The following is a 71,586-nucleotide window of genomic DNA, read 5'->3' as shown; positions in this document are numbered from 1 at the left end:
AAAAGAAATCTGGCCTTACTCTCTGTGAACTCAGTTTGCTTTTCTTGTTCCTTTCCTTTATAGTAAAGATACAGAGAATGGAAGTGATTAAATTTCTCCCCTGAAGGAATGGCCCTGGGTGACTTGCCTCTCACCATTGCCTATGCAGACAGGAGGGACATGATTTGTTTTAAATGAGTCACAAACAGTGGATATTTTCATTGTTTTCTTTCTAAGCATTTAGCTCTGGAGTCGGCCTCACAGCCCAGTTAATACTGAGGGGGTGGTATTAATTAAAGGGCAAAACACTTCCTTATGCAGAGTTAAGGTTTGCTGGTGCAATATCAGCCCCATGCAGAACCTCTATATCTGCAAAACTCAAACGTCTGAAAAGCAGGAAACGCAGTTAGTTGCCTGCACCACCTTCAGCCTGTCCTCTTTCAGCAACGTCCCATTAACACACACATTTACTCTGCCAACACCCTGCTGGCTGAAACCTACAAGCTGTTCACTACCTTTTACAGCCCTTCCAACCAGACCTGCAACCCCATCTTGGCCTGACGAGGTACAACCCCTGAGCAAACCAGACTGGGGTAAAGATTGGGCATGGCCATGACAGTGACTGCAGAGCAAGACCCCTGACCCCTACTCAGATCAGCCCCACCTCACTGATCTCTCCTCACTCAGACCCACTGCACCCCCTCCCCAAATTCCTGAAAGCCTGGGTAGGGGAGCTTATTTTCCCTTGTGATGGTCTGAGCTCTCCCTCCCCACCTGGCCACAGCTGGAGCTAAGATAGATGCCCCCTCCATTGCTCCACTTTGGGAAACAAAGTATTAATTTAGAGGAATCTGATAAGGCTCAGATGTGGAGTGGCTGATCACTCAGATTCTCCACAGTTCTAGCCCCTGTTGCTTATTGAAAGAAATGACTCAGTATCCTAGTTTATAGATTCATAGATTCTAGGACTGGAAGGGACCTTGAGAGGTCATCGAGTCCAGTCCCCTGCCCTCATGGCAGGACCAAATACTGTCTAGACCATCCCTGATGGACATTTATCTAACCTACTCTTAAATATCTCCAGAGATGGAGATTCCACAACCTCCTTAGGTAATTTATTCCAGTGCTTAACCACCCTGACAGTTAGGAACTTTTTCCTAATGTCCAACCTAAACCTCCCTTGCTGCCATTTAAGCCCATTGCTTCTTGTTCTATCCTTAGAGGCTAAGATGAACAAGTTTTCTCCCTCCTCCTCATGACACCTTTTTAGATACCTGAAAACTGCTATCATGTCCCCTCTCTGTCTTCTCTTTTCCAAACTAAACAAACCCAATTCTTTCAGCCTTCCTTCATAGATCATGTTCTCTAGACCTTCAATCATTCTTGTTGCTCTTCTCTGGACCCTCTCCAATTTCTCCACATCTTTCTTGAAATGCGGTGCCCAGAACTGGACAACATACTCCAGTTGAGGCCTGACCAGCGCAGAGTAGAGTGGAGTGGAAGAATGACTTCTCGTGTCTTGCTCACAACACACCTGTTAATGCATCCCAGAAACACGTTTGCTTTTTTTGTAACAGCATCACACAGTTGACTCATATTTAGCTTGTAGTCCACTATAACCCCCTATAGTTACATGTATGTGACATTCCCCTTTGGTGTTATGTGAACCGGTGATCTGCTAGGCCTCTTCAATCCTTGACTCTGGGAGCCAGCCTTACCCTGCTCTGCTGTGAGAACCCCCCACTCCTGGTCTGTTCTCTCACAGCCTCTGGCATGTAAACTACTCCCAGCTACTTGCAAGTGAATGACACTAGCTAGTATCTCTGGTCCCTGACACAATCCTAGGAGCCTCTATCTTTCAGTGTCCAGTTATGTCCCCTGGATGCTGCAAACTTATATGAGTTTGTCAATTTAATAAAAAAATTGATATGTACCAGGCTTGTTATCCCAAGCGGAGTCTCTGACATGCTTCAAACCAAATGCACTGATTCAGGTAGAATAAAAATAAAATATTAACTATAAAAATAGACTTTAAGTGATAATAAGTCAAAGCACAAGAAGTCAGATTTGGTCAAATGAAATAAAAGCAATACACATTCTAAGCTGATCTTAACACTTTCAATGTCCTTAAAAACTTAGATGCTTCTCACCACAGGCTGGCTGGTTACTTTTCAGTCAGGCTCTCTCCTTTGATCAGTGATTCAGTCCCTTGGTGGTGGTGGTGGTGTCTGTAGATGTAGATGGAAGAGAGCGAGCATGGCAAACATCTCTCCCTTTTATCATGTCCTTTCTTTCCTCCTGGCTTTGCCCCCACCCTTTTGAGAATCAGGTGAGCATTACCTCATCGCAGTCCCAAACTGACCAAAGGAAGGGGGTGACTCCCTCAAGGGTCTAACAGATTATTTTGTTGCTCCCTAAACCAGTGTCCATTGTTCCTGTGAGGCTTGGCTGGGTTTGTCCAATCCATGCCCTGAGGAGGTGTGAACTGCATCTCTGTTCTTGGAGAGTTTTTGTCTGGGCTGGCTTTAAGCCACGAGGATACATTTTCAGCATCATAACTATATACATGAAATTATAACCTAAACTGTAACAATTACTATAACATCACTGTAACAACCATGTTCAGTGCATCATGAGCCTTCTGAAGACACCCAACATGACAAACTTTGCATTGGATACCACACAATCATTTTACAAGGATGAACAAGGGGGTACTGGGTGTTTCCCCGAGATACAGAGTGTCACACATATTTTATTAACATGAACAAATAAAACCAAGCACACACATCAATAAGGCTAAATGACTATAAATACTACTCAGCTAACTAAAGGTTAAACAACACAGTGATGAAGTTCAGGTCAAATCAGTACATCAATCAGTTGACAAGTAAATTGATGACTTGATTCCAATGCAATATTGTCAAACCATCAGATTAATACAGCAGAAAATCAACCCTTATAAAGCCTAAAACAGCAACCCATGGAGGCAGGTGTGTATTTAGTGATGCTGAAACCCCAATCAGAGCTTTTCACCCAGGCAGTGCGACCCAGATTTAGCCAGCTGAATATTTCAATACCAAATCCAAATTATTGCTTACATTTAGTCTACAACCTAAAAGCTAATTAGTTTTCTCCTTACATTTCACTATTGTGTAGCTAATACTTCTCATCACCCTCTCACCCCAAAACACAGATACAGACCTTATTGAGACATTAGTAAAAAGTTCAAATAGCTCTCGCTGAACAATGTATATCAGACAGCTCAATTCCTTGGAATGTTTCCATAGGTAAAGGAGCATGCATGCAGTCATTTTATAAGGAAGAGTTTTAAGGCTATTAAGATTTTGGGAACTATTCTTCTTAGCATCTTACCTGTGTAGACTTCAGGGGTGTTCACACACTCACACCAACTGAGCTGCACTGTTACACCCCAATCTAATAGAAAGGTTGGGAAGGCTCCACGTTCATAAAAAAACAGATAAAAATAGAAAAAGGAAAATACATTTCAAAGATTACAAGGGGTTGGATCTCTGCAGCTCTTTGTCTTTGGAGTCGCATGGAGTAGGAACTGTAGCTGCAGTTTAGGAACCAGGTACTGGCATAGATGCTCCAGCACGCTGGGCTAGCAGGCTTTGCAGGTACAGGGAGACTAGTGAAGGCTGCATAGCCCATCGCCGTTGTGCTTCATTCCCCAGAGGGGATCAGTCCTGAGATCCTGGCAGTCAATCTCTCTTAGATGACTTACATAACATAAGAATGCAAGCCTGGTCATACTCGGTCAGACCAATAGTCCATCGAGCCCAGTATGCTGCCTGAGAGTGACCAGTGCCAGATGTTCAGAAGGAATTAACACAACAGGCTTTTTGATCGGAAAGCTGAAGGACGTCCACCCTTACCTTTAACTTTATTGTTGTAGATTCTAGCTTACCTCCACCTCCCTTAAGGTCTCTGGGCAAATCAGGTGTGAACTAATCCTTTGATACAGATGTGTCCCACTCCAGTTGAAGTGAGGCAGAGTTTGGGCCAACATCAGTTTGGAATAGCCCTGCTTAATCCAGCAGTTTTCTCAAAATATCTGCTGTCATAAAACACATGTAGTGTGGACGTGTGAACCCCAAAGGTATCAAACACGAAAGAAACATAAGGCCAGTTATGGGGAGGTTTCCATGGGCAGGCCTAAGGGTTAAACAGCTGGGCTCTAACAGCTGGCCTCCTCCAAAGGAAAAGGGGCCTCAGCACTCATAAAAATAACTGGTTGCAAAAATAAATCATCACACATCCATCACCATTTTAAATTCTGACATCTCCTGCCCGATGTGTCTTTGCTTAGCAAAAAAATGAACTGGGGAACTATGTGGCTGTTACCCTCTAACTGATTAAAAGTTTACACATCTTATCTCAAGCAATTTTCCTCTTAACAGAAAATTTATTTTAAAGTTTATCAAAATAAATTCCATTTGAAATAGAAATAATAGCAGTCTATATTGGGTCTCTATTCTGGTACATGCTATTTCTCTCACATGTTCCCCCACTCTAATTCCTTTGGAGTGAGGTTCTACTTTTCAGGATTAGCCACCATTTCCTATATAGTAGGAGGGGGCAGGGGGAGACCTAGAAGAAAACTTTCAGTGTTACAATATAATTCAGGTTATCATAGAATCAGCCTCTTATGTTACACTAGTTAACTTCATATTTAATTTCATAGTTGCTGATAACAATTTATTCAAAGATTACAAAATATAAACCGATAGGGCAGTTCTCTTAATTCCCATTTCCACCCAGTCAGCTTTGTGTGAAGTCACATTCTACAATAACCTAGGAGCCTTCCATTTCTGTGAGTTCATTTCTCCCTGGGTCTTCTCCCGGAAGTGTGGGTGGAAGGGGTCTCTCACTACATGGGAAGGCTGCATCATGAGAAAAGCCACCTGTACTCTATTTTCACACTTTCTAATCTTTCAAAGTAGCAGGAAGAGGAGAAGTGATACAAATGTATTAGCCTAAGTTTTGCTCTTCAATCTATGTCCGCACTACCAAGAACTAATAGAAGAACTAGGGGTCACCAAATGAAATTAATGGGCAGCAAGTTTAAAACAAATAAAAGGAAGTTCTTCTTCACGCAGCGCACAGTCAACTTGTGGAACTCCTTGCCTGAGGAGGTTGTGAAGGCTGGACTATAACAGCGTTTAAAAGAGAACTGGATACATTCATGGAGATTAAGTTCATTCATGGCTATTGGCCAGGGTGGGTAAGAATGGTGTCCCTAGCCTCTGTTTGTCAGAGGGGGGTGATGGATGGCAGGAGAGAGATCAGTTGATCATTACCTGTTAGGTTCACTCCCTCTGGGGCACCTGGCATTGGCCACGGTCAGCAGACAGGATACTGGGCTAGATGGACCTTTGGTCTGACTCAGTATGGCTGTTCTTATGTTATCACAGAAAGTCAACCTATGGTACGCAACTCCAGCTACATGAATAACGGAGCTGCAGTCAATGTATCTTAGGTCGAGTTACCGTGGGGTCTACACTGCAGGGAGTCGACAGGAGAAACTCTCCTGTCAACCTACCTTACTCTTCTCATTGGGGGCAGAGTACAGGGGTCAACTGGAGAGCAATCTGCTGTTGATTTGGCGGGTCTCCACTAGACCCGCTAAATAGACCACTGGTAGATGGATCTCACAGCGTCGATCCCGGCTGTAGTGTAGATGTAGCTTAAGAGACCAACCACAGAGTCAGGACTCAGCATTCATGTATCCTGCAGTCTGAATTTGGAATCAGATACATTCCCTCATTTGTGCAGCATGGAAATGCTTCTTGTCCAACAAGGCAGACAGATTGGGACCCGTAGGCATGGAATGGCTCTGAAGGAATCAGCTGTTTCTCTCTGAGCTTCATGAAACTTTGGCTCCAAATGGTAAAGGACACTTGTTTACAATTTAATCATGGTGCCCTTTAGGAGCGTGATCAATGCCACTTAGCTAGGGAGCAGCGTTCTAAAAATAGTTTACCTGGGCCACAGGTCACCATAGCTTCCATCTCTGGGGTGAAGATCATCCACTTGTACCTGCAATTTCTACCTGAGCTCTTGTCAAATCTTTGATCTTCCTTGGAGTAATTTTACACTTCCCTGGCGTAGAATTCTTCACCAACCGCACAACGGATCAGTAGCGATAGTGAGGTACAACTCCCCCAACTATGCCCTTTTATTTCTTTAATCTGGTGGCACAGATTTAAAATTAGGGACCAAATTCAGGTGTGTCTTAGAATCCCTGTAAGACACCAAATGTCAGGTCTCTATTAAAAATAGGTATCTATCTGCAGCTATAGCACATTCAACATGGATTTCATTTTCTACACATTTGCAGCATCTCCCAGGGGTGAGCTAAACAGAAATGTCACTTCCATTTTCCCATCTCTACCTAGCTAGGGATTGTATTTCCCAAATAATAGGCAACATGCAGCTAATGAGGAAGGAGATCTCTTCAGGAGCGACCTCCTGCAGGGCCTGGGCCACAACGGCTTTGGGAGCCCAATGCATGGGCACTTTGTTTAGTTACAAGTTATTTACGAGGGAATCCTCTTCCCAGCCCTTTAGAAAAAATACTGACCTAACCAACTGCACAACAGGGGAACTGGGATGGTGATGGGGAATAAGGGAATTCCTCTGATTTACCCTAACTTCATCTGTTGTTAGAGATGGTGAAATGACTTTTTTTTCCTATTCCTGCTCTTTGTTATAGTTCAATATATTTTAAGTAAGGAAAATGGTAGTAAATATATCTGCTCTGCAGCACAACCTGAAGCACAATCAGAGCAACTGGGAATGAGACAATTCTTTCCAAAAGGGGGAACTCGATGACTAACAATGCCTTTGAAATGGGGGAACAGTATAACCGTGATGCTCAGGGTTTGTTTAGACTAGGAAAAGTGATGGAGTTTAGGTCAGGTCAAGGGGGAAGCTAATGCCAACCCCTGCACCTGGGCTGCATCTGCACAACAACTATAAATGTCTTTTTCACCAAGCTCACTAACTTGAGCAGCCAATGCCATGTACAGCCCTAGTGGATGTCAGGCTCAGGTAGTTTTTGCCTCAGTGTAGCTTGTTGGGATTAACCCTCTCTCCCGCACCTGGAGCTGATGAACATTCCTGGCTGGAGGGACACACACTCCTATGACTCAAAAGGAAAGGAGTTGGTAGAAAAGATCACAGGATTGACCGCAACGAAGGGTGAGCTGCAAAAAGGCAAAAGCAGGCAACTCATCTGGGGGAGCTGAGACACGATGGTGAAGATGGTGCAGAGATCACTATGTAGAATTAGCAAATGTGGTTTTTAAAAAAAAACAAAACAAAAAAACAACAAACTTTGGCCAGCCCTAGTCAAGGCGTTTGTTACAGTTCTCGCCCATGTGGATTTTCTGATGTCTAATAAGGGCTGAGCTATGCCTGAAGCTTTTCCCGCAGTTATTGCATGTGTAGGGTCTCTCTCCACTGTGGATTCTCCAATGTATGGTAAGGGCTGAGCTATGCCTGAAGGGTTTCCTACACTCAGAGCACATGTAGGGCATTTCACCCGTGTGGATTCTCCGGTGTCTAATAAGGGCTGAGCTATGACTGAAGCTTTTCCCGCAGTTACTGCATGTGTAGGGTGTCTCTCCACTGTGGATTTTCCAGTGTATGGTAAGGGCTGAGCTAAGCCTGAAGGTTTTCCCACACTCAGAGCACGTGTAGGGTGTCTCTCCGGTGTGGATTCCCTGGTGTCTAATAAGGGCTGATCTATGACTGAAGCTTTTCCCACACTCAGAACATCTGTAGGGTGACATGCCAGTGTGGATTCTGTAATGTGTGATAAGGTTTGAGCTCTGACTGAAGCTTTTCCCGCACTCAGAGCACGTGTAGGGTGTCTCTCCAGTGTGGATTCTATGATGTATAATAAGGTGTGAGCTATAACTGAAGCTTTTCCCACACTCAGAGCACATGTACGGTCTCTCTCCTCTGTGGATTCGCTGATGTGTGAGAAGGTCAGAGCTCACATTGAAGCCTTTCCCACACTCATGGCATGTGTAGCATGTCTCTTCCAAGTTAATTCTCTCACATTTAATAAGGTCTGAGTGGCTACTGAAGTTTTCCACTGGCCTGTGCTGACTCTCAGAGACTTTTTCTGAAAGTGCACAACTCCCGGAATCATTCCCTTTTGATCTTCCTGGTAACATCCCACGTGCTTCTATTTGCTCAGTATCTTCCTGCTGGGGTTTCTCCTCGTTCTCACTCACCCTCCCATCACCCGATGGGAGAGAGAGAGGATCCAGACATAGGTCACTCCCTGCGCCGGAGAGAAAAGAAATCTCAGAGAGGAATGAACAAATCAAAATATGTGCGGGAGAAATCAAGCCTATCAGGAGCTGATCTTCCCCAAACCCTTCCCCAGAGAAGAGAGGAAGGCATCAGTTTTGGTCTGCATCTCACCAGGACACTCGGGGGAACGCGAGATCAGGGAGGGACCTGCTGCCAGTTGTCAGTCAGAATAGGAGGGAAGCTATGAGCGACATCTGCCACAATGATTCCACACCTGCTGGGAACAATCCTGAACTTGGAGAGCTCACAAGGTCTTTATAGGGCATCCCAAATGTTTCCTGCATTCCCACACAGTTGTTGAGTTGGTTTAACCAAGTCCTCACCTGTGCAGGCAGCTCTCGGAAGCACTTTTTTCTCAGAGCCCTGGAGGTCTGGGACCCACGGCTCTTCCCCTCGTTCCAGCTGTGAGATCACATCAGGTTTGGAAACTGGAAGCCCTACTGCAGGCAAAGAAAACAAGGGAGGTCAGTAGAATTTGTGGGATACTTCTTACAAAGATTTTAACCCAGATCATTTTTAAGCTGTAACATCCCAAGGACATCGTCGGTGGCTCAAAGTGGCAGGAGAGTTATTATAAATCATATTCATTACCTTAGTGCCTAAGAGCCAACTAAGAGTGGGTCCCTGTTGTGGAAGGCACCTTACAAACATACAATATTAGATGTCCCATGCCCTGAAGAATTTACAGTCTAAATAGACCAGACAGACACAGAATGGGGGAAGGGGTAGAACCCCCCAGCAGAGTGAACTATGTGAAGGCAGAGGGACAGATCTGATGAACACAGGCATACAGCTTGAGACTACTGTATTTAATGTTATGACTAGGGCCAGTGTTTTCTGGAAATTGCCGCTATTACTGCATTTTTTCCCAAAATGACTCTTAATTTCTGGAATCACCCTTCATATCCAGAATTGCTGAACAGAGGGTGGGTGGGGCATGCAGGGTCACAACCCCCCAGATTTCTGCCCAGAGACACCTCCCCAGGGTGCAGGGCAGAGGCTGGCTGCTGTTGAGACTTGCTGCCTATTTCTTCCCTCCTCATGTAAGTTTGGGCTCAGCAAAACCACTGTGGCGCTTCCCCTGGGCAGGGCGGGCACTTGGCAGTGGGATGCCGGGCTCCCTCATCATGCTGCAGAGCGGACGGTGCTCGCACCTGCTCTCGGCTGGGTCCGCATCACCTCCCCCCTGCACACAGCTGGTTCATGCCCTGTCTCCCCGGCACACAGCTGGCTCTAGGCTCTCAATGCCCAGTGTGGGGGCCCCACCTCCACCACACAGCTGGCTCCTCTCCATAGGCGCCATCTTCTCCTGGCACCGGTCGGTGCTCGACACCCCTGCCCCTGGCCCCACTCTGACTCCACCACTGCCCCGCCCCCTCTCACCCCTGCCTCACCCCCATTCCAACCTGTTCCCCAAAGTCCCTGCCCCAACTCCACCCCCTCACTGGCCAGGGTCGGTGTGCATAGAGATGGGGAGGTTATATGGGGAGGGGGGTAATGAGTGGGAGAGGGAGGTCAAGAGTTAAAATAATATTTAAGGGGTGGAATATAGTGAAGTGAAACTGAACAGAAAGAAAACTGGAGTGTAGGCTCTAAAGCAACAAGGCTTGGGTAGGGATTCGGGGTTAAAGGTCTGGGATCCCCCACAGCTCTAGATCCCCAAACCTCTCCTCCCTCCCACTGACTCACCCAGCCCACTTCCTGGGTGCTCTTCCCCCACACTCCCCTCCCCTTCTTCCCACTACTCTCAGCCGTCACCTCCTCCCGGCTCCTTGGGAACTTCTTCTATTCCCTCCTCATCTCTCACTACTTCCTCCCTCCCTGCTGCTTCTTAGCTCTAACCCTGCACACACCCTCCCCATGTCCTGGCACCCCAGAATTAGCTACTCCCCCCTTCTCCTCCCCTCCCACGGCTCTGTTCTCCCTTCACCTGTGGAGTCCTGAATGGCAACATTATACGCTCTCCTATCAAAAGAGGAGCTCATCTGACTGTCACACAAGCCATGCATCAGTCATACACCTATTTACTCAATTTAGAATTCTACAGGTGCCGTATTTTCCTCTTAAAATGAGGAAAAGGCATGAAAGCTACAGTTATTAATGTCTCCAATAAGGATACATTAAATACAATTTTAAAATGACTGACAGCAACAAAAAGGCACATGTCCAAAAATTATTCTAGTGTGTGGAAGATAAGGCAAAAAAAGGGGGGCAAGGAAACTTGTTAAAACTTGTATGATGAATAAAGGTATAAAGTTATTACTACTCTGGTTCTTTAGAGACCCCCCAGCTTCTAATAACCAAGGGGAGAGGACTCCTTACCCAGCGAGGTCACCGTCTCATAGTTCTCCTGCATGACATGCCTGTAGAGGGCTCTCTGAGCGGGGTCCAGCAGAGCCCACTCTTCCCTGGTGAAATGCACAGCCACCTCCTCGAAGGTCACCGGCCCCTGAAAGAGTAAGAGTCCAGCACTCAGTACCTGCTGCCCCACTCACAACCCCACTATTCACGGAACAGCAGCACCAGGGAAATGGAAGCTCCGGGAGGCACATGTTAACAGTCCCACCTCACCTAGCTTAGAACACCCTGGAGGGATCAGAGGGTAGAAAGAGAGAACCTTTGTGTGTCTCAGCTGACAGACGGAGGCAGGGTCGTCACATTTATTACATACATACTAACCAGAGCTCGATATAGGAGATGGGGCCGTCTCTGGACCCTGCTGGTGGCTCCCTGGTAGGAATCCCAACACTCTCCAAATAAAATATATGGAAGAAAGGGGAGGTCAATAGTAAAAATAACATAAGTTAGAAGGTCAGAACTGTAGAAAATTGGTAAGGGAAGCTATCAGAAATCAACGACCAATCAAGGAAAATAATAAGGAAGTTTTTTTAAAAGTATATTAAGTACAAAATGAATCCTAACAATGGTAGTGGTCCATTACTAGATGGAAATGGCAGAATTATCAAAAATAATGCAGAAGAGGCAAAAGTGTTCAGTAAATATTTCTCTCCTGAGTTTGGGGAAAAACAGATGATGTAACTCATATCATAAGATATTGACGATGACACTCCTTCCATTCCAACAATAGCTCATGAAGACATTAAACAGCAGCTATTACAGTTAGACATGTTTAAATCAGCAGGTCCAGATAACTTGTATCCAAGACTTTTAAAAGGCCTGGTGGAGGAGCATGGTGGACTGTTAACGTTGATTTTAATTAGGACTTGGAACACTAGGGAAATTCCAGAAGACTGGAATCAAGCTAATGCTGTGCCAATATTTAAAAAGTGTAAATGAGATGACCCAGCTAATTGCAAAAGTATCAGTCTGACATCGATACTGGGCAAGATAATGGAGCAGCAGATACTGGATTTCATTAATAAAGAATTAAAGGAGGGTAATATAATTATTACCCATGAACAAAGGTTTAGAGAAAATAGATCCTATCAAACTAACGGGATAACCTTATTGGATGAGATCAAAAGTTTGGTTGCAGCTAATAGTATTGATGTAATTTACCTAGACTTCTGTAAGGCACATGACTTGGTTAAGCACAATATTTTGACTAAAAAACTAGAATGATACAAAATAAACATGGCATACATGAAATAGATTAGAAACTGATTGTTAAATAGCACAGGGACAAGAATCAATCCTGAGGGAACCCACTAGAAATAAATCCACTCGACCATGGTTCCCCATTTATATTCTTATCAATGACCTGGAAGAGAATATAAAATCATCACTAATAAAGTTTGCAGTTCCAACAAAGATTGGGGTTGGTGGTAACTAATGAAGTGCCAGTAGATTCAGGCTCCAGCACTGGGAGTCTGGGAAGTTGTCCCAGCCCTGGCTGGAGGGTTATTTCCTGTTCCACAAAGAGGGGAAGTTCCATTCCCAAATCCTGTGGCTTGAAACTAGGCCCTATCTGACACTACACCCCCATATTCATCATAATGGTATGGTTATGATATGATTAGGATATAATTATGATGCATTTTGTACAAGATGTGTCATGTGAGGTGTCATTGGAAAAATTAGGATAATCATTCAGCAAATCATATTTGTGTACATGTATCATGTTTGTATCTTTTGTTATGGATATTGACTCTGTATCTGTATTTCAAATGTGCTTACCCTGGGTAACACCCACAACGAGCCTTTCAGGTACAACAATGAAGAAACCAGACAAGTGCTGATGGCTCATCAACAAAGACAATGGACTATAGAATAGCTTGGCCTTCTCATGAATGTTTCAGCCAGCCTATGAGTCATGGCTACTATAACTCAGTGGGGCATGACAGGGCATGTGACCAGACCACATGACAATGGACTCCATTTTGGTACCTGTATTTTTCTCAAACTGCACAGGAAACTGACTTTGGAACAAAGGGTTCCCACCATATGGAAAAGCTATAGAAGGTGGGGTGTGACATCAGCTCTTGGCCTCACTCTCCACACAAGAGAACTCCTGGAAACACCTGAGGAACAAAGACTGAACTGGGGGAAGTGCTGGTCCCAGGGTAAAGAGATTTCTAGCCTGCGTATGGAAACTTGGTGGACTGCTTCTATCATCAGTCAGGGTGAGAAATTGCTAATTCAAATCCTATCTATCTAGCATTTTAGACTTAGTTTGCATTTTTGTTTATTTGCTATCACTTATAATCACTTAAAATCTATCTTTCTGTAGTTAATAGACTTGTTTGATGCTTTATCTTAACCAAATTATTTTGAGTGAAGTGTCTGGGGAAAATCTCAGCTTGGTTAGCACAGGCTTGTTGTGCACATCTTTCCCATATCGAGGGGAAGACGAACTATATTAATGAACTTACATTATAGAGATCCCTGTGCACTATAAGATGGTATAATTCTGGGTTTATACCACAGCAGGTGTGCAAGGTTGGGGAGCTGGGAAATTGGCTGTTGTCGTCTCTCTCTCCTTGAGTAGCTCAGGTAAAGCACTCAGGTAGCTTAGTTGGGTGTATGGCGCCACCTGCTGTCATGTTGGGTGATAACAGGGCCTGGAGAGGCTGGATGAATCTCCAGCAAAGCCGTGTGAGAAGGGCCAGCCCAGCTTGAGGGTTAGAGGGCGCAGCGGTTCCCAGAAGCCCCCCAGACTGCACCCCGGGGTGACAACCCATCACACCCTAGAGTACACAAGTCTCAGCAGGTTTGTCACATCCTGTCCCCTCCCTTTCTCCACCCGAGATATTTCCTGCCTCCCACCACCTCTAGCAGCTCCCCCCCATTCTATGCCTTTACTGCTCCTTTCCCTCCAAGCAGAACCCCCCACCAGCTCCCTGATAATCCCTTACCTGAGCCAGCTCCATTGCAGCTATTTCCTTCCCCCTGGGAGGAGGGGATGATTTGGGGCGAAACGTGGACGTTATTCTGTAGCCTGCCAGGGTGAGAAGGGCAATTCGAGAGAATTCAGACGGGGCTTTTGTCCATTCCACAAGCCGATTCGCCCCAGGACTTTTACCTGCTAAATGGACATTCTAGGTTCTGCCATAGTGTGAAGCACAGAGTGACCTTATCCCAGTACAGGCCTAGCCCCCTCCCACCAGGGTGTGACCCTCTGAGACATGGTGAAACCCTCCCAGTAACAGAGTCTCTGAACCAAAGGCCAGAGAAGAGCAGAATCAAAGGAGTCACTCTGGGGATTCTCCCTGTCACTGTCCCCAAGGCAGCTCTCTCAGGTTTACAAAGCTGTTTGATGCTCCAGCCTTTAGACAGTCTCTCCTGGCAGTGCCCCCTTTCATGGGCTGGGCCTAGTTTTAGCTTTTGACAAGCGTGACCCCAGGGGCTCTGAGACTGGGCCTTCTTGCCTCAGCACATCTTGTTTCTTTCTGTGGCTCCCCAGCGAGTCCAAATGAGTAGATACTCCTGATACAGTACGGCCCACTGTGTCAGACCAATGGTCCATCTAGCCCAATGGCCAATACCAGGTGCCCCAGAGGGAATGAACAGAACAGGGAACCATCAAGTGATCCACCCTGTCACCCATTCCCAGCTTCTGGCAAACAGAGGCTAGAGACACCATCCCTGCCTATGACACTGGCAGACGAGGAGTTAGCTCTCGCAAATGCCCCCATATCTTAATTGAACATGGACAAACGCATCGCTGGAATCAGTCTGGCTCACCTGTGTTAGGATTGTTAAAACAGATTGTGAAGGCTGAATCCCCACTCTGTCATTTCGAGTGCAGAAGGTGGGGGCCCGCAAGGATTTTAAAAAATAATACTGGCCACTCCAAGCTTGTATTAAACTCCCAAGGTTACAGCTTCTCTCTGACCTTGGCTTGGTCAACGCTGCCACCACCCAAATGCAAACAAACCCACTTTGAACCCAGGAAGGAGCACTTGGGAATTCCTCCCTGTGGGGTACCTTCAAGCCCTTTCTCACACATACCCCTCCGGAGGAGAGCTGAGAAAGAAAACATAGCCACACCCAATTTCCTTTCAGCTAATCAAACAACATGCACAACCCTCTTAGGACACCAAAATCCAATCCTGTTCTTAAAAAAGGTAAATTTTATTAAAAACAAAAAGGGAAAAAATACATCTGGAACTCAGGCTTTTTGCTAGATCTTAAAAGAAACAATTACAAAAATTAAGCATCCAAAATAGCTTTCTTGGGGATTCAGCTGAAAGGTTACAAGCAACAGAAGCATCTGGGGTTAGCACAGAGGAGATCCACAAGCCAAAATAAGAAATAAACCTGATCATGTCTAGTTAAACATTCTGATCTACTTACACATTTGAAGTTCAGGTAAGTAGTTCTAGGCATGATCTGATGATTTATGATCATACCTGGCTTAAGCTTTACACAGCATTCCTGCTGCCTTCTCTGTTCCCCTCTTTCCCAGAGAGCAACAGACAAAGGGAAAGTTTCTCTCCCCTTTTAAGAAAGTTCTAGCCTTTCCACTGGCTTTTTTTGATCAGGTGCACACTTTTTTCCCTTTACCTGGGGGACTTTTAAAACACTTTACAGGTAAAGCAAGCAGATAACAGCTACCAAGAGGGACTTTATAGCCAACTGGCTGGCTGGGTGTCCATAAAAGGAAGCCCCCCCCCCCTTCATTTATCACTCAGGTATTAGAATTCTAAGAATGTGTTTGGTGTTTAGACTTTATGGAATGCTTGTGAGTTGCTGCCTGGGTTAATATCTGACTAGTTGCATTGTGAAGCCTCTGTGGCTCTGTAAATCACCAGACAAGAGAGAGAGACTTTACCTATGTGAAGTGCTGATATGATGGAGATTGGGAAAGAGAGGCTCGTCTGGCTCTGCTCCTGTTAGGGTATGTCTGCACTTCTTAGCTTTCTTCTTCGGCATTGGGAGGAGCTGGGTGCCAAGGTGCTCGGTGCAACCTGGCTGGACAGCTCAGAAGCCGGGCAGAGGGCAGATTCCATCAGGAGAGCCCTGAGGCAGATATCCCGCTCCTTTTGAGTACGGGGCCAAAAGTTCTGACAGATCCGGCATCAATCCTTGACGTGTGACTTCTCCAAGCACTTAAGGCAGCTGCTATGGGGGTCACTCACAGGCATAGGCCTGTTACAGTCTGAGATGGGCTTAAACCCAGGAGACCAGGGCACACCCAGTCTGGGGCGAAGTCCCCGCTGGGACCCTAATGACTGACTAACACTTTACTACTACTTAACTATTGTATACAAACTATGTACAAAGGCCTTAAGGAACAAAATTCCTTAAAAATCTAGCTAGCCCTTCTTACGGGCAGTAAGAAGGAACTGAGGGGGCATAGTGCCGGCGGCCCCTGATATACTGCTGCATGAGCGTGGCATTCCAGAGGACACCACAGACCCTACAGCAGGGGTTCTCAAAGTGGGGGTTGGGACCCCTCAGGGGGTCACGAGGTTTTACGTGGGGGGTCACAAGCTGTCAGCCTCCACCCCAAACCCTGCTTTGCCGCCAGCATTTATAATGGTATTAAATATGTAAACAAGTGAAAGGGTCACCAGTACAATAGTTTGAGAACCACTGCCCTACAGGTACCGCTAAGGCAAAAATCTCTGACGACCACGCATGTGGGTGCGCACACACATAGAAAGGAATCAACATGAGCACACACTCGAAGAACATGGGATTTACAGATCCCTTGGTTAGTTTGGTAAAGCAAAACTGAATTCTGAATTCATTTTGGAAGTCATCTGCCCAGCTTTTCCAAAGCTTCCTCGATTTCATCTCCTTCTCTCTCTGTCTCCTTGTATAAGACTTTTTGCCCTCTGACAGCAAACTTATAGCTGACAGATATTTGTCTAACCAGTTTTTTAAAACATCCAGTAACTGGGATTCCACCACCGCTCCTGGTGACCTAGTCCAGTACTTATCGATCCTCAAGGTTGGAAAGTTTTCCTAATATCCAACCTGAGCATGGCTTGATCTACAGCAAGGAAATTACTTCTCCTACCCCAGTGCACATGGAGAAAAACTGATCACCATCTTCTGTATAGCAGCCCTTAACATAGCTGAAGATTGTTATCAGGTCCTTCCCGCCCCCCCATGCCCCAGTCATCTTTTCTCAAGACTAAACATGACCAATTCTTTCAACAAGTCACATTTTAGAATAGCGAGCTAGCTTTGTGGATGTTGAATTCTCAATGGATATGAGCAGGGCATGATTGCATTGGTCAAGGGAGAGAAAAGAATGGTGCAATAATGGAGACAGGAGACGATGAGAGCCTGGATAAGAATTTTAGCTGTGTGGATGGATAGGAAAGCCTGTATCTTAGGGATGTGATTGCAGAAAGAAAATGCAAGATGTAGAAATAGGCTGCATGGGAGGACCTAGAAAGAGGCCTGTGTTGCAGCATATGTGCAGGGCACAGACATGAGTGACAGAAGGGATAGTGGTGGTGTCTGCAGTGATACTCTTTTCGTGTTCTCTCCGCAGGTACTAGTGCAGAGAGTGGCGTGGAGGATACATCTGAGGGAACAGAGCAGAAGGAGACTCCACTGATTGGAAGGCATGAGATGCGCCGTCCTAGGGATGGGGGTTCCACGACCACCACTCCCAAGAGGAGGAGGAGGAGGGTGGTGGTGGTCGGGGACTCTCTCCTCAGGGGGACTGAGTCATCTATCTGCCACCCTGACCGGGAAAACCCAGAGGGGTGCTGCTTGCCAGGAGCTAGGATTCACGATGTGACGGAGAGACTGCCGAGACTCATCAAGCCCTCGGATCGCTACCCCTTCCTGCTTCTCCACGTGGGCACCAATGATACTGCCAAGAATGACCTTGAGCATATCACTGCAGACTACGTGGCTCTGGGAAGAAGGATAAAGGAGTTTGAGGCGCAAGTGGTGTTCTCGTCTATCCTCCCTGTGGCAGGAAAAGGCCAGGGTAGAGATCGTCGAATCGTGGAAATCAACGAATGGCTACGCAGATGGTGTCGGAGAGAAGGGTTTGGATTCTTTGACAATGGGATGGTCTTCCAAGAAGAAGGATTGCTAGGCAGAGACGGGCTCCACCTCACGAAGAGAGGGAAGAGCATCTTTGCAAGCAGGCTGGCTAACCTAGTGAGGAGGGCTTTAAACTAGGTTCACCGGGGGAAGGAGACCAAAGCCCCGAGGTAAGTGGGGAAGTGGGATACCGGGAGGAAGCACAAGCAGGAGACTGCAAGAGGGGAGGACTCCTGTCTCAGACCGAGAAAGCGACAATCAGCAGCAGTTATCTTTAAGTGCTATACACAAATGCAAAGAAGCCTGGGAACAAGCAGGAGAACTAGAAGTCTGGCACTTGAGACCACCATTCCTTGTGTCATCTTCTACCACTGAGAACAGTCTAGATCCATCCTCTTTGGAACCCCCTTTCAGGTAGTTGAAAGCAGCCATCAAATCCCCCCTCATTCTTCTCTTCTGCAGACTAAACAATCCCAGTTCCCTCAGCCTCTCCTCATAAGTCATGTGCTCCAGCCCCCTAAACATTTTTGTTGCCCTCCGCTGGACTCTCTCCAATTTATCCACATCCTTCTTGTAGTGTGGGGCCCAAAACTGGACACAGTACTCCAACTGAGGCCTCACCAGTGCTGAGTAGAGGGGAATGATCATATCCCTCGATCTGCTGGAAATGCCCCTACTCTTGATGCTTAATCCTTGTAAATGGTTTGTTTTTTTTAAAGCTAGCTTGAGTTTCCAGCTGTAGTTTCTTTCTTTTTGTTTTTAATAATTTTTACCTTTTTAAGAACAGGATGAAATTTTTGTGACCTAAGAGGTTTGTGCACAGGTTGTTTAATTAGCTGGTGGCAACAGCTGATTTCCTTTGTTTTCCTTCTCAGCTCTTCCCTGGAGGGGCGTGGGGTGAAAGGGCTTGAAGGTACCACACAGGAAGGAATTCCCAAGTGCACCTTCCTGGGTTTTCAAAGGGGTTTTGCACTTGGATGGTGGCAGCATCTACCCATCCATGGTCAGAATAAAACTGTAACCTTGGGAGTTTAATACAGGCCTGGAGTGGCCAGTATGAATTTTTAGAATCCTTGTGGGCCCCCATCTTCTGCACTCAAAGTGCCAGAGTGGGGAAATCAGCCTTGACAAAGGTCATTGGCCTCTGAAAGAGCAAGAGCCCCTCAGTCACTACCTGCTGCCTACTGACAACCCCACTGTTCACAGGGGAGGAGGGCCAATCACTTGGAAGCTCTGGGAGGCAGGCAGGCAGCATAGTTCCATCCACACCCCATCACATGACAGCAGCCAGGAAGCATCAGAGTCAGGCGAGGAAAAAAGCACCCCAACTCCTCCCAGCAGAGTGAGAGGGCAAGAGTCTTGACACTTACTAGCCAGAGGCTGATACAGGAGATGGAGCCCTCCAGCAGGGTTCAGGGACAACTCCCTGGTGCGAATTGCAACACCCTCCTCAGTGCCAGCAGCCGGATAGGAGGGGATGGGGTGTCTTCCCTCAGCTTCACTGGTGGGTGCCCCTTTATATCTCACAGCAGCCTCTGGCCAGTAGGTTCAGGTTCCAGTACTGAAGTCTGGTAAATTTTCCTAGCCCAGTCCATGGGGGGGTGGCAGCTCCTGTTTGGGGGAGGGATAGCTCAGTGGTTTGAGCATTGGCCTGCTAAACCCAGGGTTGTGAGTTCAATCCTTAAGGAGGCCACTTAGGGATCTGGGGCAAAAATTGGTCCTGCTAGTGAAGGCAGGGGGCTGGACTCAATGACCTTTCAAGGTCCCTTCCAGTTCTAGGAGATTGGTATATCTCCAATTATTACCTATCCCAGTAAACAAATCTCAACAGGTTTATCACACCCTCTCCCCCTCCCTTTCTCCACTCTATGGCTTTCCTGCCTTCTCCCACCTCCAGACTAGCTCCCTCAGAAGTGCTCACCTCCTCTGTGTTTACTGCCCTTCTCCCTCCAAAGAGAACCCACCAGCAAATCCCCAATAATCCCTACCTCAAATGGCTCCACTGCAGCCATTTCCCTTCCCTGGAAGGATGAAAAGATCTGGCAGAAAATGTGGATGTTGTACTGCAGCCTGTTAGGGCAACTGGGGACATGTCAGAACAGGAAATTATTTTACAGCACAATTCCCTCAGACCCTTTCCCTGCACACGGATGGTCTAGACTGTCATGCAAATAGAAAAATTCAAAACAAAAATTTGGGGAGCTAGGGGAGTGTTATCTGCCCAGACATCTGCTAGAAAAGGAATTCAACCAAACCAATAAGTTCTTGGAATGTACAGGGGACACCTGTTTTCTTTGAGAGGATGGAAGCAGTAACTGGAAGAGGAAGGGATGAGTTAGGAAACTGAAGGCAGACAGCAATATGAGAAAATGATTGATGTCACTGTTCTATGAGAAGGAAGGCTTGAGAGCAGCAGAATAAGGACAATGGATGTCCAAAAGGCAGACTTCAACCAACGCGGAGAACTGGTAGGTGAGGTCCCACAGGAATAAAACCTCAGAGGGAGAAAAGAGTTCAGGAGAGCTGGCTGGCCATTCCTCAGATACAATATTAAAGGAGCAGCAGCAAAGGATCACAATGTGAAGAAAAGACAGAGGGTAAGTGGCCAATATGGCTCTACCATAAGCTCTTTCATGACCAGAAAATAAAAAGGAATCCTATAAAAAGTAGAATCATGGACAAATGTCTATGGATGAGTACAAAAGAATTGCACAAGCATGTGGGGACAAAATCAGAAAGGTTAACTCACAAAATGAGTTACACCTTGGAAGTGACACAAAAAAGGCAGTAAGATAAGAGTTCTAAAAATAAATTAGGAGCAAGAGACAGGAGAAGGAAAGTGTAGGTTCTCTACTTACCAGAGAAGAAGAAGAGCTAATAATAGATGACATCAACAAGACGAAGGTGTTTAATACCTTTTTACATTCACTAAAAATATGTAATTGTGATCAGATACTTAATTATTCTTAACCAAGAGGGGGAAGGAACAGAAACCACAATGGAGAAATAAGAGGTTGAAAAAATATTTACATAAGTTACATTAATTAAAGTCAGCAGGGCCTAATGAAATTCATCCTGGGCTACTCAAGGAATTAGCTGAAGCAATCTTGGAACAGTTAACAATGATCTCTGACAACTCCGGGACGATGGTGAGGTCCCACAAAACTGGAGAAGGGGAAACATAAAACCTGTCTTCAAAAAAGGGAACAACGAAGACCTGGGGAATAGAGGCCGGTCAAGCCTAGTTTAGATACCCAGAAAGAAAAATGTATTAAACAATCAGTGTATAAGCACCTAGAGGATAGTAAAGTGATAAGTTATAGCCAGCATAGATTATCGAATACAAACAATGCCAAACCAATCTAATTCTATGACACTCTAGACATGACATACCTTAATTTTAGTAAGACTTTTGACAGAAGACCCCATGACATTCTCATCAGCTAACAAGGGAAATGTTGTGTACTTGAAAATCTGTACTCAAAGAGTGATTATTAATGGCTCGCTGACAAAATGGGAGGATGTATCTAATGCAGTCCCACAGGAGCCAATCCTCGCTCTGGTACTACTCAATATTTGCATGAATGACTTGGATAATGGAGTGGAGAGTGTGCTTATTAAATTTGAGGATGACACCAAGCAGGGAAGAGTTGCAAACACGTTGGAGAACAGGATTAGAATTCAAAATGACCTTTATAAATTAGAGAATTGATCTGAATGAACAAGATGAAATTCAATAAAGACAAGTGGGGGAGGGATAGCTCAGTGGTTTGAGCATTAGCCCACTAAACCCAGGGTTGTGAGTTCAATCCTTCCAGGGGCCACCCAGGAATCTGGGGCAAAATCAGTACTTGGCCCTGCTAGTGAAGGCAGGGGGCTGGACTAAATGACCCTTCAGGGTCCCTTCCAGCTCTATGAGATAGGTATAGCTCCATTTATTATACATTAATCTGAGGATTGGTCCTGCTTTGGGCAGAGGGTTGGACTAGATGACCTCTTGAGGTCCCTCCCAACCCTGAGATTCTATGAAGTGCAAAGTACTACATTTTAGGGAAGGAAAATCCAATGCACAGCTACAAACAGGGGGCAGTACTACTCAAAAGGATCTGGGGGTTACAGGGGATCACAAACTGAATCTGAGCCAGCCATGTGACTCAGTTGTGACAAAGGCTAGTTCAGTACTGGAATAGGTTACCAAGAGAGGTTGTGGAATCATCATTGGAGGTTTTTAAGGACAGGTTGAACAAACATCTCAGTGTTGGGGGCTGGACTAGATGACCAGATTGTTCATTCCAGCTGGACAGTTCTACAATTCTATTCTCAGGAAATGTTTGGTCATGTTATTACTCCACTAACCTGATGCACCCCACTAGCACTAAACTACTGAGACATTTTGAAACCCTCCCAATAACAAAGTCTGGGAACCAAATATGAGACAAGAGCAGAACAAAAGGAGTGACTTGGGGGATTTCCCCTGACATTGTCCCCAGGGCAGCACACTCCCACAGCCGGGGGCACAGGGAGAATCAGGAATCGGCTTTTCCTCTCCCTGCACCTCACCTTGTTCACTGGAAAGGGAATCTGCCCAGGGATGCTGCAGCAAGTGTGTGTGTGGGGGGAGGGGTACGTTAGAGATCTGGGAATCTCTCTCCCCAATCATTTCTCCCACAACCCGTATCAATCTCTTTCTCCCTTTTCTCCTTGTGTTTCCCACCTCCTGTCCCTCCCGCTCTGGCAGACAGCCAGCCATTCCTGGGTGTTCGCTCTCCTATGGCTGGATCAGCTCCTGCAATTGCTAAGGGGAGGAGAGCTGTGGGGTGAGGAGGGGCTATTTGTGCAGTCACTTTCATGCCCATCCCCAGCACATTCTCTGAGGTCTCTATCAATCACCTGGAGTATCTGGCTCAGATGTTGGTGTGGGCAGAGCCTCGGGCTGGCCATGGAGCTAGTTACAGCTGGGGAAAGTCCTCACCTTGCCTGGGCACAGAGGAAGCTTCACTCCAAGTCACTGCCGAGCCCAGACCCCACCGGGGGAGCAGCAGCTGCTCAGTCTGGGCTCCCAGATCACAATGCAGGCAGCAGCGTCTGAACCAGGACGCTCAACCTGAATATCCTGAGAAGAGAGAGAGACACAGTCAGACAGAGACTGAGGGCTTCTCCCCCATTTAGCAACAACTGAAACCCCTTCCCCAGAGGGACATATCCTGATTTTATTTGCCCCCATGTTAATCTGGAGTCATTCCATATTCTTCCTTGAAGTGTCTCTTGAGTAATGCTGGTCTCAGTGAGACCAGAAACATGGCTTAGGAGGGAGGAGGCCAGAGTCCTTTCCTCCTCCCTCACTCCCTCTCCCCTTTCTTCTCAGAAGGATTCACAGCAACAGTTTTCGCTCCAAAACCTGGAGTTCCAGCAGTTCTGAAAACGAGGAGAGAAGCAAAGCCTGTCGTGATTTCGCATCAGTAATTGATAAATGGATAGAAAGTTATCAGCAGCCCCTGTCAGCCATTCAATATTCAAGAATTTGAGCAAAGGTTAAAATCAGAGGATATTTTATGTTAATGTTTTATAATTAGAAAGACAGCAAAAAAAATCTTAGAGATTATTAAATTAGTAACACAACTAGAGAGAAAGCCAGGGAAAAGTTTGCGATATTTTAGAATATTCTCCTGAAGAAGAGCTCTGTGTAGCTCAGAGATTTGTCTCTCTGACCAACTGAAGTGGCTCCAATGAAAGGTATTACCTCACCCACCTTGTCTTTCTAATTGCAAAGCAATGCACATTGGAGAGAAAAACTGCAGCTACTTATACATTAGGAGTAAATTAACTATCAATTGTAGCCCAGATATCCAACTTTAACTTTTATTTTATGTAGCAGTAATGCAAGGAATCTACAGGCTTGTATCTGGTAAGTTATTGGCTTCAGCAGTTAGCATAAGGCTTGAGGTCTATGAACTCTGGCACAGATAACTGGCCTAAAGGTCATCCCTAAGTTTTGGGGAACTGGAAATAAAGTGTCTCAGGGGGAATTTGGCCCATGATGACACTTGCCAACCACAGGAACACGAGCTAACGCTGGCTTTTGGACAAAAATGTCCACAGATACCTCACCGCAAGAGTATCATGGCGACAAATACGATAAGTTGTATAAATGGTCTCACTAACCCAGGAGAAGGACACCCCAACATCGGCAGGGTGAGGAAATACAAATAAGAAACAGAGGAGAAACCCCTACTGAATATGCATTAGACTGAGTGGCGCAACGTAACATATTATAAAAGTTGTATCCCAACCTGTATGCAGGAGAAGAGAGAGATTTAGCCCTTGGAAGGTGCCAAGATGATGGCTACTGGTGATGATGAGGTAGGTGATTGGGCTGAGGAAGATAACAGTGAACATTTCAGGTTGTTCTGCAAGGGATGATGCGAGTATATGGATGTTCAGATTTATATTCTATATTATCTCTATCTTACCGAGTTACAGTGACTTTGCTAAATGTATTATTTAACTAGTGTAAATATAAAAGGGTTCCTGTAGTGAGTGTTGCAACTGTGCACATCGGGGTTCCCAACTATAGAGTAATTTTAATAATACTGGGCCTGATCTTGGGACAAGAACCTGTCAACCCTCAAAGTGATAACTGGGAATTCTTAGTAATCAATATAATTAATACATAAGCCAAAGATTAGGCTACACAACTCAAGAAAAGGACCTGCATGTTGCTGTAGACCAGGGGTCGGCAACTTGCAGCACGCATGCGAAAGACGGCACATGAGCTGATTTTTAATGGCATACTGCTGCCTGCCGGGGTCCCAGCCCCACTCAGCCCCCCCCGCCCACCGCTCTCTCCTACAGGGGCAGGAGGCAGAAGCTTGGTCTTGCTGGCAGCCAAGCTCCCCCCTCCCCCGCTTCTTCCCCCAGTGTCGTGCTTTCCTGCCCCTTCCCCTGATCACTCTTGCAAGGGAGAGGGGGAGTGGAGCCGCAGTGTGCTTGCTGCTCCACAGAGGAGGCAAAGAATAGGTGGGGACGGGCCCCTGGGGAAAGGGGTGGAATCGGGGCATATCCCCTCCAGCCCCCTGCCGTGAGCACCGCAGCCCTCTGCCCTGACCCCTGCACCCCCATACATACCCAGCCCCCAACCCAATGCCCTGACTCTTGCACCCCCACATCCCCAACCCCACCCGTAGGACCAAACTCCTCACCTTCACCCCCCGACACATATTTCCATCTGCACTCCCAGTCTGGGGTCCCAGCTGTCGGCCCCGGTCAGCCCGCTGCCAGTCTGGGGTCCCGGTTGCTGGCCCCTTGCCAGCCAGGGTCCCGCAGGCCCCACTCAGCCTGCTGCCAAACTAGGTGAACGGAACCCCAGGCCAGCAGCGGGCTGAGTGGGCCCGCAGCGTAAGATCAGCATTTTAAATTTCATTTTAAATTAAGCTTTCTAAACATTTTGAAAACCTTGTTTACTTTACGTACAACAATAGTTTAGTTATAGAATATAGACTTGTAGAGAGAGACCTTCTAAAAAATGTTAAAATGTATTACCGGCACACGAAACCTTAAGTTAAAGTGAATAAGTGAAGACTCAGCACACCACTTCTGAAAGGTTGCTGACCTCTGCTGTAGACAGCTCAATGAAAAAGTCCACTCTCACAGCTGCCATCAAAAAAGCTAACAACATGGTAGGATTCATAAGAAATGGGATTGAAAAGAACATCAAGGGGGCAGCCTCTAATATCCGGGAACCACCATGGCTACTACAGCACTGCACACGGGATATTTTATATCTATCTTTGAGAATTGATGAGGAAATAGGTCAAAAAAGAAATATTTGCTAATATGACAGAAAACAAACAAGACAGGGGAGGGATAGCTCAGTGGTTTGAGCATTGGCCTGCTAAACCCAAGGTTGTGAGCTCAATCCTTGAGGGAGCCACTTAGGGATCTAGGGCAAAAATTGGTCCTGCTAGTGAAGGCAGGGGGCTGCACTCAATGACCTTTTGAGGTCCCTTCCAGTTCTAGGAGACTGGTATATTACCTTATCTGAAGGGATTTTATATTGATACTTAATACGCAAGAAAATTGGGACAGTTTGATGGGACTAGTCTACAGAATACACACACACACACACACACACAGAAATGGTTCCACCACCATTCCCAGGAAGCCGTTTGTGAAGCTGTTTTAAGAAGGCCAGGGACGGGTTCTGAAGCAGGAACGCTCCTTGACAGCGGGGAGGGGCAGGGGACAGGCAACTGGTAGCTGTAGGGAGCTGCACTGGAAAACTGGAGGGGGTGAGGGCAGGGTCAGATTAAACTTTTGTGAGCCTGGCACCAAACATACCTGTGGGCCCCCATTGAGGCAATGGAGCATGACGTGGGGAGGTCAGTCCCCAGACCAAGGGGCCAGCGAGGGGTCTGGCATGACAGGAGCAGCCCTGCTCCACCCAGCCCAGTGCAAGGGCACTACTTACAAACTGCCAGTTGCCAGATGCACAGTGGCCCTGTGATGCCAGCATGTCCCTTCCCCTTGGGGGGCTGGCCCATGCCACACTACAGAGACCCCTCCCAACTCCCCCCAACGCCCTATGACCAGAGCCCCCCCCCCAGACCTCCACCAGAAATGCTCAGCACCCTGCACAACACCACCCCTGCACATAGTCCCACCACAACTTCCCGGCACCCCGCACAGAACCCCCACTCCCTATTGCCCCAACACACACATCTTCCCCACCCCCTCACAGCCCAGCCCACAGACTCCCCAGAGACCCACTGCCCCATGCCCTGCCTTCCGGCCACACTCACTGGCCCTACTGGGAGGTGACTGTGTCTGCTGGGCTGAGCTGGCAGTACAGCCAGGGCTGGTCCTGGGGCCAGGAATTGCTCTGTCCCTTCAGGAATGGTGTGATCAGCCAGGCCAAAGCCTTCCCTGGCCAGACTCCCTCAAGAGCCTGGAGGGGCCCAGCCAAGCCCCCCACACTGTCTGCCCCCCGCCCCCCGGGCTGAGACTGGCCAGGCTTCTGCACCAGCCCCAGGCAGCTCAGCTCCAGGGACACAGGTGGGGCCCCACAGGCCTGGAGCCAGAGGTGCACTGGGGTCCTGCCAGGGGGCATAGAGGAGCCCTTGGCCAGCTGGCAGGCAGGCCAAGAGGAACAAGTGGGGGGTGGGGGGAGGCGTGAGGTCTCCAGTGCAAGTGGAGTAGGCTGGGCCCCTTCTGAGCATGGGCCTGGCTCCATGAGCCACTGGCGCCATTGTAAACCTGGCACTGGGTGGGGGTGGGGGTGGGGGGGCAGCAACTGGGACTGGTTACTCCACTGAGAACACTCACTTCTCCCTTCCCCTCCTGTGTCCTGTTACTGGCAGAGAATGGCCGCCCTGTCCCACCCCAGAGCCAGCCGTGTTTCCAGGCTCCCTGTAAACTGCACCAGTTTGGGGAAGGGCTCAGGGCAGCAATTTCCCACCTAAACAAGGACAATTTGCTGCAGATAAAACGGGTGGGAAAACTTCCCAGAGCTGAGGAGATTTTAAACTCACCTTTGAGAATTAGAAAATGGGGCAAAATCCAAGGAGGAGAATGAAGACATGGACAATCATTGGAGAGAAAAGGGCAGGGCGGGGATCTGCTTGGATTTTATACCCGTATTTGATCATTAGAGAAAAAGGGGAAGAATTCAGGACAAATTAATCTTTGAGACTGAAGTGACAAAATCACAGAGAATGTCATTAAACCCCCCCCCGCTGCGATCTCCCGCCTGCCCAGAGACAGGTCTCCATCTCCCCACAGGTCACGCGGTCTGTCCCCTCCCGCCATCTCTGGCTCATTTTTCATCCCCCCCGGCTCCAGGGCAGCCCCTGGCTGGAGCTGGGGGCAGAGGGGTCCCTGCTGGGATCGCAGCTCGGAGCCTGCCCCAGGGGCGGGGGGGGGGGAATCTGTGCCCCCCTGTGCAGAGGCGCCTCCCCGCCTGTCCCGGCCCCTGGTTAATCACCTGCGGTCTCCGGCCCGGGGCTGCCCGGGGGGCGGGGCCCAGCTGGAGAAACCCCCCCCCGGCCCGGGGAGCAGCAGCGGCTCAGCCCGGGCCCGGAGCACACGGAGGCGGCAGCAGCAGCATCTGGGCTGTGCCAGAGCCCCGCCCCCAGGAGCTGCCCCGCCCCGGAGCTCTGGGCTTTGTTCTCCCGGCCCCGCTCCCCCGAGCTACCTCAGCCCCGGCAGCAAACGCCGCTGGGACAGGCACCGAGCATGCGCAGTAAGAGCTGTTGAACCCCTCCCTTACCTGGGCCGCGGAGGGCGGAAGCGCCCCCGGGGCAGGCTGGGAGATGTAGTTCCTGGCTCTCCCCGGAGCAGAAGTGACGTTGAGCGGCGGGGGAGAGAACGAGCCGGGCTGCGAACGCGCGCGGGGCGCTGTGGCTCTGCCTGGCTCGTGCGGGGCCGTTGGAGCCTCTCCCGGGCCGGAGAAGGGTTGGTGCCGTTAGAGCTCTGGGCATGCGCAGATCGGCCGGGCGGTGGGGGGCGGTCCCGCATGCGCAGAGGCGGCGTCACCTGCTGCTGCTTCTCCCTGGCGCCGCGGGGCCGGGCGGAGCGGGAGGGTCTGTGCCGGGGAGACCCATTAACGCCCCCGGGCCCGGCCCGGGCCCTGCCCCGCTGGAGCCGCCCCGGGCTCTGCCCGTCCGCTGCAGAGTTGCAGCCTCCAGGTACCGCAGCGAGCCCCGGGGCCGGGTGGTGACTCTGCCCCAGTGTCGGAGGGGGGACCCGGCATCTCGCAGCTCTGCCCTGGGGCCCCGCGGGGGGTGCGGGGGGAGGGGCCCGGCCTCACTGGGGTCCCTGCGTGGGGCCGGGCGGGGGCCGGGGGGAGGAGCGGGCGGGAAATGTCTGTGCAGCCCGGACATGGCCGGGGGGGGGGGCAGGTGACCCCCGAGGAGCGGGAGAGAAGGGGGCGGAGATCCCCTCGGATTTACCGCGGCCCCCTCCCGTGGGGACCCTCCTCCTCCCCCGTCCTGCCCCCTTTCTCCCTAGAGAGCCACGAGCAGCGCCCAGGGGACCCCCCTCCCCCAACCCCTGAGAAGTTCCCTGTCCCCGATTGTGCCCCATTTTCTCTCCCTTCGCCAGTGGCCAGTTCAGGTCTCAGGTTTGGGGGGTTTTCTTCCATTTCCACCTGCAGGGATTTGTCCTTGTGCGGGTGGGAAATGGTTCCCCCGAGTGATTCCTGAGCTGGGCAGAGGGTGAATGGGCAGAGGCTGGGGGGCCCTGAGACAGGGACACCTCTGGGGTGGCCACTTTCTGTTGGCAACAGGGCCTGGAAAGTGACCTTCAGACTCCAGCCCCACTCCGTTCCAGGGCTCCCTGATGGCCATGTGAGCGTGAGGCAAGAAGAATCCATCCCATTCTGTTGTTGATTGAATATCACTGTATAATCCCCTCAAATTTCCCATCTTTTCTCTTGAACAGTTGAATGGTAACACAAAAACTTCCCAGATGTTTGTCCTTCTCTCTTATATTGGCAAATATTTAGTTTCTCCTCAGTTCTGAAATATTGGTACCAAATTCTTGAAAATCTTCAGGGGCAGGTGTGTATATATAAGCAAGCAAGAAGCAAGCTAGAGATAAAGAGGTTAGATCAATCAGGGAGGATGGGGCCCTGTTCCAGCAGCTGAGGTGTGAAAACCAAGGGAGGAGAAACTGGTTCTGTAATTGGCAAGCCATTCACAGTCTTTGTTTAGTCCTAAACTGATGGTGTTCAGTTTAGGACTAAACAAAGACTGTGAATGGCTTGCCAATTACAGAACCAGTTTCTCCTCCCTTGGTTTTCACACCTCAGCTGCTGGAACAGGGCCCCATCCTCCCTGATTGATCTAACCTCTTTATCTCTAGCTTGCTTCTTGCTTGCTTATATATACACACCTGCCCCTGGAAATTTCCACTGCTTGCATCCGAAGAAGTGGGTATTCACCCACGAAAGCTCATGCTGCAAAACATCTGTTAGTCTATAAGGTGCCACAGGATTCTTTGCTGCTTCTACAGAACCAGACTAACATGGCTACCCCTCTGATACTTGAAAATCTTCCTGCTTTTCTCTCCAGGTGTCTGACTGAGAACAGGGCTCTTATCGTACTGACCGTGGCTTTGCCTGGGATTAGGTTCCGCGGTGTCCCGCAGATTGTGGGCACTGCAGAAACCCTGACCAAGTTTGAGGTCCTGCTTGTGCCAGGAATTGCACAGACCTCTACAGAGAGCAGAGACCTTGTTGTGCCGGGTGCTGCAGTGACCCTGACTGAGCTCCGGGCCCCTGTTGTGCCAGGCCCTGCATCAACACCAAGTGAAATCAGGCTCCCATTGTGCCAGGTGCTGCAGAGACAGCAAACAAACTCAGGGACCTTGTTGTTCCTGGAGCTGCAGAGACCCCAACTGAGATCTGGGCCCTGTTCTGCCAGGTGCTGCAGAGGCCCCAACAGAGGTCAGACCCCACTGTTGTGACAGGTGCTGTGAAGACCGCAACTGACATCAGGCCCTGCATTGTGCCAGGTAAAACTGAGACCTGAATTGAGATCATGCCCCCGCCCCCCTTATGCCAGGCAGCGCAGCACTGCGGCCCAGATTGCTGCCTCCATTGTTCAGGGTACTTGAGAAACCTTGACTGAGATCTGTGTCCCTATTGAGCCTGGCATTTCAATGACCCCGGCCAAGATCATGCCCCACCACTGTACTGGGCACTGCACAGACCCTGACAGATCCTGCCCCCACATTTTGCCAGATGCTGCAGGGACTCCAAACAAAATCAGGGATCCTGTAATGCCGGGAGTTGCAGAGCCCTCAACTGAGATCAGGCCCCCTGTTGTGCAGGGCTCCTGCACAGACACTGACCAAGATCAGGGTCCCCATTGTGACAGGTGGTGAACAGACACCAAGGGTATCTCTACCCTGCCATTAAAAACCCCCAGCTGGCCCATGCCAGGTGACTCAGGCTCACGGGCTCAGGCGAAGGGGCTGTTTAATTGCACTGTAGATGTCTGGGCTCGGGCTGGGGCCAGGCTGTAGGACCCTGCGAGGTGGGAGGGTGCCAGACCTTGGGCTGCAGCCCCAGCCGGAACATGGACACCACAATTAAACAGCCCCACAGCCTGAGCCGTGTGAGCCCAAGTCAGCTGGCACAGGCCAGCCGCCGGTGTCTGACTGCAGTGTGGACATGCCCACAGGGACAGAGAGGCCTTGCCACAAAAAGCTCAAAGGCTAAATAGGCCAATGGTGGGCGGCGACTCTCCATTTTACAGATGGGGAAACTGAAGTTCAGAGAGCTGAAGTAATTTGCTCAAGTTTTCATGGAGAATTTGGGGCAAAACTGGGAACTGAACCCAGATTGTTTGATTTCTTGCCTCTCCCCTTAACCCCAAGCCCAGCGTGTGTGTGTACAGCGTTGTTTTGGTCTGTGTTTGCCTTGCATTGGCTTCCAAGGGAGGTTGTGGAATTTCCTTCATTGGAGTTTTTAAGACCAGGTTAGAGATACACCAGTCTGGGAATGTCTAGGGATGTCACACGAGGCTGGAGTAGACGACCTCTCAAGGTCCCTTCCAGGCCTACATTGAAATAATTCTCTTTTGTGCTGTGTCCCGTTCTATGCTGAGCTGTTTTGCATGGTGCCATTTGGAACTGTGATTGCACCATGTTGTGTTGCATAGTTTTATGGTGCATTGTTTTGCCTCAGCGTGTTTGGTGCCTGTGTTGTGTTGGTTTGAGTTGAGCTCTTTTTCATTGTGTAATTTTGTCCTAGGGTGTATTACTTAGCTTTGTGTTGCTTTCTTTTCCTTTGTATTGTCATTTTATGCTGTGGTTTTTGTTGTTTCTTTTATTTTTTCCTGAATTTCCTGACATTACGTTGTGGTGGGTTTTACTCTGTATGTTGTGTTTTATACTTATATATTTCATAGCATCATAGAAATGTAGTGCTGGACAGGACCTCAAGATGTCATCAAGTCCAGCTCTCTGCCTAGGCAGGACCAAGTATATGTAGATTATCTGTGACAGAGCTTTGTCCTACCTGTTCTTAAAAACTTCTAGGGAAAGAGACTCCCCAGCCCCCTTGTAAGACTATTCCCAAGCTGACCTGCCTTAGCTCTGGGGCCACCCACACAGATTGTAGTGGTGAGCAGCTCTGGAGAGAGAGGAGACCCCAGTGAGTGGGCAGCTGGGTAAAGAGACTAAAGTTGGGAGGAGAAACATTGACGTGTCCAAGGTCACCCAGGCTGTCTGTGACCAAGCTAGAAATAGATCCCAGTTCTAGTGCCACCGTACTGCTGTTTTGGTCACTGAAGGTCTCTGCCACACTGGTGTTTTAGGCAGTGGTGCAAACCCTTCGTATAGACAGAATTTACACTAGTGCACTCTGATTGGCACTAGTGCACCATGTCCAAGTTTGAAGGTTTGGGGTGTGGAGGGACAGTGACCTCGCTGAGGCCTGGGGCTGGCTGAACAGTGCAGCTGGTAAGGGAGGGGCAGCAGTGAGTGCTGGAGGTATGAGCCAGGAGCACAGCCCCACAGGACTGGACACTGACTTCTCCTGACCCAGGGGTCACCCCCCAGCTGTGTGCAGGGACTGCAGCTGAGCTGCCTGCCAAGACAGCCTGTGCATCCATGGACAAACCACCTCTTCCTGCACATTAATACAATGGGATCTGGGGACCTTTCCAAGCTGCGGGTGACGGGGCTCTGGAGTTACCGGGGTCTGTCCCTGGCTCTGTCCCTGACCTGCTTGGTGACCTGGGGGAAGTCACAGCCCCTCTGTGCTTTCCTCCTCCCCATTGTCTACTTGGATTGTGATCTCTTTGGGGCAAGGACTGTCCCTCTCTGTCTGTGCAGTGCCCAGCACAATGGGGGTGCTGATCTCAGTCAGTTCTCTGCCATGTGCTGCATGATGGGGCCCTGATCTCCATCAGTGTCTGTGCAACACAGAGCAAGTTTATAGACTCTCAGACTTTAAGGCCAGAAGGGCCCATCATGATCATCTAGTCTGACCTCCCGCACATCGCAGGCCACAGAACCTCACTCACCCACTTCTGTAATAGACCCCAATCACTGGCTGAGTTAATGAAGTCCTCCAATAATTTTTTAAAGACTTCAGATTACAGAAAAATCCACCATTCACACTAGTTTAAACCTGCAAATGACCCATGCCGTGCCCCATGCTGCAGAGGAAGGCAAAAAACTCCAATACCCCAGGGTCTGTGCCAATCTGAGTCTGGGCAAAATTCCTTCCCATCCCCAAATATGGCAATCAATTAGATCCTGAGTGTGTAGGCAAGACCCAGCAGCCAGACACCAGGGAAAAAATTCTCTGTAGCAACTCAGAGCCCTGCCCATGTAGTGTCCCATCACCGGCCTTTGGAGATCTTTGTTGCTAGCAGTTGCAGATCAACTACATGCCACTGTAGGCAGCCCCATCATACCAATCCCTCCGTAAAGGTATCAAGCTCAGTCTTGAAGCCAGTTAGGTTTTTTACCCCCACTGTTTCCCTTGGGAGGCTGTTCTAAAACTTCACTCTGATGGTTAGAAACCTTCACCTAATTTCAAGCCAAAACTTATCGATGGCCAATATCCATTTGTTCTAGCGCCAAAATTAGTGCTTAACTTAAATAACTCCTCTCCTTCCCTGGTATTTATTCTTCTGATGTACGGATAGAGAGCAATCCTATCTCTCCTTAGCCTTCTTTTGGTTAGGCTAAACAAGCCAAGCTCTTTAAGTCTCCTCTCATAAAGCAGATTTTTCCATTCCTCAGATCATCCTAATAGCCTTTCTCTGCACCTGTTCCACTTTGAATTCATCCTTCTTAAACATGGGAGACCAGAATGGCTCTCAGTATTTCAGATGAGATCTCATCAGTGCCTTGTATAACAGTACTAACCCTTCCCTCTGTCTACTGGAAATACACCGCTACCCCAATACAACGCAACCAGATATAACATGAATTTGGATATAATGCAGTAAAGCAGGGCTCCGGGGGAGCGGGGCTGCGCACTCTGGTGGATCAAAGCAAGTTTGATATAATGTGGTTTCACCTATAATGCAGTAAGATTTTTTAGCTCCTGAGCACAGCGTTATATCAAGGTAGAGGTGTACCTCACCTGATGCATGCTAGGACTGCATTAAGCTACAGTATTTCATGGCCACATCACATTGGCAGCTCATAATTATCCTGTGATCAACCAATACACCCAGGTCTTTCTCCTCCTCTGTCACTTCCAAATGATAAGTGCAGTGGAGCTGCAAGATTTTCCTGCAGCTGGAACGGTGCCGGAGCACAGCTTCAAAGCCCTGGACCTTTCTGTTCTCATTTTAATTCCCATCTTCTCCACTGTAACAAATAGTTTCTCACATGGAACTGTATCAAATGCCTTACTGACATCCAGATAGATGAGAGCTACTGCATTTCCTTTGTCCAAAAAATTAGTCACCTTCTCATGGAAGGAGAACAGGTTTCCTTGGCACGATCTACCTTTTGTAACACCATGTTTTATTTATTTATAGTGCTGAAGGCTGGGAGGAACTGTTAGCAGTAGGCTGAGAATGGCCATGTGGAGGTGGGGGAGGGGATGGCAGACAGTGGGGAGGCAGGAGGATGCGGCATTGGAGGTGTATCTGGGATTGTGTTTTGTAGGAGTCCATGTCTCTGCTCCCTGTGGCCGTGGTGCGTTGTGTACCAAAGCAGCATGTCAGCAGAGCAGACGCACACAGCGTTCACTGCCAGATGGGCTGGGCGATTTTTCAGGGCCCAGCTTGATATGCCTGGCTGGGGTGGGTTCAGTTGGGCGGGGGTCTGGGGCGCTGATAGTTTAGGATCTTCCTTTTTGCATACTCAATTCTTTCCCTTTATTGTTTTACCCTCACCTATGCCCGATGCCGCTCTCTTCTTAACTTGCTTCAGTTATTTCACTTCCAGTTTTTAAATGGGATCTAAGAATTGCAAAGCTGAATGAAAGATAAACAAACAGAACCATTTGGATGTTGGCCCAGAGCTGGTAGAACGGTACCTAGTGACGGTCGGCTGTAATGACCGGGTTCCCTACAGCGTTTTCTGAGCCACGTCAAAGAGCCAAAAGCGCTTTTTAGGGTGAAAGGGCTCGTCAGCTGTTTGCTATGTAGGGAGCATGTCACCAGCTGGGACTTGCAGTCTGTCAGGAGTGGTGCGCTGGATTGTATTTAGGAATCTCAAAATAGAAGACGGCTGGTTCACAATATCCAATGAAATCTTGCAAACATTTATTCAAATAGACCCTAATGCAGAGGTGGGCAAACTACGGCCCCTCCTCTGTCCCATCCGGCAGCCTCAGCGCGCCAGGCTGCCGGTGCAAGGCTCTGGGCGGCGGGAGCTCATGGTATAGTTCCAGCTCTTCAGAGTACTCCCATTGACTCAGAAGTAGCAAACACTGGGTGTGATGTAAAGTGTTTTGTGGGATGAAGACCTTATTTGCAAGCTCTTTGAAGCAGGAAACTTCAAAGGCATGAGACTGGTCGGTCAGTTGGACTCACACACACACACAATGTGAAAACAGGAGTCCTTCGCCTGTTTCTACAGGGCTCTGTTGCACTTGCACAGCATGAGTCCTAATCGCTCATTTAAAATACCCATAACAACCAGCTGATGTTTTACTTCCCTTCCTATTTTCAGTGTTGTTACTTGTTTGTTTGTGGTTTTGTTTGCTGTGTTGCTTTATTACTTATTTTTACTGTTCTATTTGTGTGAAGTATTCATCAAATTGAGAATTGACATCCCATAGAAATGGTATGAGCCTGAGTGAATACCTTTTACTCTCCTTTCCAGTATCAGAAAAAATTGTATTAATATTTTCGATGAGAGCATGACTATTTCTAGTTGACTCATAGATTTGTTTAGCATTTTAAAGCTGAGCTGTGTGCGCATTACTATGCATTCAAGAGGGATAGTTTTGTGAACTGCAAAAGTCCGGTGCATGCTAGTGTTTTGGCAGATGCTTCATTTTTTTGAGAGCAGCTTTCCCTGAAGATTTAGTGGTCTGTGGTAGGAGTAGGTTATTAAATTGGGTCTCTGGTGCATATTTTTAATGCTTTTACTTAATGCCCATGACTGTGTTTTATTTCTGTAGCTGTTTTCAGTATGCCACATTTTGGTGTGTTTACTAGCTTGAGTTGTTAGAAAGGATACGTGTACTCCAAGCGCAGTGTTAATTTTCTTTTTTATTTGATTTCATGTTTGTGGAGATTAATGGAAGGAGGATTGGACTAGATGACCTCCTGAGGTCCCTTCCAACCCTGAGATTCTATGATTCTATGAGGAGGCACACATCAGAGCCCTAAGGGGGCTCCTATTAGGGCCTTAGTGGGGCGCTGGGTGTTCGCTACTTCCCACCACCCAACACAGATGGAATGAGGTTGAGTAGTGTCCACAAAAGAGAAACTAACAACTAATTATTCCTCAAGAAAGGCTTTTGATGACTTACGACTATAAAGGCAACACAGGCAGAATAAGAAGAACAGAATTAAAGACCAACACTGAGTGAGAATTAATATAAATGACAAATGATACTGGAGACAGGCACAAGTACAAGTAATATTATGCATTAACTACCTATTCCTATAAGTACATATATAAAAGACAATTAATATTGGAAACAGTTACAAGAACACGCAATGCTGCTATTTTTGATTAGCTAACAACCTTACAGGCGTTATATCCACCTCCAATAGCATAGAATTCTATATGTGATACTAATACATTGATTAACTATATTTTACCAATCTTAACATACATATATATATATATAAAAAATCTTTATCTAATCAATAAACTTTTACTAACTGTTATGCTAACTTTATGGTAACTTATACTGAAGACAGGCACAGTGACTTGCAAAGTTACTATGATTTATAATCTGTTGACCTTGCCCACACCATACCCGTTTCCAGCAAGGCACAAATACATATACTGTTGCTATATAAGGATTTACTATTAACTACTACTACTTTTAAACAATTGATTGATAAACTTAACCTATAGTATTAATACAGACTTAAGATTAACCAGCTCGAGCATTACCAAACTGTTTTACCTAATACCTCACCCTGTTTTCATCCAGAGATATGTTACCTTTCAGTTGACCATTCCCTGCACTGGCCAGGCACAGATAGTCAGTGAAGCGCAAGTCCCTTTGGTTCAGGGGGTGTATGTGAGCCTGACAAAGAGTGATCTCTTTTAGGTCAACAACACACACACACATATATGCGCTTCTGCATTTTATTTATACAGTACTTGCTGGCCGTGCTTTTGAACAAGTCAACCAATCAAGGTGGCCAAATTTTACAGGGTGGCATTTGCGGTTGTTTTGAACTAATGAACTGTGCACCTGTGACCAGCTCATCTTTCCTTTTTTGCGGCTAGTTGTGGTCAATTTGCTAGACTTAAAAAACCCTAAATCAGCTTAAAGAAGTGTCTGGTTGCAGAGCATAGTAACCACAAGTCTGTATCAACCTTTACAGAGTTTCCTTCTTAATCTATAAAGCTACCTAGATAGATTATGCTTATGCTTGCAGGATTCTACTATACTCGCTTCTTACAGCTTCCGGAAGTTTGAGGCCTAACAGTACTTAGCCTGACACTATTTGGCAGGGCTTATGCACATTAAGCACAATGTTAAATACACATCTTAAGCAGTGCACCTTATTAATTATCCCTTGTTTTAATATTCTTTCTTCTTCTTCCATTCCTATGAACTGTTAAAAATATATATCTAGGGGTTTTGTTTGTACTGGTGGCGCACATACACACAGTATCTCAATATTGGTGGAGCACATAAGAGTCATTCTGCACATGGATGGAAAAAATTAGAGGGAACATTGGTGACGACTCCCTCTTGGGTGGATGGGCCGATCCTGGGGCCCATTACCTCTCGGTGATTGATTTCCATTCCAAGTCCATAAAGTAGATTTTCAATATAAATCCTTTTTTCCTTACATACACCCCATACGTTGATCTCTCTCAGTCATTATGAGTCTTGATCAGTTATGAGCTTTTTGTAGATGCCTCTGTCACAGAGTCATCGGGTCAGTGCTCTGGAACTACTCTGTATGAAGCCAGTCAGGACTCTGGGGGAGCCTCCTCTCTCTGAGCGTACTGTCTCCAGGGCAGAAGCTTACACAGCTTCAACCTTCCTGGGTCTGACCTCGGAGCATTCAGCATCCCCAGCCACACTGTGTGCTTCCTGCAGTGAGTTCCCCCGGATGGGGCTCCTGAGGAAGCCAGAGAGTCCTGCACCCCAACTCTGCAGCCAGCCAGCCAGTAAAACAGAAGGTTTATTAGGTGACAGGAACACAGCGTAGAACAGAGCTTGCTATCACAGAAATCAGTGACTTTCAGCCAAGTCCATCTTGGGAGTCCTGAGCCAGACGCCCTGGACTCCCCCTCTTCCAGTCCCCCTACGCAGACGTCCCACTTCCAGCGACCTGACCTCCGACACCCCCCTGTTGCTCCTTCTCCCTTTCCTTGTCTCACTTCCCAAGCAAAAGGTGTCACCTGGTCGCACCTCTCTCCTGGGTCTCAGGTTACATAAGTGCAGGCAGCTGGGAAGCTTCACCTGCCTTGAGGGCCTCAGCAAAAATCACACACCCAATTCACACCACCAATGTATTGCTGTAGCACACTGGGAAACTGAGGTACACACATTTATTAGTATAGGACAGTAAGACTCACATGCAACATAACAAGATGAATAAACCCCACTTTGTCACAGCCTCACATGATCTCCCCTATAGGTAAATACCCTCTAAGAGATGTTTGGTGTGGTGGGTTTGTCAGGTCTCAGGTGAGAGCTGCTGGCAAAGACCAAGTGACCCTTTGCCCTCTGTGTCACTGTCTGACCCCCATAGGCCAGGGAGAGGACAACTTTCTGCTAATGGCCTTCAGAATGGGTGCTGAGTTCACTGCAGTGTCCCATGTCCCCTCTCCGTTTGCCTTCTCGCTGTGCTGTCTGGGACGCTGCCCCGCTTCCTGCTCCCCAGGCCACCCCGTGTCTACTCCATGTGCCAGGCTGCTGGCAGCCCCCAGTGAGAGGCCATCCAGCCCATCAAACTGGTGCCCAACTGCTGGGCCTCAGGCCTTCTGGGGTGCAGCTCTGAGAGTCCCATTGGCCCCTGCCCCAGGGTGCTACGGGGGCACGTCCGTCTAGTGTGTCAGGGCTCAACCCTCTGGCTGAGGCCGCGGAGCACTTTCTTCCTCTCTCGGGGCACCAGGTGAAACAGCACAAGAGCTGACTGTTGGCAAACAAGGGTAAATAAAGGAATAGAGAGTGTGGGGGAGAAACTGAACAGCTCCCATCAGGATATGGGCCTCTCTTACTTCTGGGGGCCCTCAGTTGCCTTCAGAGTTTACTGGGTCTCCAGTGCAAATTTCAGCCCACTCTCCCTTTCAGCTCCGAGGATCCCCACCTTCCCTCGGTGAAGGCCAGAGCCCCGAAAGCTGCCAGCGCTCTCCTTGGGGCTGGAGATGCTCCAGACTGTTCCCTTACCAGTGTTTCCCCCCTCTGAGTAGAGCAGGTCTCTCCTGTTAGCTCCTGCTCCAGTCCTGGCAGTTTAACCCCTTCTATGCCAGCGTGGGGTTTATATAGCCCTTCACAGGCTCCCAGACCCAGTGAATGGCCCCCTATCAGCCCCATGCCTGATGTGCTGGAGCAACCCACTGGCAGCATTGCCCTTGAGGGTGCTGCTCCCACTCCCTCCCCTCCCCGTTTACTGCCACCACAAGGCCTGTCACCGTCACTTCCTGAGGGGTGACCCCCAGAAGGTGTGTTTTGTTATCCCTTTCCCTGCCCCCCACCCCCACCCCCAGGATCCGTTGTGCACCTCTGTCTCTCACGTCTGTCTCAGGAGATAGGCAGGTTATGGGGTGCGGGTGATGCTTTGCTGGAGATCCATCATCGCTGAAGGAGTTGTAGCCTTGACCCTCCTAGAAGGTTGCCAGGATGCTGACGTGCACTGGAGGAGAACTGGGGCTTGGTGGAGTCCATGGACCCTTTGGCCCACACTGTGTCCCTGTAAAGCCTGCTCTGCATTGCTGCCAATTGCTGCTGGTGGCATTGTGCCCGTTAGTCTCTGTAACGCTGTCCCCAGTGTCTTGAGAGCATGAGCACCAGCCTCCGGCAGACTGGTGAGAAGCAGGGCACAAAACCCAAATTGGGTGTGAGGTCTGTATGGAGATTTCACCAACCAAGTATCCAGTGTAAACGCTTCAGGCTCTGTAACAGCATTAACATGGAATCACAGACAGTCCCCTTGGGTGATCCCATATATCTCACCACGCAGGTGAGCTCACCTTTGTGACACATGGTCCCTTCCTCCAGGGGTTCTCAACCTTTTTCTTTCTTAGGCTCCCCCAACATGCTATAAAAACACGGCCCATGTGGACCACAATAACTGGTTTTCTGCATATAAAAGCCAGGGCTGGCATTAGGGGGTAGCAAGCAGGGCAACTGTCTGGGACCCCATGCTTAGGCTTTGTCTTCAGCCCTGAGTGGTGGGGCTCAGGGGCCCAGACTTCAGCCCCATGCACTGGGACTTCAGCTTTCTGCCCTGGGCCTCGGCGAGTCTAATGCCGGCCTTTCTTGGCAGCCCCCTGAAAGCTGCTTGTGACCACCCAGGGGTCCCCAATCCCCTGGTTGAGAGCCACTGCCTTACCCCACGAATCACAGCAATGTTCAGGTTACTGCCAGTCCCAAAGGACCAGTCACTTCCTTAGGTCAACTGAATCTCACAACAAAGACACGCTTTTAGCCAGTCCTGTAATAACCTGTATTATGATTTATTTAAAAGGAAATGAGAGTTGTTTACGAAGTTAAAGCAGGTAATCCTATAGATGCAGACGAGTTACAGTCTTAAATTTCAAAGGTAATAGAAGCTTCTACAATAAGCAAGCTCTACATATTCTTTAGGACTAACCCCGGCTAAACAGCTGGGGATCTCTTGCTTATGCCTAGAAACTTTGTCCCCCAGAGTCCAAACAGCATACAGATAATCAGTTCCTTCTGTATGGGGTTTTTTATCCCCTTCCTGCCATATGCTCTGAGCTGCAAAGTCAGCTAATGGGAAGTCAAGAGCACAACAACAGTCTTTTGTCTTCTTTAACATCCCATTGTCATCAGACACCACCGATGCGGTGCTCTGCTCTGTTCAATGTTGATATCAGTTGGCTATGTTCGTGTGTTCCCTCTGTGTGCTGCAGATTGCTGACACAGCAGACCCCGAGAGAACCCCCAATGACCACAGACTCCAATAAGGTACAAAGGAACCCGGCCAGCTTTATTGTCAAACGAAGCACAGTAATAGTTCCCCACAGTCTCTACAGGACATACTACAAATATGTCCCCCCTGACAATGGACTGGCTCAGTCAGTGGCGGGACTCTCTGCTGCCCCATAGGCCAGACAAAGACGTCCACTTAGGGATGCATTCTTATACATAGGTACAAACAGGTGAGCAGGGCCTGCCTCTGGCTCACAGCCTAACTTTGCTTTACGTTAGCTATGTCTTGACCAGTACTTCAGTTCAGGCCTCTGGCCTCATACCGGGCCTCTGATACCAACGGTTTATGTCTCAGGGCCTCATCTTACTAGGGACCGAATGGCTGGGCAGCAGTTCTGCAGAAAAGGGCCTAGGGGTTACGGTGGACGAAAAGCTGAATATGAGTCAACAGTGTGCCCTTGTTGCCAAGAAGGCTAATGGCATTTTGGGTTGTATAAGTAGGGGCATTTCCAGCAGATCGAGGGATGTGATCATTCCCCTCTATTCAGCACTGGTGAGGCCTCATTTGGAGTACTGTGTCCAGTTTTGGGCCCCACACTACAAGAAGGATGTGGATAAATTGGAGAGAGTCCAGCGGAGGGCAACAAAAATTATTAGGGGGCTGGAGCGCATGACTTACGAGGAGAGGCTGAGGGAACTGGGATTGTTTAGTCTGCAGAAGAGAAGAATGAGGGGGGATTTGATAGCTGCTTTCAACTACCTGAAAGGGGGTTCCAAAGAGGATGGATCTAGACAGTTCTCAGAGGTAGAAGATGACAGAACAAGGAGTAATGGTCTCAAGTTGCAGAGGGGGAGGTTTAGGTTGGACATTAGGAAAAACATTTTCACTAGGAGGGTGGTGAAGCATTGGAATGGGTTACCTAGGGAGGTAGTGGAATCTCCTTCCTTAGAGGTTTTTAAGGTCAGGCTTGACAAAGCCTTGGCTGGGATGATTTAGTTGGGTTTGGTCCTGCTTTGAGCAGGGGGTTGGACTAGATACCTCCTGAGGTCCCTTCCAACCCTGAGATTCTATGATTCCCCTACTTTTTGTCTTTTTATGGGGAGGATGTTTACCCATCGTCCCGGAAAAGCATAATGCATGAACTGAAGATAACCCAGTGGACTAAACACTGTTATGTGGTCACCACATTTTAGCATCATGCCCCATCTGTCCTTAGTCTGCACATTCCATCGTACAAGTTGTAGATATTTTATTATCCAATTATTTTTTAGTCCCTCATGGTGGCCTGGGAATGTTAGGCCCGGGACCATGACTGAGGAATGTAGTATTATGATTGAGCCTTAGAGGCACTCCCAAATAATTAATATATATGAATAATATGGATACGGCATATATATTTGTAGCATATATGGGTATATATGTATGGTATGTATGTGTACATATGACACCACCTTATGTCCAAGCATAACCATGTTTTTTCCAGTCTGGTGTTGTACTCTGACCCTTTTACTTTGGCGACACAGATAAAAACACACTCCTATTAGGGCAACTGCACTTATCACCTGTATCATCATTAGTAGTAGGCTGAGTATTTTGAAATACTGGGATAGGCATTGTTATAGTTTTGTTCCACAGTATTACGTATATGAGAAGTAAAACAGAAATTTGGAGTAGTGACACTACAAATGAGGCCTTTATATATAAATGTCTTGTAATTAGTTACTACCCAGTACTGTGCATTCATGTTATGGGTCACCCTTACTGCTGGTTGTCACCCTCTGGTAAGCTTTGCTGGGGAGGAAGCAGGAATGGCTAGCTTCTCTGTTCCATGGATTGCATTGCCCCGTGATACACCGGTAGTTGATGTAGATCCAGCTGTTTTATGGATGTTGTTTTCCAGATAACTTACTGAATGGACAGTCACCAATTTATCAAATATTGCTGTAGTATTGGTATCCAGACACTGAGCAAGATTGTTTTGAATAACATGTGTCTTATTTTGGATGCAGTGTCATTAACCCAAGTTATGACTGGTACTAGCACGGAATTTGTTTACCCAATTGTAGTTACTGTGTAACTTAATTTCTTTACCAATTTGTTTTTTTCTTGCCTTCATGTTGTTTGCTGCCATTCATTTGTTGATTTTTACCTGTGTGTTGGTTAAACAGATTAGCAAAGTTATACACATTGTAAATGTTGTACAGCAATAGTATAATACAGCAATAGTACAACGATAATACAGTAGTACAGTAATAATAGTTATTTTTACCCAGTAACCAAGTTGAAATTAAATGACAGTTTATCCTGGTCCAGCTAGTGGTTTTTAGCTGATCGTTAAAGTAATTGTCCATATACGGTAGGTAGAGGTGTATTTGACCAGTCTCTTATTTATAAAGCGCTTCATTTTTCTTTTCTTGATGCTTGAGGGTTTCTTCACTATGTACAGATATCTCTGGTGTCTTTGTGATGTGATATCTTCTGGTGTCTTTGTTCTTAAGTTAGTTAATATAATAAAGTTTGTTTTTGTTTTGTTTTTACATTTCTCTTGTTTTTAGTAACCCAAATTTAATGCACAGATTAATTTAGTGTTTACAATGTAATAGGGACCAAGTATTTTATACACAGGCTATACTTTTGCAATTGTTGCATAGATATTCATTTTCACTTGAGGTGCATTACTAATATTTTAAACTAAATGTAACGCTTAACGGCTAAAATAGATGCTCACAATCTTCCATGAGAAGTGTATTGCTTTCCCTTGCTGAACACTTTGTTTCAGCAAAAGAGTTAGTAACATAATTTTAACAAGCTTTTTAGAGTTACTTTGCCTGTGATACCAACTTCACTCTTGTTAACTGTTTAGAAGCACAAACTTTAACAACCACTGCTTCCCATTAACATAACATATATAACACAGTGGTCCCCAACTTTTTTGTGGCCAGTAGCACATTCATGTTTTCAGAAGTGTGGCGGGCGCCAACAATTTTTCAAGGCTTATTTTGTATTTGTACATTAAATAATACAAAAAAATCATATTTAATACTATATAATATATGAATCCATAAGATACAAAGGGTAATTTTACATGTAAAAGGTATTAATTAAATTATTTGGCAATTATTCTTTCACCTTACCATGTGAATTTTCTCTTTTTTTATCTACCTGTAAGAAAAATTAAGGCGTTTTTACAAAAAAAATATCATAAACAGTTTTCATCTTATTTATTTTAAAAAAGTAAAACATTGTTGAACTGCTGGTCCAAATATATATATTATTCTTACTATAACATAGAATGAAGCCTGCAGCCCCGGCGTTCTCTGTCCCCGGCAGGTGCAGAGCCATGGTTTCTCTCTGGCTTAAGCCGCAGCACCTGCAGCCCCGGAGTGGGGACCATTGATATAACATAAAAGAAAAGTGTATAAAATTAAACCAAAATAAATTTTAAATACAGGTCCATGCAAATACTTTGAGGGTATTAAACTTTCATGATGCTTTGTTATGTTTGGGAGCCAAAGGTGGAAACCTGTTGAAATTGTTTGGCTAGCTTGATGCATAAATTGTTATTTTAAAACATTTTGCTCTCACATTCTTATAACTATATTTAAAAGTGCAAACAAGTTTTTAAAAAAAACCCAAACAAGTTTATAAAAACCCAAGCAAGACATTGACATTTTGTTAATATTATCTTTACCTTAATGTTGAGGTTTTCCCTTTTTCTTTGAATAAAATATTTTAAAAAAACTTTAAAAACAAAACAAAAGTGTGATTAATAAGATAATTATTTTTATTTGAAATTTCATTATTTTTGAGGCAGCAATATATGTACATATATTTATAACTGAGACCTTGTTGAACTTTGGGGAAAAAAATGGTATTAATAATATTATGAGGTTATACCCCAACCATAATATTAAAATAGTGTGGTACCACATATACATATATTTTTAAAAGAGTATAAAATTGACTTTTGTTGCAACCAAATAAAAATAATAAAAAATAGTCACATGACACACACAACATACAACACTGGACAATGCACATGACATACAGGACAAACTTACAATTAAAAACAAATGGTGCAGAATTCTATTCATAACTATACAAAATAAGGCAAACAAAAAATTAAAAGGGTTAAACATTTGAATAAACAAGTTATTACCTTATTTAAAACTTTTAACAAAAATTGATACAATAAATTTGGCAAATATTAATTTTTTATGTATTTGGTAACAAGGAATTTTGCATTACTTAATATTTAACATTATTTTAAAACTCTGCTAGATGGAAATAAGAAAAGACCATGTTTCAGATATTAGTGAGTGGTTAGGTTAGAAGCAGTGTGCATTTCGGTTGCTTGGCAACCCTGTCTTCAAGAAAGTTAGGAATAATTCCAGCTGTTGCATTCCTGAAGGGTTAAAATAACTCATTTACTGGATGTATTTAAAGTAAAGTTTTTACCTAGTTTTCTTTTTTTTTCTTCTTGTTTTGTTCTGTTTTCAATTGCTTTATCTTTTGGAGGTTTCTGTAAAAACCATAACTTTTAAACAGAGAGAGCCAAAGTGAGGAGAGGCAGGGGAAAGGGCGGGGAACGGGGTGAAGAGCAACCTAGGAAGGTAGCGAGACCTGAGCCAAGAGGGATTAACTGTATCAAGGTATTTGAAAGTACAGGCAGCAGCAGCCAGTTTAGCAAATTGAGAGAGTATATAATGGAAAAAATGTAACCCGTATGTAAAAATATTTGAGAAAGGTGGTTATAGTTTTAGATACGAGCGCGGAGTGTGGGTCCATGGGTCAAAGCAATTGGGAACCTGCACAGCTGGGAACTGTGCCCCTGGTTTTTATCCTGGCTCTGAGAGGAGAGTGGGGGTAGTTACTTGCTCTTGTAAAACCTGAATTGATTCCCTCAGTGTTTGTTGCTTTTGTGCGCATGCCAAGTGGGTGGCGGGAGTGCCCTTTTTTGCTGCAGTTAACTGTTTTTGGGCAGCTCCATGTGTTAATGCATCAATTGTAGGTGTTAACCCACTTAATTTTGTTTTTTTACTTTGAGATTCTTTTTAATTCACTCCCCTGCGATCGAGTCGCAGCTCCTGCCTCCTAATGAGCTCTGTGAACTGTTCCCATTTTTTCCTTCGTTTGATTTACCAAGTCAGTGAAAGTATTATGTGCTACTTTTTCCATCTGTGCACTTACTTCTCCCATTCTGACAGGCACCAGTCTAGGTCCTGGTTTAGCTTTTACCAGAACCTGGCTTTTATCATAAGGTGGTGATTGCACTGCAGTGGACCCAGTTTAATCTTTTAGGGCTGGTCCACACTAAGAAGGGGGGTCGAACTAGGGTACGCAAATTCAGCTACGTGAATAGCGTAGCTGAATTCGAAGTACCCTAGTTCGAACTACTCACCCGTCCAGACGCCGTGGAATCGAAGTCCGCGGCTCCAAGGTCGACTCCGCCACCGCTGTTTGCAGTGGTGGAGTACTGGAGTCGACCGCGGCGCTTCCGGAGTTCGAACTATCGTGTCCAGATTAGACGCGATAGTTCGAACTCCGAGAAGTCGAACTCACCGCGTCGACCCGGCTGGTAAGTGTAGACTAGCCCTTAATTTTCGTAGGGCCATTTCCATTTCTGTCCCCCTTCTTCAGGCACAGGGGAGCTACCTGAAGCCTGCCGTTGACCACAAATATTATAACAGAGGACGGCGCTGTTCCCTGCAGCTGTTTCCAGTGTTTTAGTCTGTTTCTGTGCTGGGTTGTCTCTGGATTGCTTGCAAGGGGGGTGGGAGCATTCCAGGGGCTGTGTAGCTTCTTTTGAGTCTTTTAACTCTTTCTTTGTTACTGATACTTGCCCCGCCGATTTTGTGGCATGCTGTTTTAGCCATTTAACAGCCATGGCTATAGTTTGCAATATTTTACATTTTAAGGCTACAGTCTCTGCCCTAGCTTTACAAATTACATTGCATGTTTCTTCCCCATTATACTTTTTAAACTCTGTGGGGATTTGCAGGGAGGGGTTAAGGGGGTTCCCTAGCTCATGGTTTTCTGTCATGTTAGATCATGATTCCTACAGCAGACAGCTCATTTATTCACCAGGTCAGCGGTCGGGGTCACCAATGTCATCAGATGGTACCAGTGTGGTGCTCTGCTCTGTTCAGTGTTGATATCAGTCGGCTGCATGTGTGTGTTCCCTCTGTGTGCTGCCCTGGCTCCGCAGATCGCTGACACAGCAGACCCTGAGAGACCCCCCAGTGACCACAGGTACGAAGGCACCCGGCCAGGTTTATTGTCAAACGAAGCACAGTAATAGTTCCCCGCAGACTCTACAGGACATACTACAAATATGTGCCCCCGACAATGGACTGGCTCAGTCAATGGCGGGACTCTCCACTGCCCCCTAGGCCAGACAAAGACGTCCACTCAGGGATGCATTCTTATATATAGGTACAAACAGGTTTCACATCATTGAACGCACTGAGATACAGCTCCTCTGCGCATTATGGTGTTGCCTTTAATTGGTGAGGCCTCATCTGGAGTATTGTGTCCAGAAGGATGCAGAAAAATTGGAAAGAGTCCAGTGGAGGGCAACAAAAATGATTAGCGAGCTAGAACACATGACTTATGAGGAGAGTCTGAGGGGAGGGATAGCTCAGTGGTTTGAGCATTGGCCTGCTAAACCCAGCATTGTGAGTTCAATTCTTGAGGGGGCCATTTAGAGAACTGGGGTACAAATCTTTTCTGAGGATTGGTCCTGCTTTGAGCAGGGAGTTCAACTAGATGACCTCCTGAGGTCCCTTCTAACCCTGATATTCTATGATTCATGGTGCAGATTGGTTCGAACAAATAAGTCTATCCATCATATTGTCTATCCATTGCATTGTTCTTTCATATTGTATATCCATCATATTGTCCTTACATTCATTTTATTAGTACTTACATGTATATACGCTCTTGACAACTTCTGTGAGCAGGGCCTGCCTCTGGCTCACAGCCTAGCTTTGCTTTATGTTAGCAATGTCTTGACCATTACTTCAGTTCAGGCCTCATTCCAGGCCTCTAATACCAAGGGTTTATGTCTCAGGGCCTCATCTTACTACACCCGTAATAGTCTATCTGGTCTTGATGGACCTTTCCTGCCAGGCAGGGTGTAATGCAGTCTGTTGCCAATCAGCACTTCGCCTAGGTAAAGTCTCTCTCCTGTCTGGTGATTTACAGAGCCACAGAGGCTCACAATGCAACTAGTCAGATATTAACCCAGGCAGCAACTCAATAAAGCATTCAATAAAGTCTAAACACGTTCTTATAATTCTAATACCTGTTTTAACAATACTAACACAGGTGAGTCAGACCGATTCCACTGTGTGTTTGTCCATGTTCAATTAAGACATGGCAGCTTTTGCAAGAGCTAACACCTCATCTGCCAGTGTCACGGGCAGGATGGGCAGGGATGGTGTCTCTAGCCTCTGTTTGCCAGAAGCTGGGAATGGGTGACGGGATGGATCAGTTGACGATTACCTGTTCTGTTCATTCCCTCTGAAGCACCTGGCATTGGCCACTGAGCTAGATGGACCATTGATCTGACGCAGTGGGCCCTCCTTATGTTTGCAGTCTCTATGAGGCATATCTACTCATTTGGACTCACTGGGGAGACACAGAAAGAAACAAGATGTGCTGAGACAAGAAGACCCAGTCTCAGAGCCCCTGGGGTCATGCTTCCCAAAAGCTAAAACTAGGCCCAGCCCATGAAAGGGGGCACTGCCAGGAGAGACTGTATAAAGGCTGGAGCATCAAACAACTTTGTAAACCTGAAACAGCTGCCTTGGGGACAATGACAGGGAGAATCCCCCAAAGTGACTCCTTTGATTCGCTCTCCTTTGGTTCATAGAATCATAGAACTGGAAGGTACCTCGAGAGGTGGTCTAGTCTAGTCCCCTGCACTCAAGGCAGGACTAAGTGCAATCTAGACCATCCCTGACAGGTGTTTGTCCATCTTGCTCTTAAATATCCCCAATGATGGAGATTCCACAACCTCCCTGGGCAATTTATTCCAGTGCTTAACCACTCTGACAGTTAGGGAGTTTTTCCTAATGTCCAACCTAAACCTCCCTTGCTGCAATTTAAGCCCATTACTTCTTGTCCTATCCTCAGAGTCTAAAAAGAACTATTTTTCTCCCTCCTCCTTGTAGCAACCTTTTATGTACTTGAAAACTGTTATCTTGTCCCCTTTCAGTCTTCTCTTCTCCAGACTAAACAAACCCAGTTTTTTCAATCTTGCCTCATAGGTTATGTTTCCTAGACCTTCAATTATTTTTGTTGCTCTTCTTTGGACTTTCACCAATTTGTCTTTCCTGAAATGTGTCACCCTGAACTAGACACAATACTCCAGTTGAGACCTAATCAGCATGGAGTAGAGCGGAAGAATTTCTTCTTGTGCCTTGTTTATAATATTCCTGCTAATACATCCCAGAATGATGTTTGCTTTTTTTGCAACAGTTTTACACTGTTTTCTCGTATTTAGCTTGTGATCCACTATGACCCCCAGATCCCTTTCCGCAGTGCTCCTTCCTAGGCAGTCATTTCCCATTTGTATGTGTGCAACTGATTGTTCCTTCCTAAAAGTGGAGTACTTTGCAATTGTCCTTATTGAATTTCATCCTATCTACTTCAGATCATTTCTCCAGTTTGTCCAGATTATTTCCCAAAGCACTGCAACCCTCCCAACTTGGTATCGTCCGCAAACTTGATAAGTGTAACAGAGAGACTCTTACTGGGAGGGTTTCACCATGTGTCAGAGGGTTACACCCTGGTGGGAGGGCGCTAGGCCTGTACTGCAATAAAATCACTCTGTGCTTCACAGTGTGGCAGAACCTAGAATGTCCATTATCAGGGGAAAATCCTGGGCAGAATCGGCTTGTGGAATGGACAAAAGCCCCATCTGAATTCTCTTATGTTCCCCTTTTTGCCCTGGCAGGCTACAGAATAACGTCCAGGTTTCACTCCAGATCCACCCAGGGGGAAGGAAATGGCTGCAATGGAGCTGGCTCAGGTAAGGGATTATCAGGGAGCTGGTGATGGACTCTGCTTGGGGAAAGAGGAGGAGTAAAGGAGAGGGGGAGCAGCTGGAGGTGGTGGGAGGCAGGAAATATCTAGGGTGGAGAAAGGGAGGGGACAGGATGTGACAAACCTGCTGAGACTTGTGTAATGGGTGTGATGGGTTGTCACCCCCAGGGTGCAGTCTGGGGGACTTCTGGGAACTCCTGTGTCCTCTAATCCTCAAATTGGGCTGGCCTTTCTCACACTGCATTCAGCCAGCCTCTCCAGGTCCTGTTACCGCCCAACCCAAGAGCAGGTGGTACCATACACCCAGCTAAGCTACCTGAGTGCTTTACCTAAGCCACTCAAGGACAGATAGAAGACAACAGCCAATTTCCCAGCTCCTGAACCTTGCACACCTGCTGTAGTATAATCCAGAATTATACCATTTTATAGTGCACAGGGATTTGTATAATATCATTAATATAGTTCACCTTCCCCTCGATATGGGAAAGATGTGCACAACAAGCTTGGGCTAACCAAGCTGAGATTTTTTCCCCAGACACTTCACTCAAAATACACTGGTTAAGATAAAGCATAAAACAAGTTTATTAACCACAGAAAGGTAGATTTTATGAGATTATAAGTGATAGCAAACAGATCAAAACAGATTACTTAGTTTGAGTTTTTGGTTATTTGCTAAGCCTAAGATACTAGATGGATAGAATTTGAATTAGCAATTTCTCACCCTGACTGATGATACAAGCAGTCCACCAAGTTTCCATACACAAGCTAGAAATCCCTTTACCCTGGGACCAGCAGTTCCCCCAGTTCAGTCTTTGTTCCTCAGGTGTTTCCAGGAGTTCTCTTGTGTGGGGAATGAGGCCAAGAGATGTCGTCACACCCCACCTTATGTAGCTTTTCCATATGGCGGGACCCCTTTGTTTCAAACTGAGTTCCCAGTCCAGTTTGTGGGAAAATACAGGTACCAAAATGGAGTTCAGTGTCATGTGGTCTGATCACATGCCCTAGCATGCCCTGCTGAGTACTATGCTCTTGCATGGTCCATTGTCTTTGTTGATGAGCCATCAGCACTGTCTGGCTTCTTCATTGTTGTACCTGAAAGACTAGTTGTGGGTGTTACCCAGAGTAAGCACATTTGAAATACAGATACATAGTGAATATCCATAACTTCAGGTACAAACATGATCCACGCACACAAATGGGATAATCATATTCAGCAAATTATAACTTTTCCAATGACACCACAGATGATGCATCTTGCACAAAATGCATCATAATTATGTCCTAATAATATTATAATCATACCACTGTGCTTAATATGGGGTGTAATGTCAGATAGGGCCTAATTTCAAGGCACAGGAGTTGGGAATGGAACTTCCCCTCTTTGTGGAACAGGAAATAGCCCTCCAACAAGAACTGGGAAAACTTCCCAGACTCCCAGTGCTGGAGCCTGAATCTACTGACACTTCATTAGTTACCACCAACCCCAATCTTTGTGGGAACTGCAAACTTTATCAGTGATGATTTTATATTCTTTTCTAGGTCACTGATAAGAATGTTAATAGCACAGGGCCAAGAACCAGTTCTTGCGAGAAGCCGCTAGAAAGAAATCCACTCGACCACGGTTCCCCATTTACAATCCTAGTTTTTAATCTATTTCATGTATGCCGTGTGTATTTTGTATCATTCTAGTTTTTTAGTCAAAATGTTGTGCTGGACCACATCGTATGCCTTACAGAAGTCTAGGTATATTACGTCAATCCTATTAGCTGCAACCAAACTTTTCATCTCCTCCAATAAGGATGTCCAGTTAGTTTGATAGGATCTATTTTCCCTAAACCTTTAATGGGTACTAATTATATTACCCTCCTTTAATTCTTTATTAATGAAATCCAGTATCGACTGCTCCATTATCTTGCCCAGTATCGATGTCAGACTGATGCCCCAGCTAATTACAAGAGTATCTCTTTTACACTTTTTAATACTGGCACAGCATTAGCTTTATTCCAGTCTTCTGGAATTTCCCCAGTGTTCCAAGTCCTAATTAAAATCATTATTAATAGTCCACCATGCTCCTCCACCGGGCATTTTAAAAGTCTTGGATACAAATTATCTGGACCTGCTGATTTAAACATGTCTAACTTTAATAGCTGCTGTTTAATGTCCTTGTGAAGTCCTGTTGGAATGGAGTGTCGTCAACATCTTATGATATGAGTTACATCATCTGTTTTTCTCCAAATCCAGGAGAGAGATATTTATTGAAGACTTTTACCTCTTCTGCATTATTTTTGATAATTCTGCCATTTCTGTATAGTAATTTACCACTACCATTGTTAGGATTCATATACTTTTGAAAACTTCCTTCTTATTTTCATTGATTGGTCATTGATTTCTGATAGCTTCCCTTACCAATTTTCTACAGTTCTGACCTTCTAACTTATATTCTTTACTATTGACTTCCCCTTTCTTCCATATATTTTATTTGGAGAGTGTTGGGATTCCTACCAGGGAGCCACCAGCAGGGTCCAGAGACAGCCTCATCTCCTATATCAAGCTCTGGCTAGTAGGTATGTGATAAATGTGAAGACCCTGCCTCCGTCTGTCAGCTGGGAGACACAAGTTTCTCTCTTGCTACCCTCTGATGCCTCTTGGCTACTCGAAGCAAGGTGGGGTGGGACTCTGTTAACATGTGCCTCCCATGGCTTCCATTTACCTGGTGTTGCTGTTCCATGAATAGTGGGGTTGTGACTGGGGCACCAGGTACTGAGTATTGGACTCTTGCTCTTTCAGGGGCCGGTGACATTCGAGGAAGTGGCTGTGTATTTCACTAGGGAAGAGCGGGCTCTGCTGGACCTCAGTCAGAAAGACCAGTACAGGGATGTCATGCAGGAGAACTATGAGACGGTGGTCTTGCTGGGTAAGGAGTCCTGTCCCCTGGGTTATTAGAAGCTGTGGGGTCTCTAAAGAACCTGAATAGTAATAACTTTATACCTTTATTCGTCATACAAGTTTTGACAAGTTTCCTTGTCCCCCTTTATTTAGTTTATCTCCCAGCCATTAGAATAATATTTGGACATGTGCCTTTTTGGTGCCATCAGTCATTTTAAAATTTCATTTAATGTATCCTTATTGACTACATTAATAACTGCATTAATAACTGTAGCTTTCATGCCTTTTCCTCATTTTAAGAGGAAAATATGCCACCTGTAGAATTCTAAATTAAGTAAATAGGTGTATGACTCATGCCTGGCTTGTGTGATAGTCAGATGAGCTCCTCTTCTGATAGGAGAGTGTATAATGTTGCCATTCAGGACCCCACGGGTGAAGGGAGAACAGAGCCGTGGGAGGGGAGGAGAAGGGGTGGAGTAGATAATTCTAGAGTACCCAGATATGGGGAGGGTGTATGCAGGCTAAGAGCTAAGAAGCAGCAGGGAGAGAGGGGGTAGTGAGAGATGAGGAGGGAACACAAGAAGCTACCAAGGTGCCGAGAGGTGGCGATGACTGAGAGTAGAGGGAAGAAGGGGAGGGGAGTCTGGAGGAAAGGCACCCAGGAGGTGGGCTGGGTGGGTCAGTGGGAGGGAGAAGAGGTTTGGGGATCTAGAGCTCTGGGGGATCCCAGACCTTTAACCCCGAATCCCTACCCAAGCCTCATTACTTTAGAGCCTCCACTCCAGTTTTATTTCTGTTCAGTTCCACTTCATTATACATATTTTCCTCAAATGTTGTTATTTTAACGCTTGACCTCCCTCTCCCACTCATTACCCCTCTCCCCATCTCTATGCATAGTGACCCTGGCCTCCGATCCTGAGTCCTTTCATTCCCCTCTCCCATAGCAGGGCCACTACCCAGGCACAAATGGGCACTTTGATGATGATGTCACAGGGTGGTGGTGTGGCCTGTCCAATTTTTACACCTATAAGATGACGTATTGGGGCACAACTTGCCCTTGTACATGGCTACTCACAGTTAATTGAGAAGATGAAAATTGGTGAAACACACAGAAACTTGATTTAATACAGACAGTTATAATTGAAATCACAGGCAAGGATCAATACACATAATGATTAGACTAAGATAAGTATAGTAAAGAGGGACACCATTGGAAACAAAGATCGAGGGGCAAGGGAGACCATCAGAATGGAGGCCCTGCTTCACTTTACTTGGGGACCTGACAAAATGAAAAAACTGTCACTAGGAGAGGTATTTTATCCGCTTCCTTATGGTAAGAGGATGGCTATATGCCATATCTGTTCCTTTACTCTGATTACAAGAATGTCAATAGCTGCCCCAACCCATATGTGGCCTTTGGGAAGTCCATAATTAAGCATCAAGCATTAATACTCATGATTTACATCACTTATTTATTAATAATTCCAATATATGAATGCATCCAACTGCTGAGAACCTGCATAGCAACCTAATTGCTAAAGCCTGCCCCAAACTTCCTTCTTTCAGAATCTTGTGGCGTATTGCACCTGTTTGTGGTTCCTCGTTAGTCTCTCAAAATGAGGGTGCAAAATATCTGATCTAGGATTCTCTCCTTAGACCTATTCCGGTAAATCCCAGACTTCAGCATAACTACTCCCACAAAGCTTCAACCAAATATAAGGTCCTTAACTGTAGCAAGCTTAATAACCCATTTATTTATGTTCACCTCCTTGCCCCTGCATGCATGTTCCAAGCTAATAAGCAATACTCTGATAATGACACTTTACCTCTAGTGAATATAAAATTTCCCCCAAGACATGAGACTAGGTCATAAAATCAGGTCAGGGTCAACAGGAGTGAGAGTTTGGAGAGAGTCTTATCTCCCCTCTCCCCATCTGCAGGAGCCACAAGCAGTCTTCCCTCCAGGCTCCTTGGATCTCTGAGCCTGTCCCTCCTGAGGTTGCGTGGCCCAGTTCTTGTTTCTTAACTTCTCCTTTTCTGGAAGAATTAGAAGCTGTTGCTCCTGAATTTTAGTGTTTAATTCCCCAGCCTTCTCCACACCCTGGGGGAGTTTAATTCTCCCTCCCATTACACCTGAGTCACTAGATTTCCTAATTCCCCAAAATGTGCTTTTGCAATCTCACAGTTCTGGGTAGCGAAGCCTTTGACCTGCCTCCATGGTCTGCTCAAGGAATGGCCCCTCAGGTATCAGGCCTCTAGCCAGCCCCTCTCTATGGGCAGGGACCAACCTGCCTCTCCTTTTTGACTAGGGTTTGAGGATTGCAGCCTGTCCTCCACTGTGTTAACTGGACTAACGTCCAGTTGCTGTGCTTTGCTTTCTCTCCAAGGGCTGTGAGCAGTGTGTGTGTGATAGAGGTGGGAATTTTGGTGATACTTCTAAGATGCCAATACACACCTCAGTTTCCCTGTGTGATTGGTATTGTATGATTATAAAGAGGAGGAGACATGAGGTGTTTTGTCATGGAGCTCTCATGGGGTGATATGAATGGGTCATTAAGGACTGGCTGGGACAAACCTACATCAATGGAATACCAGACAGAGACAAGGGAATGATTGTCACCTGTCCATGGGAGGATCTCAACTTGGCTGAGTGACGCATACACGGACTCGTTATGTTTTGGGGAGCAGGAAGAACTGGGCTCGCAGGCGCAGGGGGCTCTACTGGAGTGAAGACAAATGGACAGGCACAAGGAAAGGAAACTAAACTGTTTTCTACAGCAGCATGGCTCAAGGGCATTGGCCAGTATGGACTATACTGTCTTTTTTGCTTCTCTGTCCTATCTAAGGACTTTCCAATGCTGTGTTTTAGTTCACAAATAAACCCTGCTGTGTTTTAAAAGTCTGCCCAGTGTCACAGCAAAATATTGCTGTGCGCATTGAATGAGGAACAGTCTCTGAAGAGGAATGTAGTTCAGCTGGACTTGCTGGCAGAGCTCACAGGTTGAAGTAGGAGTGTTGAAGCCAGAGGCTTTGCAAGGACTGTTTAAAAGCCCAGGCATTACACAGATCCTATGGATCCATGACAGTGTGTCTAATGGGGAAAGGATATAAAACAAGAAAAGGATCTGAATGCGTATTTACCAGTCCTCATGGGAATCCCTGATCAGCTCTAAAGTGTATTAAAACCTTCCTTAAAGGCTTACCTCTTATTTATCAGGTCATGTCAGTTTTGTTAGAGGGCATCCCACTTCCCTGGTTCTTGTCACGCAGACAACAAAAGACCAGAAATCTGAAGTGCAGATAATGCCATGTTTATTGGGGTTAGTTTCCAAGCAAGCATATTCCTAAGCCCTTCACACCAGTCGGGCTTATCTTGATACTCCGATAGAGTCTGTTCCCCAGTGTCCCCTTCCCAGCTCTGATGCTCCAGAATCTTGCCTGTGTTCCTGTTCCTCCCCTTAACAAACATGATTCCGATTTCCCTTCCCCCTCTATTTTATGTAGTAATATTCTCAGCTATACCTTAACCAATCATTTTAATGTAATTTAACTAACCAATCCTAACATATTGTAACATAATTCTCTAACCAATTATAATCCCACTACCCTAATTAACTTATACCTAGGAAATTTAACTATACAGCAGATAGAAAAAATTAGAGAACCAGACAGATTAACAATAGAAAATTGGTGGCCATAAAGATAAAACAATACAGAAATGAGGGTTTCAAAACCACAACCATTTAGAAGTGATTTCTTGCCTGACAGGGTGCTGTCAAACTAAGTTTTCTTAACCATCTTAAGATCCGTTTCTTTATTTGGTGGTGATGAGCAATATCAGGACAGGATCATCTTCCTAACAACCCAATACCACCTTATTTCACTGTGGCTGGTTTGGTATGTGAGGATGTGACCGTATGCTTCCCAGCTTATGGCTTCTTCTGCTGCTTAGCCAAACTCCCTAGCCTAAGAACAAGGCCTCAGACTATCCTGGTGAGAGAAGGCCCACACACAGGCAGACTGTGATTTTGATTCTTTGTTTTTATACCCCAGTAACTAGCTAAGTGATAAAAATACACCTAAATTCTTAAAGTATCGGCTTTACAGGTAGGACTGAATATCTCTATTCTAACAGTGGGTTCTACCCCTTCCCCCATTCTGTGTCTGTCTTCTCTATTTAGATTGTAAATTCTTCAGGGCATGGGCCAGCTACTATTCTGGGTTTGTACTTTGCCTAGCACAATGGGGACCCTCTGTTAGTTGGTCCTTAGGAACTAAGGTAATGAATATGATTTATAATAACTCTCCTGCCACTTTGAGCCAAGGAAGCTGGACTTGGGATGTTACTGCTTAAAAATTAGCTGGGGTTAAAACCATGGACTATTCCTTGTGACAAGTATCCCACAAATTCCACTGACCTCCCTTGTTTTCTTTGCCTGGAGTAGGGTTTCCAGTTTCCAAACCTGATGTGATCTCGCAGCTGGAACAAGGGGAAGAGCCATGGGTCCCAGACCTCCAGGGCTCTGAGAAAGAAGTGCTCGCAAGAGCTGCCTGCACAGGTAAGGAATTGGTTAAACCAGAGGTCGGCAACCTTTCAGACATGGTGTGCCGAGTCTTCATTTATTCACTCTAATTTAAGGTTTTGCATGCCAGTAATACATTTTAATGTTTTTAGAAGGTCTCTTTCTATAAGTCTATAATATATAACTAAACTGTGTTGTATGTAAAGTAAATAAGGTTTTTAAAATGTTTAAGAAGCTTCATTTAAAATGAAATTAAAATGCAGAGCCTTCTGTACCAGTGGCCAGGACCCAGGCAGTGTGAGTGCCACTAAAATCAGTTCTCACATGTGCCATAGGTTGCGTACCCCTGGGTTAAACCAACTCAAAAACTGTCTGTGAATACAGGAAACATTTGGGATGCTCTACAAAGACCTTGTGACTTCTCCAAGTTCAGGATTGTTCCCTGCAGATGTGGAATCATTATGGCAGATGTCACTCATGGCTTCCCTCCTATTCTGACTGACAACTGGCAGCAGGTCCCTCCCTGATCTCGCTTTCCCCTGAGTATTCTTGTGAGATGCAGACCAAAACTGATCCCTTCCTCTCTCCTCTGGGGAAGGTTTTGGGGAAAATCAGCTCCTGATAGGATTGATTTCTCCCGCACATATTTTGATTTGTTCATCCCTTTTTCGATTTCTGTCTCTGAGATTTCCTTTCTCTCCGGCACAGGGAGTGACCTATGTCTGGATTCTCTTTGTCTCCCATCAGGTGATGGGATGGTGAGTGAGAAAGAGGAGGAACCACCACAGCAGGAAGATGCTGAGCAAGTAGAACCACATGGGATGTTATCAGGAAGATCCAAAGGGAACGTTTCCGGGATTTGTGCACTCCCAGAAAAAGCAAAAGCCTGTGAGACTCAGCCGATGCCAGAGGAAAACTTGAGGAGCCGCTCAGACCTTATTACACACGAGAGAATCAACTTGGAAGAGACACACTACATATGCCATGAGTGCGGGAAAAGCTTCAATGGGAGCTCAGACTTTTTCACACATCAGAGACTCCACAGCGGAGAGAGACCGTACATGTGTTCTGAGTGTGGGAAAAGCTTCAATCAGAGCTATACCCTTATCAGACATTGGAGAACCCACACTGGAGAGAAACCCTATACGTGCGCTGAGTGTGGAAAAAGCTTCAATCAGAGCTCAAACCTTATCAGACATAGGAAAATCCACACAGGTGAGAAACCTTATGGATGCTCTGAGTGTGGGAAACGCTTCATTGATAATTCAGCCCTCTTCTCACATAAGAAAATCCACACAGGAGAGACACCCTACACATGCTCTGAGTGTGGGAAAAGTTTCAATAATAGCTCTGACCTCATCAAACATCGTAGAATCCACACAGGAGAGAAACCTTACATGTGTTCTGAGTGCAGGAAAAGCTTTAATCAGAGCTCAATCCTTATTAGACATCAGAAAATCCACATGAGAGAGAACTGGAACAAATGCCTTGACTAGGGCTGGCCAAAGATGTTTCTTTAAAAAAAATCATATTTGCTAATTCCCACATAGTGATCTTTGTACAATTTTCACCGTGGTCTCTCAGCTCACCCAGATAAGTTGCCTGCTTCTGCCTTTTGCAGCTCACCCTTCTTTGGGGTCAGTCCTGTGATCTTTTCTATCAACTTCTTTCCTTCTGAGTCGAAGGAGTGTGTCTCCCTCCTGCCAGGAATGTTCATCAGCTCCAGGTGGGAGCGAGAGGGTTGATCCCAACAAGCTACACTGAGGCAAAAACTACCTGTGCCTGACATCCACTAGGGCTGTACATGGCGTTGGCTGCTCAAGTTAGTGATCTTTGGGTAAGAAGACAATTATAGTTGTAGAGCAGATGCAGCCCAGGTGCAGGGGTTGGCATTAGCTTCCCCCTTGTCCTGACCTAAACTCCATCACTTTTCCTAGTCTAAACAAACCCTGAGCATCACGGTTATACTGTTCCCCCATTTCACAGCAATTCTTAGTCATCGAGTTCTCCCTTTGGCAACAAATTGTTTCATTCCCAGTTGCTCTGATGTTGGTTCAGGTTGTGCTGCAGAGCAGATATTTGTACTTCCATTTTCCTCACTTAAAATATATTGAACTATAACAAATGGCAGGGATAGGGGAAAATGTCATTTCCCCTGTGTAACAACAATAGGAGATAGGGTAAGGCAGAGGGAGTCCCTTATTCCCCATCACCATCCCAATCCCTCTGTTCAGTTTGTTGGGTCAATATTTTTTTCTAAAGGGCTGGGAAGAGGATTTCCTGGTAAATGACTTGTAACTAAGGAAAATACCCACGTATTTGGCTCCCAAAGCAGTTGTGGCCCAAGCGCTGCAAGAGGTCGCTTCTGAAGAGATCTCCTTCCTAATCAGGTGCATGTTGCCTATTGTTTGGGAAATGCAATTCCTAGCTAGGTAGGGATGGGAAAAATGGAACCTGTGCCACCAGATTAAAGAAATGAAAGGGCATATTTAGGGCAGTTGTACCTCACTATTGCTACTGATCTGATGTGTGGTTGGTGAAGAATTCTACGCCAGAGAAGTGTAAAATGACTCCAAGGAAGGTGAAAGATTTGACAAGACCTCAGGTAGAAATTGCAGGTATGAGTCGTTGATTTTCACCCCGGAGATGGTGACCCGTGGCCCAGGTAAACTATTTTTAGAATGCCGCTCACTCGTTAAGTGGCATTGATCACGCTCCTAAAGGATGCCATGATTAAATTGGGAACAACTGTCTTTTTCAGCGGATTCCTTCAGAGCCATTCCATGCCTATGGGTCCCAATCTGGCTGCCTTGTTGGACAAGAAGCACTTCCATGCTGGGCAAATGATTTGTAGCCAATGAGGGAATGTATCCGATTCCAAGTTCATACTGCAGGATATATGAATACTGAGTCCAGCCTCTGTGGTTTGGTCTCTTAGTTTACTCTTGAATCTAATGCATTTGTATCACTTCTCCACCTCCTGCTACTTTGAAAGATTAGAAAGTGTGAAAATAGAGCACAGGTGGTTTTTCTTATGATGGAGCCTTCCCATGTAGTGAGAGACCCCTTCCACACTTCTGGGAGAAGCCCCAGGGAGAAATGAACTCACAGAAATGGAAGGCTCCTTGGTTATTGTAGAACGTGACTTCACACAAAGCTGACTGGGTGGAAATGGGAATTAAGAGAAAACTGCCCTATCAGTTTATATTTTGTAATCTTTGAATAAGTTGTTACCAGCGACAATGAAATTAAACATGAAGTTAATTAGTGTAAGATGCTGATTCTGTGATAACTTTCAGTGTTACATGATTCGGGTTTTCTTCTAGTTCTCTCCCTGCCCCCTCCTACTATACAGGAAATGGTGGTTAATCCTGAAATTAAAACCTCACTCCAAAGGAGTTAGAGTGGGGGAATAGGTGAGAGAAATAGCCTGTATGAGAGGAGATGCCCAGTATGGACTGTAATTATTTCTATTAAGAGGGAAATTACTTGAGACAAGATGTGTAACCTTTTACCCATTCCCCACAGTGCTGATGTGTTTTTGTTTGTTTGTTTGTTTGTTTGTCTCTCCTCTGGTGGTTGTTTTTTAATAAAAGAATAGTTTTGGTTTGAAAGCAATCTTTATTCCATTAGCTGAAAGCAAACAGATCCCTACAAAGCAACAGGAAATTTTCTTATACCTTCATAGTGCATTGTCTGCACCAATCCCCTCCTAGCATCACAAACACTGCACTTCTGTACATAGCAAGAAAGATTAGTGGCTTTCAGCTTCAAATGGCTGCCTCAAGGTATCCCAGATCCTTATGGCCCTGTGCTCTGCCCCTGTAATAGCCCTGGTCTCTGGCTTTTCAAATTCAGCCTCCAAGTGCTAAGCCTCAGTGGTCCAGCCCCGAGTGAAGCTTTCACCGTTCCTCATGGTGCTTAAAATAGACTCATAGACTTTAAGGTCAGAAGGGACCATTATGATCATCTAGTCCAGGCCTGCACAACTCGTAAAGCGCCGAGGGCCACATTCCTCCAAAGAAAACAGCCGAGGGCCGAAACCTCCTGGCCCCACAGAAACACCCCGCCCCAGGGCCGCCCAGCCCTGCAGAAACAAACCCTCCTTCCCCAGCGCCGCCCCACCAAAACAGCTGTGGGCCAAAAAGGAAGGTTGGGGGTGGGGAGGTTTTGATTTTAAATCAACCAGGGGCTCCCAGCTGAAGAGATGGCTGGGAGCCCTCAGGGGCAAATTAAAGGGCCCGGGGCTCCAGTGGCTGGGGGAACCCGGCAGGGCCGGCTCTAGGTTTTTTGCTGCCCCAAGCAAAAAAAAATTGGCTGTCCCCCTTCCCAGCCCTGGGCTCCCCCCTATACCCTCCTGCTGCCCCAGTCCTGGGCTCTCCCCCCACTGACCCACACCCCCTGCCGCCCCAGCACTAGGCTTCCCCCTTTCCTCCCCATCAGTAACCTCCCCCCACCCTGCTGCTGCCGCAGCCCTGGGCTTCCCCCACCAGTGCCCCCCCACACACACCTCCTGCCGCCCCAGCCCTGGGTCACTGGTAACTCGCTCCCAGGGTGGGTCATTCAGCAGGGATTTTGGATGTGCACAAAACACAAACAGGATTGGTTCCCATATGGTTACAGAGCTGCAGTAAAGTGGAACAATTTTCAGCTTGTGTGATTGGAGGATATTCAGATGCATATTATAAGACTGTCCTCCATAAATGAGGAAAAGTTAAGTTGCCTTTATTATTCTTTTGTTCCACTCTTTCTTTCTCTGGGGAATTTGCCAATGCAATATCACTGTCTTCCTTTCAAACAAACAAGGCAATGGCTGTTGAAAATAGCAATTCCAGTCCTAATAAGCATTTCTTGCTCAATTTTATCCTACTTTTTCTACAGCAAGTTACAGTGGATCAGTATATTTGATTTGGGAGAAATGAAGTAACAGCTGCCCAAACTGAGCTTGAGCACTCCTGAGTTTTGAGGTGTTCAAATCTGGAAGGCAGGTGCTGCGGGGGGAGGGCTCCGGGGGGGGAGCATGGCAGCAAAGTGTCTGGAGCTGCATGGAGCCAGACACGCTGGTCTGAGTGGCACGGTAAGGGGGCTGGGGGTTGGAGAAGGAGTAGGGAGTTCCAGGGTGCAGTCAAGGGACAGGGAGCAGGGGGGTTGGATGGGGCGGACGTTCAGGGGGCCAGTCGGGACAGGCAGCAGTAGGATAGGCATGGGAGTCTCAGGGGTTCATCAGGGGACAGGTGGGGGTGAGGTCCTGAGGGGAAGTTGGGGGGATTGCAGGAGGGGGCAGTTGGGGACAAGAAGGGAGGCTTAGATAGGGGCTGGAGTCCCAAGGGGCAGTTAGGGGCAGGGGTCTCAGGAGGGGGCAATCAGGGGACAAGGACCAGCTGTGTTAGGGGGTGGGGGTCCTGGGGGGCAGTTAGGGCAAGGGTCCGTGGAGGGGGGCACTCAGCGGCTGCGGGCCAGGATTCAAAGGGCTCTGGGTTGCCCTCCACTGCGGCCAACCCAGAGCCCTTTGATTCCCTGCCGTGGCTGGGATTTAAAGGGCTCTGGGCTCCCCGCGGCTGCGGGAAGCCCAGAGCCCTCTGACTCCCAGCTGCAGCTGGAATTCAAAGGGCTCTGGGCTGCCCGCAGAGCGCTGTGTGTGGGGGATTCAGAATCCCCCCGCGGGCCGCACAGTGAGGCTTCACGGGCCACATGTTGTGCAGGCCTGATCTAGTCTGACCTCCTGCACAATGCAGGCCATAGAATCTCACCCACCCACTCATGTATCAGACATTTGTGTGAGCCATTGAAGTCCTCAAATCATGGTTGAAAGACTTCAAGATGCAGAGAATCTTCCAGTAAGTGCCCCATGCTGCAGAGGAAGGCAAAAAACCCTCAGGGCCTCTGCCAATCTGCCCTGGAAGAAAATTCCTTCCCAACCCCAAATATGGTGATCAGCTAAACCCTGAGCATGTGGGTAAGACTCACCAGCCAGACTCCCAGGAAAGAATTCTCTGTAGTAACTCCGATCCCACCCCATCTAACATCCCATCGGGCATATTTACTGCTAATAGTCAAAGACCAATTAAATGCCAAAATTAGGCTATCCCATCATACCATCCCCTCCATAAACTTATCAAGCTTAGTCTTGAAGCCAGATATGTCTTTTGCCCCCTGTAGTGAGGCAGCCTGGCTCCCAGCTGCGCCTGAGAGGGATGAGCCCTTGCAGATGCTGAAGTGGGCGGAGCCACTGCTGCCTGTTCCCACCCCCCAGAAGTCAAGGGGCGGGGCAGTGGAGTGGGTGGGCCTGCGTTCCCCCCTGCCACCCCACTCAAGCCCAGCCCCAGTGCCCAGTTGACCTCTGGCCGCCAGAGAGGACAGATACTAGTGCCCTAGCTCCCGCTGGGCCGAGCCTGCCCCGTGCTCGCTACCCTGAGGAGGACTGGCCGAGCCTGCCCCGTGCTCGCTACCCTGAGGAGGACTGGCTGAGCCGAGCCCGCTACCCAGAGGAGCTGCCTGAGCTTCCCCTGGGCCAGTATCCTGAGGAGCAGCCCGGCTTACCCAGCGCTCAGTACCCTGAGGAGCCCATGGTGTGGGACACTGCAGAAGACGCTGGGGATACACAGGTACCAGTGGAGGGGGAGATTGGAAGTGGCCGGGGGGTAGCCAACCCCAGTCTGGCTGCAGCAGACCCCAAGCCAATGTCAGTGTGTTGCGGCCAGGATCCCCACTGACACGGCAGCAGACTGACTGCTGCTGTTAGGGCCCCGGGCTGGGACGCAGTGGAGTGGGTGGGCCTGTGTCCCCCTTGCCACCCCACTCACGGGTGGCAGACTCCCCCTCATCCCAACGCTCAGGTGTAGGAGCCTGGACTTACCTCAGTGTCTGCTCAGCCCCTGCCTGAGGGCCTGAGCCCTGAACCGCTTGTTGCCCCGCCCTGACCCAGGGCCTGGGCTTATGTACTGAACTGTTTGCTCAGCCCCTGCCTAAGGGTCTGAGCCCTGAACTGTAGTGCTGTCGCCCCACCCTGAGTTAGGGCCCGGGCTAATTAGACTGCTTGTTCGCTCAGCCCCTGCCTGCAGGCCTGAGCCCTACCTTACCGTTTGGTGCCCGCCCGGAGCTAGGGCCCGGGCTAAAGAGACTAATTTCCGGCTAGGCCCCCCCTGAGGGACAGAGCCCTCTGACTGTTCTTTGCCGTATCAGGCTACGCCGCCGATCGCAGACGTGTGTAGTGAGGCGGCCTGTCTCCCAGCCACGCCTGAGAGGGCCGAGCCCCCAACACCGGACCCTTACACCCCCACTACTCCCCTTGGAAGGCTGTTCCAGAACTTCACTCCTCTGATGGTTAGAAACCTTCATCTAATTTCAAGTCTAAACTTCCTGATGGCCAGTTTATATCCCTTTGTTCTTGTGTCTGCATTGGTACTGAGCTTAAATAATTCCTCTCTCTCCCCGGTATTTATTCCTCTGATATATTTAGAGAAAGCAATCGTATCTCCCCTCAGCCTTCTTTTGGTTAGGCTAAACAAGCCAAGCTCTTTGAGTCTCCTTTCATAAGACAAGTTTTCCATGCCCCGGATCATCCTAGTAGCCCTTCTCTGTCTCTGTTCCAGTTTGAATTCATTCTTCTTAAACGTGGGAGACCAGAACTGCACACAGTATTCCAGATGAGGTCTCACCAGTGCCTTGTAGAATGGTACTAGCACCTCTTTATCTCTACTGGAAATACCTCGCCTGATGCATCCCAAGACCATATTAGCTTTTTTCACAGCCATATCACATTGGCGGCTCATAGTCTTCCTGTTATCAACCAATACTCTGAGGTCCTTCTCCTCCTCTGTTACTTCCAACTGATGCATCCCCAACTTATAACAATAATTCTTGTTATTAATCCCTAAGTGCATGACCCTGCACTTTTCGCTATTAAATTTCATCCTATTACTATTACTCCAGTTTACAAGGTCATCCAGATCTTCCTGTATGATATCCCAGTTCTTCTCTGTATTGGCAATACCTCTCAGCTTTGTGTCATCCGCAAACTTTATTAGCACATTCCCACTTTTTGTGCCAAGGTCAGTAATAAAAAGATTAAATAAGATTGGTACCAAAACCGATCCCTGAGGAACTCCACTAGTAACCTCCTTCCAGCCTGACAGTTCACCTTTCAGTACGACCCGCTGTAGTCTCCCCTTTAACCAGTTCCTTATACACTTTTCCATTTTCATATTTATCCCCATCTTTTCCAATTTAGCTAATTCCCCATGTGGAACCATATCAAATGCCTTACTGAGATCGAGGTAAATTAGATCCACTGCATCTCCTTTCTATAAAAAAAATCTGTTACCTTCTCAAGGAAGGAGATCAGGTTGGTTTGGTACGATCTACCTTTTGTAAAACAATGTTGTACATGTTCCCTTCACAAATAAATGGCCAAAAGCACACTCAACAGTCATTCTGCACTGGCTCAGCCTGTGCTTGAACCGCTCCTTGCTGCTGTCAAGGTCCCCCATGTATGGCTTCATAAGCCATGGCATTAAGGGGTAGGCAGGGTCTCTCAGGATCACAATGGGCATTTTGACTTTCCCTACAGTGATCTTCTGCTCCAGGAAGAAAGTCTCTGCTTCCAGCTTCCTGAACAGGCCAGTGTTCTGAAAGATGCACCTTACTGGGCCAGCCTGCATTAATGTTCGTGAAATGCCCACGGTGATCCACAAGTGCCTGGAGAACCATAGAGAAGTACCCCTTCTGATTAATGTACGCTGTGACTAGGTGGCATGTGCCAGAATTGGAATAATAGAATCATAGAATCTCAGGGTTGGAAGGGACCTCAGGAGGTTATCAAAGCAGGACCAAACCCAACTAAATCATCCCAGCCAGGGCTTTGTCAAGCCTGACCTTAAAAACCTCTAAGGAAGGAGATTCCACCACCTCCCTAGATAACCCATTCCAGTTCTTCACCACCCTACTAGTGAAAAAGTTTTTCCTAATATCCAACCTAAACCTCCACCTCTGCAACTTGAGACCATTACTCCTTGTTCTGTCATCTTCTACCACTGAGAACAGTCTAGATCCATCCTCTTTGGAACCCCCTTTCAGGTAGTTGAAAGCAGCCATCAAATCCCCCCGCATTCTTCTCTTCTGCAGACTAAACAATCCCAGTTCCCTCAGCCTCTCCTCATAAGTCATGTGCTCCAGCCCCCTAATCATTTTTGTTGCCCTCCGCTGGACTCTCTCTAATTTATCCACATCCTTCTTGTAGTGTGGAGCCCAAAACTGGACACAGTACTCCAAATGAGGCCTCACCAGTGCTGAATAGAGAGGAATGATCACATCCCTCGATCTGCTGGAAATGCCCCTACTTATACAACCCAAAATGCCATTAGCCTTCTTGGCAACAAGGGCACACTGTTGACTCATATTCAGCTTTTCGTCCACCATAACCCCTAGGTCCTTTTCTGCAGAACTGCTGCCCAGCCATTCGGTCCCTAGTCTGTAGCAGTGCATGGGATTCTTCCGTCCTAAGTGCAGGACTCTGCACTTGTCCTTGTTGAACCTCATCATATTTCTTTTGGCCCAATCCTCTAATTTGTCTAGGTCACTCTGTATCCTATCCCTACCCTCCAGCATATCAACCACTCCTCCCAGTTTAGTGTCATCTGCAAACTTGCTAAGGGTGCAGTCCATACCATCCTCCAGATCGTTAATGAAGATATTGAATGAAACCGGCCCCAGCACCGACCCTTGGGGCACTCCACTTGATACCGGCCGCCAACTAGACATGGAACCATTGATCACTACCCGTTGAGCCCGACCATCTAGCCAGTTTCCTAGCCACCTTACCGTCCATTCATCCAGCCCATACTTCTTTAACTTGCTGGCAAGAATACTGTGGGAGACTGTATCAAAGGCTTTGCTAAAGTCCAGAAATAGCACATCCACTGCTTTCCCCTCATCCACAGAGCCGGTTATCTCATCATAGAAGGCAATTAGGTTAGTCAGGCATGACTTGCCCTTGGTGACCCAGGACCAAGGAATATGCGTGTCATCTACCACACCTCTGCAATTAGGGAAGCCCATTTGTGCAAAGCCATCCACAATGTCACACACGTTGCCAAGAGGCACAGTCTTTTAGAGCAAGATGCAATTAATGCCCCTGCACACTTTTGTCACCTTTTGACTTTCTCACCTCAAACTGATTAGCGATCGATTGGTAGCAGTCTGGAGTTTCCACCTTCCACCGTGCAATTGCCACCCACTTCTCCAATATCAGGGCAGCTCTCATTTTCGTGTCCTTGCACTGCAGGGTTGTGGCGAGCTCATCACACAGTCCCATGAATGTGACCTTGCTCACCCGAAAGTTCTGCAGCCACTGCTTGTCATCCAAGATGTGCATGACGATGTGGTCCCACCACTCAGTGCTTGTTTCCTGAGCCCAAAAGTGGCATTCAACTGTGGTCAGTATCTCCGTGAATGACACAAGCAATCTCGTGTGAAAGCTACTACACATGGCGAGACCAATGTCGAACTCCTCTTGCCTTTGTAGTTTAAGGAATAACCCCACTGTCACTTGTGATGTGTTAATAAGAGCAAGCAGGATATTGGTCAAAAGTGCGGGATCCATTCCTGCTGCCTGAAGAGGCAGAATGCGCAGTACACCAAGCATTGAAAGATGGTGCCAAATGTGAATGGAAGCACAGGGATTGCTGGGATGCAAAGCAATGCATCATGAGGCACTGGGACAGGACCCAGGATGCCCCATGACCCTCTCTGCCTTCCCACAACTCTTAGCAGCAGAAGAGAAAGAGATGCTCAGTGGGATACTGAGTGCACTGCTCGGAATACTGCTGCAAGTGCCGCAAGTGTGAACACGCAGCTGACAGTGTGAACATACAAGAGCGGTTTCCCTTCAGCGCTCTGAGTGGCACTGTAACTCCCGGCGCTGTAACTCTGCCAGTGTAGACATAGCCTCAGAGAGACTGACTGCCAGGATCCCAGGACTGATCCCCTCTGGGGAATGAAGCACAACGGCGACGGGCTATGCAGCCTGCACTAGTCTCCCTGTACCTGAAAAGTCTGTTAGCCCAACGTGCTGGAGCATCTATGCCACTACCTGGTTCCTAAACTGCAGCTACAGTTCCTACTCCACATGCAACCAAAGACCGAGAGGTGCAGAGACCCAACCCCGTACAATCTTAGAAACGTTTTGTTCCTTTTTCTATTTTTTGTTAGTTTCTTTTTATGAACTTGGAGACCTCCCGGCCTTTCTATTAGATTGGGGTGTAACAGTGTGGCTCAGTGCATGTGAATATGAGAACACCCTGAAATCTACACAGGGAAGATGCTAGGAAGAATAGTTCCCCAAATCTTAATAGCCTTAAAACTCTGCCCTATAAAATGACTGAATGCATGCGCCTCACCCCTCCTGCACCCTCAGCCCGTCCCAGCCCAGAGCCTGCACCCAGCACCCAAACTCCCTCTCAAGCCTACACCTCGCCCCAGCCAGCCCAGAGCCTGCTCCCAAACTCCATCCCAAAACCTATACCCCTCACCCCCTCCTGCACCCCCATTCCCTCTCCCAGCCCAGAGCCTGCACCCAGCATCCAAACTCCATCGCAGAGTCTGCACCTCAGACCCCCTCCCCCACCCAACCTCCCTCCCAGAGCTGTAGGCAGGTATGGAGTAGAATATGGGGGGCGTGGCCTCTGGGCGTTCTCGGCACCACTGAAATTTCTACAAACCTGCTGCCCCTGTTGTCCACTGCACTCCTTGGTTCTCTCCAGCTGCTCTCTCTCTAGAGACTTTTTTCTACCCTATCTCTCCTCTTCTCTGCTCTCTCTTTCCCTGCTCCCCTTTGTTTTCTATGGGACATGGCCCCATAGTTCTGTGTTGTGCAATATCATGTTTAACTTTCCAAATCAACTGGGGCCTGGAGAATATTTCCAGGTGGTTGTTCCCTATGTAGATTGCAGTGATCTCTGGTGTGTCCCCACGGGGAACCAGTTCAAAAAAAGAGCCACAAGCTGGTCCTAGTACATCCCCCCATCTGCTGTGCAGAGAGAATATTGCCTCCAGCCCAAGGCCCAGGTCTCTCTTGTTTTTAGTGCTGTAATATTAGTGGCCAAACATGCTACTCACAAACATCCTCTCTCTTTCTTACACACACACTTTTAAAGAAAATCCTTGCAAGAAGTCAAAAGTGCTTGCTGGATCTCACTGCTCTGCTTGATAGAATCTGAACACAAGCTGAACTTGTCAGGCATAGGTGGGGGCTGGTAGGGAGTCCGCTGTGGGATGGTTTCAATTACACAGACAGGCACTAGTGACAAAGTTCCAGAATGTGTGGGAGTGTAAAGCTGGTGGGTCAATGTTACACTCCCCTCCCAGCTGACATTGTCTATCTCTGAGAGGTGCAAATGTCATCTCTGATATGGCACATTCTGCCGAACGTGAGAGGTACCTTCATTTATGGTCCGTGAGGTTTGGGCACTGTGTTTGTGGAAAAAATGCATCAGCACATGATTGCCCTGACCACAGACAGAAATGCCACTGAGTTGAAGGTAATGATGTTCCTCTGTACTAGATAGGAACTGGCTACAGAGCTTGCTTACACACACACCAGATGCCTTCAGCATCAGATCTTTTAATGCTCTGCCAGGAGTTCATTTAAAGGAGGTATTTTACACACAGCGCCACCTTGTGGCTGATTAGCAGAATGCTAATATATAGTATAAGCAGCAAAGAATCCTGTGGCACCTTATAGACTAACAGACGTTTTGAAGCATGAGCTTTCGTGGGTGAATACCCACTTCTTCGGCTACCCCTCTGATACATTTAGTATACTATATATTAAGTATCAGAGGGGTAGTCGTGTTAGTCTGGATCTGTAAAAGCAGCAAAGAATCCTGTGGCACCTTATAGACTAACAGACGTTTTGCAGCATGAGCTTTCGTGGGTGAATACCCACTTCGTCGGATGCAAAACGTCTGTTAGTCTATAAGGTGCCACAGGAGTCTTTGCTGCTAGTATACTAAAGGGTGCAGTGCGGGGCTTCCAGGCTATTTGCCTATCACCCTGCTCTGGCTTCTGTCCAAAACCCTGGCAGAGCAACCAGACGCATTTGTAGACTCCCAGTCACAGCCCAGTCAGATCGTAGATTCTATGGCCTGGAGAGTGTTTTCTTCATTCGGGGGTCTCCTCTCCCTGTGCAGCCAGCAGTAGTGCTTGATGGTCCTAACACACATGCCCCCTCTCTTGTCAGACGGGACCTCACTAGAAATGTGGAGAATAGCTGCCCACCTAGAGCAGGGGCCGTTGCAGTGATATGATTTAGCTGAATGATAGAAGGATTAGAAAACACAACTTGTAGGAATAGACTAAAGCTCAATCTACTTAGCTTAAGACAGAGAAGGTTAAAGGGTGACTTGATCCCAGTCTATAAATATCTAAGTGGGGGAACTATTCAATACTGGGCTCCTCAATGTAGCTGAGAAAGGTTTAACATGATCCAATAGCTGGAAGTTGAAGCTAGACCAATTCAGACTGGAGATAAGGTAATATTTTTAACCATGAGAGTAACTAACCATTGGAATAACTTATCAAGGGTCGTGGTGGATTCTCTATCACTGACAATTCTTAAATTGAGGTTGGATGTTTTGCTAAAAGATCTGCTCCAAGAGTTATTCTGGGGATGTTCAATGGCCAGCGATATACAGGAGGTCAGAGTGCATGGTTATAAATCCCTCTTGTGGTTTTGGAATCTATGATAAAAACTCCTTAAGTCTCTTAGTGTCAAATGAGAAGAACACTCATATCAAGACTTCAGATCAAGCTTTTGGTACCAAGCTATAGACAGAGGGACTACGAAGCAGAAATGAATATTAAGTGCCTTTAGTGCCCATGCTGATGTGCACAGACAAAGTGTGAAGGAATAGTTGCAAATGCTTTTGCTTCATGGGCAATGATGAACTAATTGACAATCTGAAAAATGCTGAATGTGTGTCACTGTTGGTGCATTGAATTACAGATATGTGAAATTGCTTCCTCTCTTGGATCGCAATTTCAAGGCTTATGAAGGCAGTTTGTTCTACAAACTAAACCTGTGGATTTTGTCAAACTTAAAGAAGAAACATCAGAACTTATTGCACCTGAGATAATAAATG

The 71,586-nt window shown here is 47.0% G+C and overlaps 1 protein-coding gene and 2 long non-coding RNA genes across 5 annotated transcripts; 1 reads left to right on the top strand and 2 right to left on the bottom strand.

The window, feature by feature from the left end:
• Positions 1-7,135: 7,135 nt before the first annotated feature.
• LOC120381454 (gastrula zinc finger protein XlCGF49.1-like) lies at positions 7,136-8,691 on the bottom strand. Its single transcript, XM_039499657.1, has 2 exons — positions 8,652-8,691; positions 7,136-8,296 (listed from the first exon to the last, which is right to left on the bottom strand). The coding sequence occupies exon 2, from the start codon at positions 8,184-8,186 to the stop codon at positions 7,350-7,352; it is 837 nt and encodes a 278-aa protein (XP_039355591.1). The 5' UTR covers positions 8,187-8,296; positions 8,652-8,691; the 3' UTR covers positions 7,136-7,349.
• A 4,974-nt stretch (positions 8,692-13,665) lies between these two features.
• On the bottom strand, positions 13,666-24,186 carry LOC120381484. The gene is made up of 3 exons (XR_005588083.1): positions 24,036-24,186; positions 22,718-23,160; positions 13,666-13,726 (listed from the first exon to the last, which is right to left on the bottom strand). It is a non-coding gene; the product is annotated as an uncharacterized LOC120381484 (long non-coding RNA).
• A 3,794-nt stretch (positions 24,187-27,980) lies between these two features.
• LOC120381468 lies at positions 27,981-57,428 on the top strand. 3 transcript variants are annotated; one of them, XR_005588064.1, is made up of 5 exons: positions 27,981-28,194; positions 29,814-30,255; positions 49,951-50,025; positions 52,827-52,953; positions 57,371-57,428. It is a non-coding gene; the product is annotated as an uncharacterized LOC120381468 (long non-coding RNA). The 3 variants fall into 3 exon arrangements; XR_005588063.1 differs by lacking the exon at positions 27,981-28,194 and adding an exon at positions 28,249-28,427; XR_005588062.1 differs by lacking the exons at positions 27,981-28,194; positions 29,814-30,255; positions 49,951-50,025 and adding an exon at positions 52,550-52,603.
• The last annotated feature ends 14,158 nt before the right edge of the window (positions 57,429-71,586 follow it).

The sequence above is a fragment of the Mauremys reevesii genome, linkage group 14 (genome assembly GCF_016161935.1).
Source record: "Mauremys reevesii isolate NIE-2019 linkage group 14, ASM1616193v1, whole genome shotgun sequence".
Taxonomy (NCBI): Eukaryota; Metazoa; Chordata; order Testudines; family Geoemydidae; genus Mauremys; species Mauremys reevesii.
The sequence above is the reverse complement of the archived record's forward strand: the minus strand, read 5'-3'. Positions and strand labels throughout refer to the sequence as shown.

Excerpts from the sequence above, each read along its gene's own strand:
- LOC120381454 (XM_039499657.1), bottom strand. The coding sequence starts at position 8,186 with ATGTTACCAGGAAGATCAAAAGGGAATGATTCCGGGAGTTGTGCACTT.